This window comes from Erpetoichthys calabaricus, chromosome 3 (genome assembly GCF_900747795.2).
Source record: "Erpetoichthys calabaricus chromosome 3, fErpCal1.3, whole genome shotgun sequence".
In the NCBI taxonomy this organism is placed as follows: Eukaryota; Metazoa; Chordata; class Cladistia; order Polypteriformes; family Polypteridae; genus Erpetoichthys; species Erpetoichthys calabaricus.
In genome coordinates, this window is record NC_041396.2 from 299,844,019 (window position 1) to 299,916,107 (window position 72,089).

A 72,089-nucleotide genomic window follows, 5' to 3' on the forward strand; every position below is an offset into this window, starting at 1 on the left:
TCTCTTTCTCCTGTGAGTCAGTCAGTCCAAATTTATTGTGTCACAAATGAAGATTGTGGAACATATGAAGGCTACAGTGAACAATTGACAAGGCTGAAAAGATTTTAAAAGACCTCAGAAATTCAATAAACCTCAAAGGAAATAAACACTAATGTGCAAAGTTTAATACATAAAACAGTCTAAGGGTTCATTTATACTTCACGCTCAGAACACATACACGCTCGCATCATGGCCGCCACGCGTTCTGAGCGTTCATTTGATGCGTCCTCTGAGCAGGTCCTCAGAAATTAATGCGACGCGTGCGCGAGTTGCAGTACCAGCAAAAAGTCGGGTGGCACAGTGTGCTAAAAGTTGGAATGTGACGTCAGAGTCTCTGTTTACTGTCTATATGTGACAGAAAGCCGCTTTGCGGATCATACGATATCGGTGTGCGCGCTTCGATATATGATAAATGGTACGATGTGGTGAAGCAAAATGCCAACATACAGATGTATTCATGGTGCTTTTATATTCAAGCGTCACATATTCCTAATCGTAATGACACGATACGTTTTAAAATTCTCACATACTGTGCCTTCTTTTTTTCTAGGGCTTCCTCTGCTCCTGACGGCAGCGAATCTCCAGCAATAGATCGCCACACTGAACACATTACATGTATGATATTCCAACTCTCTGCATATTTAGAATCCTTAGATTTATACTTGATATCACTTTCATGATGAAAAGCATTAAAGTATGTATATTACATTTTACAGATAAATCGGTTATTTCGTTTAAATAATGAATAATGTTAATAGGACGGAGTGGTGGCTCTGAGGCTAGGGATATGCACTGGCAATCGGAAGGTTGCCGGTTTGAATCCTGTAAATGCCAAAAGGGACTCTGCTCTGTTGGGCCCTTCAGCAAGGCCCTTAACCTGCAATTGCTGAGCGCTTTGAGTAGTGAGAAAAGCGCTATATAAATGCAAAGAATTATTTTTATTATAATTACACACATGGGATGGCACAGTGGCGGAGCGTTAGAGCTGCTGTCTTGCAGGGAGTCACGTCACTGGTATTCCCTGCCTGGAGTTTACATGTTTTCCTGCTGGGTTTCCTCAGTGTGCTCCAGTTTCCTTCCAAAGATATGCAGATTTGGGGATTTGGTGCCGCTAAAATGACGTTAGTTTATGTGTGTGCATGTATTCACCTTGCGATGAGCCAATGCATCATCCAGAGATTATTTCTCACTTGTGCCCAATGCTTGCTGGAATGGACACATCCCTGGATTTAATCAATAAACATCCTTTTCAGAGATATTGCGGTAAGGTGTCATCGGAATGTAATGGTTGTTCTGGGCAATTCACAACACAGAGAAGCCAAACATGTTCTCACCGTGATAATATCTCGCACTGCCACCTGGCGAATTCCTCCAGACTTGCGTAAAGTACGCGCGCAAGTATAAACACTTCAACGCTTGCGTAGCAGGAGCGTCCGCTGCAGCATGAGTCGCATCGCGTGACGTATAACTCCGGCCTTAGAGATAGATAGTGTTCCTAACACCGCTGCAGTTTGCTTCCTCTTTCTATTTAATTTTGTAGTTGGCATAATGTTGTGTGGTTGTCTTATGGGCGCCACCACCTTTTTTATAATCGCAGTTTAGTTAAAGATTGGCTAGAAAAGATGCATGATTTAGAGAAATACATATTAATAGATGAAGCTTAAACTGTTAACAAAGGAAAAGTTAAATTAAGAATGAAAAAATAAAATAGAACAAGACCCCTGCCCCACTGATCCAACCTGCCTCTGGTGCCAACTTACCTATCTGCATCCGCCACTTTATGACAGCTCTGAACTGCTGGAGTGGAAAAAATACAGACTGACTGTGCCTGGACGCATCAGGAAGAGCAACACAACCCAAACATTGATCCCGGTGAGTGAGAAGATTTAAAAGGGTAGTGGGATCACAGGTTTCCCATCCTAAGATTAACTGCACTATAAAATACCATTTAGATATGTTACAGCCAGAGAACCCATTAATCCTCACTGTTGATAGTTTGGGAAGAGTGGGAGTGAAAAGAGAAGCTTTGCAGTGAGGAAAAAAAGAGGATCAAATGATTTTCAAGGAAAGCTAAAACTGACTTGGCAAGGATCATGCTAAAGAGAATTACCTAGGGACGCAGGTTATTTTGTGAGTCCTGTGTTTAAGGCGCGACTTCCATTTGCCAGGGGTGAGGCCTAGGAAGTTGCGACTTTTGACATCACTGATGCAACACGTTAAAATTTCAGCATTTTCATCCATTTCCCATCTGAGATTGCAGATACAAACCTTTTGTTAGTAATTTTCCTGATTACTGATCTTTTTGCTCTGAAATTTTGACTGCAATTTTTGATTCATTTTTTGGTCGCAACAACAGTATTCTGATCACCCCAGTTACACCTTTGCTTTGTTTTTCAACTATATTTCCCCTCCTGGTCCAACTCCTTTCTAAAACCGCTAGGTCTCCAACACCAGCAGAATACAAGTGTAAAAACTCAATAGTATCAAGGTAAGTTCACACTACATCTTAATTCATTTTTCCACTTATATGTGACTTAGGTCCAATCTTTTTTGAAGACGCGTAAATATCAGTAAATAACAAAAGTAATCAGAACTTTTCAGACCACATTTAGACCACTTTCACATGTGGTACTGTTTTGGTCAAACCAGGGTTCTTCCCCTGCTTCTTTTTTATCATTTATTATTTTTCCTTGTTTTTTACAATCTTGTTCTGTTTATTTCATTATGCTTAATTATGCATTATCTTTTAGTTTTATTTTGGTTGGTTATTATTTTATATCGCCTCACAGTTAGGAAACCCGGGTTCACATCCTGGGTCCTCCCTGCGTGGAGTTTGCATGTTCTGCTTGTGTCTGTGTGGGTTTCCTCCTACAGTCCAGACATGCAGGTTAGGTGCATTGGTGATTCTAAATTGTCCCTAGTGTGCGTGCTTGGTGTGTGTGTGTGTGCCAGTGGCGACTGCTCTAAGACTACAAGGGAAGCTCCGCTTCCTCTGCTATGTTAGAAAATAAATGCTCATATATGCACTGTTGTATTTATATTGGTTTTAATAAAAGTGCGCTAGAACGCGTTCAACTTCATGACTAGCTCGTTCAGAATCAGGTATTTATTGTAGATTGTTTGTTGCGATTTTCTTGTCATACATTTCCGTGCAGCACAGCGCGTTAAACCCTCCTGAAGCTCGGCTTCACTGGAGCTCTATGGGCAAGCACAGAGGAGCTTTTTTCACTGCAGAAAAGCTGGACGCTAATTGGATAAATGCACCAAAATCGTCACTTCCAGGGAAGCTCAGCTTCTCTGGGAGTGAATGGAGCAGTGGGTGGGCCAGGACGCTGAGCTGCTGCATGATGATTGGAGGAGCTGTTTAAAGGGCGGAACCCCTTTTTTGATTGACAGCATTTGAAAGTGTGCTGAAAAGTTATGGCCATTTCTTTGACTCAGGGAGACAGATCTGAACTTCAAGTGCTATATTCAGATCATGACTTACAGGGGAGCAGGGGTAAGCTGTGTGATTTCTTGGTGTTTTTTAAAGACATGGAGTTGGATAGTGCAGCTATACAAGCTGTTGTCGTTAGTGGCAACAATTGGCGCTACATCAGCAGGTGTAGAGAGGAGCTTCTCCTGTTTAAAACAGGTCAGTTCATACACCAGCAACACGATGGGCCAAGATCATTTGAGCAACCTTGCTCTCCTGGCCATTGAGAGGAAACTGGTTAAGTCCCTGGAAAAGAGGGCCAATTGGTACGACAGGGTCACAGACCATTTTCTGCAAAAGGAACGGAGGGCAGAATTTACGTACAAATAACATAATGAATTTTATGATGAAGGCCTAATATGAGCTTCCCCTGTTTCAAAAGCTAGCAGCCGCCACTGGTGTGTGCGCGCCCTGCGGTGGGCTGGCGCCCTTCCCGGGGTTTGTTTCCTGCCTTGCGCCCTGTGCTGGCTGATATTGGCTCCAGCTGACCCCCATGACCCTGTAGTTAGGATATAGCGGGTTGAATAATGGATGGATGGATGGATTATTTCATATCTTTGTGTATCTCTCCCACAAGAGGCGGGACCACCAGTCCTTCACTGTTAAGGGACCGCCTACAATCTTATAAAAGCAGGCTAGGGATTGGTGTCCAAGGCAGTAAATTTGAATGTGCTCTGGTTTATGATGTTCATTGTAAGTATTTTACTCTTTCTTTTAATTTTGATTATTGGCTTTTGACCTTTTTGCTGTGGTTTTCAGATTCTCTTACAGATCGTTTGCTCTCAATTGCCGTTGGCACCTCTGTGATGATGTCTGTCCCCTAGAGACTCCCTCTTCCCACATGGGAGTCTGCTGAACCAACACCATCGATAGTTATGATCGAGATGAGCTGACAAATGAGGACAATTCTCAGATGATTCCAGAGGATGGTGGAAAATGTGCCCAAGTGCCTTTATTAACAACCAGTCAAAACAAAAGTAAAACCAAAAAAGTGTCCATTGTGCAGTGTTCTAAGAACAGTACATAAATAAATCCATAAAAATCCAGTGAAAGTGGGAATTAAAAAATCAATAAATATATCCATTAAAAATCAGAGGTTAAAAATGTAGGCTAACTCCTCCCGATCTCAGCCCACCTCCCTCTCATTCTCCTCGGCTCACCCATTGCTTGTGTTGCCAGCGGAGACTTAGCAGCAACAAGCTCCATTATGCCGACCTCCATCTTGACTGCCTCCGGACATCGCAGCCAGACTGTCTGAGGTCGGCTCTCCTTCCTTCTTCCTTCGCACTCACTTGGTCGCACATCAGAAGCCTAGGGAGGGCACCTGCCTTGCTCGCCACACTCCAACCGAATATTCAGTGGGGCGAACTAGACCCTAGAGCGCAACAGCCAACGCTCCTTCGCGAGGCCCCAGCTTGTTCTGCTTCCTCCTTCCAGGTGGCCAGATTGTCCTTCCAAGACTGCTTTTCACGTCTTTTAACCTCTCTTTCCTTTCAATCTTTTACTTTTCTTTGATTCCTCTCTGCTTTTTTGCCGGCCGGTATACACACACACACACACACACACACACACACACACACGTCTCCGTGGGCATTATGCCTTAATCGCCCGCCACAGGAAGCCAATGAAGCAATTGAGAATGATCGCACCCGCACGTGCAGGTGTGACTCGCCCCAACTATCTCATTTTCTCCCCGCGGTCATGCAATCACACTCACGGAGAGTGACACGGCTTTATGGATTTAAAACCTGGCCCTTCTTTTTTGAAGCCGCGGACCTGCTATACCACAACCTCCATTTGCACTTTTGTTAATAATCCCCCTCTTTTATAAAGACTATTTGTGGACTTGTGTCTAATCCAGCTGGGAGTTTTCACTGTTCTCCTCCTGGTGAGACAATCATCAAGCTTTTGAGACTCTTTCTGGTATCATGACGACTTTAAAAGCCCGACTTTTCTTCTGAGGCCTAGTCAGACCTTAAGCCTCCTGTTTTCCTGGGATCAGGTTTGCCTTGGAGTGAGATTTGTTTTGTGGGCTGTTTTGGAGGCCTCATGCCTTCATCATTTTGTGCTGCCAAAGAAATCACAAATACTAAATCTGATACAGACATAATCAACTTATTTGAATTTTTGCTCTTGAAACAGAATTTTCTGGGAATTTCCACTTCCCAATTGATTTATGTTTTTCAGTTGCTTTCATTATATAACTTCATTGAAAAGATTGACTCAGCATACCGTTTAATAGAAAGCGAAGATACAAACACAATATGAATTTGGAGCAGTTGTCACAAGCACTGCAGTCCAATTGCTAATTATTTTCTACTGGAAATGGAAAGCCTCAAGTGTTTATTTTTCTGAGAGAATTTTGCACACAGATGTTGACATATCTCTATTGCACATCCCACGTCACATGCTGAAATTGTTTAACCAAATCAAGATCATCCACATCTTATCCTCAGTAGTCCTGGCTCCACCGTTGTTTCAGTCGGCTTCAACATACTGTACAACTATGGCAGTGATAACTATGCTTAAAATTGCAGCTACAATCTTTCGTTTTCCGTTTCTATTCTTTACCATCATTAGCTGACACATTTGCAAAGGTCCAGCAAAAGAAACAATATTAAAAACCGCAGGAGCCAGAATCCTTTTGGTGTTCATGGAGTAATGGGTCCCATCTGTCTGACAATTTCTTATTTGCACATGCATAGCACATTTAAGATAGATATCCGTACACATTTGAATCCAATTTGCATCGCTGGTAAGGTTAATTTGAACAATCCAACAAAATATCGGATATGATCCAAAAATTAGAAATGAGCACTTTTACCCACATTCTGGATGTAGCCTAACAGAACTCAAAGATTTGGTGTAACACAGAGCCAACGATCATGTTAAAGGATAATAAAATCTTAAAACAGTAACCAGACTTCAAATATAAAAATCAGCGTGTGACAGAGCATTAAAAAAGAGTGAGACAGAACTAACAATGCAACATTATGACAAAACTAAACAGCACAACTAAATTTTAAGAATAGACTTCCCGAGGTTAAGACATTTGATAATAAAGCAGGGCTAATGAGTATAGCCAAACTGAAGAGAGTAACAGATTCCCCTTGGGATTAATAAAGTATCTATCTATCTATCTATCTATCTATCTATCTATCTATCTATCTATCTATCTATCTATCTATCTATCTATCTATCTAGAAGTATAAGATCATGACATAGAAGAGGGTGTCAAATTCAAGCATATCAGGACTCTAAGATAAAAAAAAAAACTTAGCACTATAACACAGCTCTAGTCTGTAACGGACTTCCAGATATTAAGAGGCCTCAAGAATTTGAAACTTCTAATGGTGTTTAACTAGGTTGTCTTCACACTTGCTGGACCTTATGTGACACCAGGTCCACAAACCACATGTAGTGCCAAAAGCAACTATCTTAACCAGTCAAGCTATAGGAGAACTCTGTTGATTCAAGTAAATAATCTGACAAGGGGCCAGCCGAGAAGAAATTTGAACTTAAGAAGCAATTGACCTATTTCTTCCCCTTGGGCAGGGGTAGGCAACGTCGGTCCTGGTGAGCCGCAGTATGTGCAGGTTTTTGTTCCAACCCAGTTCCTTAACGAGAACTCAATTATTGCTGATGAAGCACATATTGCTTAAGTGACATTTTGATGCTTCATTTTAGTGGTCTCGCTTGTTAAGGTTCTCCAACCTTAATTGCTTATTTCAATCTTAAACTGCTGCATTCAGTGTTTTAATTGCTCCTTATTAGCAATAAGATGTAAAAGACAAAGCAGCCAGCAGTTCTCCAGCTAGCTTTTTCCCAATTACATCTGTGTGTGTTCATCATGCACTGTTTGATTTAATAAAACACTTAATAGAAAAATGTGACAGACTGAAAATGATCTGTTTTAGGCTTCATATCATTTGGATGATATCTTTGGAAAGGAAAAAAATCTACGATATAAGAGCCTTACATTGCACAGACTAACAAGCCATAAAATTAAATAAGGTCTGAGATTGGCAATGATTGGTTTCTAATTAAGCAATTGGGTTGGAATGAAAACCTGTAGCCACTGCGGCTCACCAGGACCGACGTTGCCTACCCCTGCCCTTGGGGATTAATAAAGTATCTATCTATCTATCTATCTATCTATCTATCTATCTATCTATCTATCTATCTATCTATCTATCTATCTATCTATCTATCTATTTCATTTTAAATAAAATAAAATCTCTTTATTTTCAATAATTCTCTAATAATGTTCTCTAAGAGTTTCCATTTGTATTACACAATGAAATTCTAGCCTTCTATTGATTTTAATTATAAACATTGTAGCAGAGTGAACTGATGTTTGCAGGACACAAATGGTGCCTGGGGTGCCAAATGGGCAAGCAATCCCTTTAAATTCACAACAAAAGTAGAACAAAAATGAAAAATAAGCTCTTCACTATGCAGACTTGTAAAGAGACATTAGTCCTGTTATGAGAACTGTCTAAAACAGGGGTCCTCAATCACGGTCCTGGAGGGCCGCAGTGGCTGCAGGTTTTTGCTCCAACCCAATCGCTTAATAAGAAGCACTTATTGGTCAAGTAACACTTCTGCTTCACTTTAGTTGTCTTGCTCGTTATGATTTTGAACCCTTATTCCTTATTTTAGTCTTAAACCAATCAAAGACTTTGTTAAATGGTGTGACTCAAACCACCTACAACTGAACACCAGCAAAACCAAGGAGCTGGTGGTGGATTTTAGGAGGACCAGGCCTGAGCAGACTCCTGTCAATCATGGAGAATCCACAGCATCCACTGAACAGGATCATCTCCAGACAGAGGAGCAGCTTCAGCGACAGACTGTTGTTACCGTCCTGCTCCACTGACAGACTGAGGAGATCGTTCTTCCCCCACAATATGCAACTCTTCAATTCCACCCGGGGGGGGTAAACGTTAAAATTATACAAAGTTATTGTCTGTCTATATACCTGCATTGTTATCACTCTTTAATTTAATATTGTTCTTTATCAGTATGCAGCTGCTGGAGTATGTGAATTTCCCCTTGGGATTAATAAAGTATCTATCTATCTATCTATCTATCTATCTATCTATCTATCTATCTATCTATCTATCTATCTATCTATCTATCTGAACAGCTGTATTCTTGGTTTTTAATTGCTCCTAATTAGCAATAATATGCAAATGACAAAAGAGACCAGCATTTCTACATTTAGCTTGTGACCATTTACACCTGTGTGTATTTATCATGCTCTATGGAGTTTAATTAAATACTTGGAAGGAAAGTGAAGAGAAAAAAGTGAAGGACTGAGAATTACTCATGCATTTTAGCCTCCAAATCATTTGGATGATATCCTTAGAAAGGGGAAGAAAAACTAGGATATGAAAATTACCTGACATAGCAGAGTTAAAGCACTAACAAGCCATAAAATTAAATCATTGGCAATACTAGGGTGTTGTACCGTGTTAGCCATTATGAATGTAGAGAAAAGCCAAGCAAAATGACACCTTTTATTGGCTAACTAGAAAGATTACAATATGCAAGCTTTCGAGGCAACTCAGGCCCCTTCTTCAGGCAAGATGTAATCAAAAAAAAGCTTGCATATTGTAATTATTGGCAAGAATTGCTTTCTAATTAAGCAACTGGATTTGAACAAAAACCTGCAGCCACTGCGGCCCTCCAGGACTGTGATTGAGGACCCCTGGTCTAAAAGGAATAACAAGCATATGTCAGTATTTGAGCCTGGTCCATAGCAAAATAAAATGCCATTTTCTGTGACCACTCTGCTTTTATTTGCTGTGGACCGGAAGGGGCGTGGCTTCTTTCAGTTTGGTGACCTTAAGGGGCGGTTTCTGCAGGCTGCGAGGGAAGAAGGAAACAAGTCTATTAGCAGCAGTGCCCCCTTGCCTAGTCCTGGGGTGGTATTATTTTCTTCAAATGTGCCCGGAAGGTGACCCTCTGGCACTCATGCGTGACAACATACATTCAATTGCCAAAGAACTTTTCAGTACAAATTTATGTGATACTGTCACTCATTCCCATTCATTAAATATATGGCTCTCTCCATACAAAGACTGCAGCCTAATGCAATGTGTGCAGTTTTCAGAGTCTTCTCTTCAGTCAAAGTTGGGATTGAACTCAACTTTCTTCTTTTCGGCTTTTGGAAATCTGGAGGAGAGGATCTATGACATTTTTCCTGAACATCACTGGATTTTGGCCATGTCATTACTTGTTCTGTATTTGTTATGAAGTGCAGTCTTCTAGGTCCCCAACTGGGAAAGACCTCTTTTCAGTCGGCTTAAACCTAGCTCTGCTGGCCTGCTTCAGTTTTTTCAGGCTGAAAAGGGGCATTAAGTCTGAATTTAAAAAATGAAATGTCCAAAAAAGGAGGGATGATCATAAATCCTTGGTTTGTATTAAAATGGATAAAGAATATTTATAAATAAGGGAATTATTAACGGAGCAGCATGGTGGCGCAGTGGGTAGCACTGCTGCCTCGCAGTTAGGAGACCTGGGTTCGCTTCCCGGGTCCTCCCTGCGTGGAGTTTGCATGTTCTCCCTGTGTCCAAAGACATGCAGGTTAGGTGCATTGACTATTCTAAATTGTCTCTAGTGTGTGCTTGGTGTGTGTGTGTGCCCTGCAATAGGTTGGCACCCTGCCCGGGGTTTGTTTCCTGCCTAGCGCCCTGTGCTGGCTGGTATTGGCTCCAGTGACCCTATAGTTAGGATATAGCTGGTTGGAAAATGGATGGATGGAATTATTAACAAAACAGCCAACAAGTCCAAAATACGAAGAACGTTCAAAAAGTTTCTGCACTTTTTTTTAAACTCTATGTTTTAAGAATTTCAGAAACAAATTACATAGTCACCTTCATTTGTGATACGTGATGCGCTATACCAACTTTTTAATACCCAATTACTACTTCTCCCACCTTCACTGTTTCCAATGAAAATATAAAAGTGCAGAAACTTTTTCAAAGTCCCTCGTACCAAATACATCAATTTTTGTCTAATAGTCATGGTACACAGTCCAGAAAAACAATCCAAGAAAATAAGGCAAAATAGTCAGTCATTACCCAACCCGCTATATCCTAACATAGGGTCACGGTGGTCTGCTGGAGCCAATCCCAGCCAACACAGCACAAGGCAAGAACAAATCCCCAGGCAGGGCTCCAGCCCACAGCAGGGCACACACACACACACACACCAAGCACACACTAGGGACAATTTAGGATAGCCAATGCACCTAACCTGCATGTCTTTGGACTGTGGGAGGAAACCCACGCAGACACGCGGAGAACATGCAAACTCCAAGAAGGGAGGACCCTGGAAGTAAACCCAGGTCTCCTTACTGCGAGGCAGCAGAGCTACCACTGCGCCACCGTGCCACCCTAAGGCAAAATAGACTATAAAAAATGTATTACATTTATATGAAGCACTTTGAGCTGTGCTGTATAAGTAAACGTTCATATTGTTAATACCCCAAAGGCAGAGTTACTCTTAAACTGGTGGAACAAGTCTGACGATAACAAACATCTGGTAGTAAAAAGTAGGCCAATATCCATTCATCTTCTGCCAACTATCAGAATGACTAAATCTAGTTTAGGGTTATGGAGTACATCCATCCAGTTTCCAACCCGCTGAATCTGAACACAGGGGTCTGCTGGAGCCAATCCCAGGGCACAAGGCAGGAACCAGTCCCGGGCAGGGTGCCAACCCACCGCAGGACACACACAAACACACCCAGCACACACTAGGGCCAATTTAGAATCGTCAATCCACCTAACCTGCATGTCTTTGGACTGTGGGAGGAAACCGGAGCGCTCGGAGGAAACCCACGCACACACGGGGAGAACATGCAAACTCCACGCAGGGAGGACCCGGGAAGCGAACCCAGGTCCCCAGGTCTCCCAACTGCGAGGCAGCAGCGCTACCCACTGCGCCACCCATGGAGTACATGCAATTCATCAAACTCATCAATACAATCTGCAATGTCTCAACGCTGTTTGTATGCACAAGTGATGTATGGGCCTAAAAGAGTGGCATCTCTATCACATATTGATTTTGAACTCAAAGATATTTTAGCATCTCCTAGACTTGCTTTAAAGCCACCTGAAATGAGCTTCATGTACACAAAGGACCAGCTGGAAATTATGCAAAGCCTGAATTGCCTCCCAACACTCGATACGGGACATGGAAGCTTGAAGAGACTAAAGGTGAGGATGGTAGTTTAGTCCAAGGGAAGCCCTAACTAAAAAAAGATTGTGAGGGGTTAGACAATCGCCAAATCTTGTATTGGGCTGGTACTGGTGCTCATCTGTTGAGAAGAAGTCAGATCTGTGGTATAGCGGGTCCACGGCTTCATAAAATATGGCCAGGTGTTTAAATCCATAAAGCCGTGTCAGTCTCCGTGGGCTCGATTGCACGACCGCGGTGAGTTAATGAGGTAGTTGGGGTGAGTTGCGCCTGCACGTGCGAGTGCGATCATTCTCAGTTGCTTCATTGGCGTCCTGCGGCGCCCATGGAGATGGGTATACAGTATATACGGGCCAGCACAAAGAGAAAGAAAAAGAAAAAGCAAAGGTGAAATCAGGGATAGGGATCGATCAAGGAAAAGAAAAGGAAAAAGATTGAAGGAGAAAAGAGGTTAAAAGATATGAAAGGCAGCCATAGCAGGAGGATCTGGCCCCCTGAAATGAGGGAGCAGTGCGAGCTGGGACCCCGTGAAGGAGCGGTAGCTGTGGCGCTCTAGTTCGCCCCACTGAACATTCGGGTGGAGTGTGGCGAGCAAGGCAGGAGCACTCCCTAGGCTTCCGAGGTGTGACCACGTGAGCACAACGGAAGAAGGAAGGATTTAGGTTTAGGTTTCTTTATTTAGTCATGTTTACACAGGAAAACATGAAATTTTCCTTCTCAGTTGCATCTAAGCGGAGAGATGCACTGAGAGGTCTGCTACAGAGCAACGACCGGAAATTGCCGACCTCGGACAGTCTGGCCGTGATGCCTGGAGGCAGCCAAGACGGAGGTCGGCCGAAAGGAGCTCGTAGCTGCTGGGTCTCCGCTGGCTACGCGAGCAATGGGTGAGCCGGGGAGAACGAGAGATGGAGGTGTGCTGAGATCATGAGGAGAGAGACTGCATTTTAACTTCTTATTTTTAACGGATTTATTGCTTTTTATCCCCACTTTTCACTGTTCGTATGGATCAGTGTTTCTCCACGTTTAAGTATTTGCGACCCGAGTTTTCATAACAGTTTTAACCACGACCCCTAACGTTCTTTTGAAACCCTAATAAAATTTATTCTTATATTTTTTGCTGCCGATACACCGCTACAAGTTTAAAATTTTCCTACGAATAGTGAAATTACACCACATATGGCAACATTCGCGCCCCCTTTTTTGTGGCGCGCCCCACAGTTTGAGAACTGCTGGTATGGATTATTTATTGGAGTTGTGGAGCACTGCACTTTTTGTTTGGACATAACTGTTTTTGTTTGCTGATTGTTAAATAAAAGCACTCTGCACTTTTTGCACCATCCCTTGCTTCATTGTTGATGTCTTCACTCCCTAGGTGGCACGGTGGTAGTGCTGCTGCTCTGCAGTAAGGAGACTGTGGAAGATTGTGGGTTCGCTTCCCAGTTCCTCCCTGTGTGGATAGTGCTTTGAGTACTGTGAAAAGCACTATATAAATACTGATGGTGTCGGGTTCAAGAGCTCCCAGAAGCTGGATAGGAGCATGGAGCTGAGCCCACATCGTCACAAGATCTATCCACCTTTTCTTTCTTGGCATTCATCATTCTCCATATCTGTAGCTACAGTCCACCAAAACATACTGAGTGTGTCACTGGATAGGGCTACATCAATATCAGCTGCACATTCAATCCCCTTTAGTCATGTATAACCCTGTTCGCTGTCACATGCTAAGATCTTATACAAGTAATCAGAGGATTGGGTGGCCTTACTTCAGGGGCATGACCTAAGTTTATGGCTATCTTTTGAGCAGCAGATGTCAGAGATCCTGGGGTGGTCAGAGGAAGTGTTTCAAAAACACCCTCAGGGCTTGCCTTAGAAGAGCTCAGATTAGCATCTCTAGCTGGGAGTCACTGTAGCCATAAAATCTCAGCAGCGGCCCCCAGGGATCAGGTGGCAGTTTACTCTGAGCGACCATCACAATAACTAAAGAAAATGACAGAAACGACACATTTGTGCTAGTTGCCCCCAAGATCTGTGGTTCGAGCACTGGACTTTTCAGCCATCCAAGGGTTGGTAACTTTGACGGGTGTCATTCTGTTCCTAAATGACCACCACGATGAAGGGAGATCCCTCAGTAACCAGCTCCAGAACACACAAGAACTCTCAGTTCAAAGCCGCCGGTGTCAAAATGTCAAGTGGAGCTGGCAGCTAACATCTGTGGTGCAGAAGGAGTCCGGGAACTCAGCAGTAGGAAAAAAAAGTTAAAGCAAATGTCTGCTCTGCAGAAAAGTCCACCATGAGACAAAACAGAGCTTTCTCACCAAAGACAAGATACTTTCAGTGCTGGTAATGAAACTGAAAATCAATTAAAATTGTTTTTACATTCTGACCTACAGTACATATGGTTATTTATCAACACTGTTGGGACTGTCTCAAAGCAACAGTGCTCCGGTGACATTTTACAACTCAAAAAGGTAAGGAGCCATAACTTAACTATGCATAAATAATGACAAATTAGGAACACAGCCTGGAGGGGATGCTACGCAACACTAATGTTGTCAGTTACTTAATCTACCTGATGAATTTAAACAACGTGACTTACAAACTGAGTGTGTATACGAATTAATAAATGAAAGGAATCCATTAATGATTTGAGTGAGCAACAAATGAGAGGAACAAGAGTTTTACTGCGCAGTCAGCATGGGCTCAGAAGAGGGAGGTCATGTTTTACTAACATCCTGGAATTCTATGAGGAAGTAACAAAAGGATATGACCAAAGTGGAGCAGATGATATTATTTACTGTATCTTGACATTTTTGATAATGTGCCACATGAGAGGTTGGACATCAAACTAAAAGAAGTGGCAGTTCAGGGTGTGGGGTGTAGATGGGTGTAGAATTGGCTCAAACACGGGGAAGCTGAGGGTGATGGTGCAAGGAACCTCATCAGAATTGGCTGATGTTAAGTGTGGTGTCCAGCTGGGGTCAGTGCTGGTGTCTCTGCCATTTTAAATATATGGAAATGATTTAGAAAGGTTTCCTCTGGGCGCTCCGGTTTCCTCCCACAGTCCAAAGACATGCAGGTTAGGTGGACTGGTGATTTTAAATTGGCCCTAGTGTGTGCTTGGTGTGTGGGTGTGTTTGTGTGTGTCCTGCGGTGGGTTAGCACCCTGCCTGGGATTGGCTCCTGTCTTGTGCCCTGTGTTGGCTGGGATTGGCTCCAGCAGACCCCCGTGACCCTGTGTTCGGATTCAGCGGGTTGGTAAATACATAATAATTAATACCCATAATAAAATAAAATAAAATAAAATAAATAAAATAAAAAATACCCTTAATTACTACAGCGCAAGTGAGCAGAGAGCTGAGGAGACTTCGTGCCAGCAAAGCAGCGGGTCCAGATGGAGTATCGCCACGACTGCTGAAGGTCTGTGCATCGGAGCTGGGGGGGTCCTCTACAGCGCATCTTCAACCTGAGCCTGGAACAGGGGAGAGTCCCGAGGCTTTGGAAAACATCTTGTATCACCCCAGTCCCAAAGGTATCACGTCCTAGTGAGCTGAATGACTTTCGGCCTGTTGCTCTGACATCACATGTGATGAAGACCATGGAGAGGCTGCTGCTTCACCACCTTAGGCCACAGGTGCAACACGCCCTTGACCCTCTGCAGTTTGCATATCAGGAGAAGGTGGGAGCGGAGGATGCCATCATCTATATGCTACATCGATCCCTCTCCCACTTGGAGATAGGCAGTGGTGCTGTAAGAATTATGTTTCTAGACTTCTCTAGTGCCTTCAATACAATCCAACCTCTGCTCCTTAGGGACAAGCTGACAGAGATGGGATTAGAGTCATACCTAGTGGCATGGATCGTGGACTATCTTACAGACAGACCTCAGTATGTGCGTCTTGGGAACTGCACGTCTGACATTGTGGTCAGCAACACAGGAGCGCCACAGGGGACTGTACTTTCTCCGATCCTGTTCAGCCTATATACATCGGACTTCCAATACAACTCGGAGTCCTGCCATGTGCAAAAGTTCGCTGATGACACTGCTATTGTGGGCTGCATCAGGAGTGGGCAGGAGGAGGAGTATAGGGACCTAATCAATGACTTTCTTAAATGGTGCGACTCAAACCACCTACACCTGAACACCAGCAAAACCAAGGAGCTGGTGGTGGATTTTAGGATGCCCAGACCCCTCATAGACCCAGTGATCATCAGAGATGACTGTGTGCAGAGGGTGCAGACCTATAAATATCTGGGAGTGCAGCTGGATGATAAATTAGACTGGACTGCCAATACTGATGCTCTGTGCAAGAAAGGACAGAGCCGGTTATACTACCTTAGAAGGCTGGTGTCCTTCAACATCTGCAATAAGATGCTGCAGATGTTCTATCAGACGGTTGTGGTGAGCGCCCTCTTCTACGCGGTGGTGTGCTGGGGAGGCAGCATTAAGAGGAAAGACACCTCACGCCTGGACAAACTGGTGAGGAAGGCAAGATCTATTGTTGGCATGGAGCTGGACAGTTTAACATCTGTGGCAGAGCGAAGGGCACTCAGCAGGCTCCTATCAATTATGGAGAATCCACTGCATCCACTTAATAGTATCATCTCCAGACAGAAGAGCAGCTTCAGCAACAGACTGCTGTCACCGTCCTGCTCCACTGACAGATTGAGGAGATCGTTCCTCCCCCAAACTATGCAACTCTTTAATTCCACACGGGGGGGTAAACGTTAACATTTAACATTATACATAGTTATTGTTTGTTTTTCACCTGCATTATTATCATTCTTTAATTTAATATTATTTATTGTATCAGTATGCTGCTGCTGAAGAATGTGAATTTCCCATTGGGATTAATAAAGTATCTATCTATCTATCTATCTATCTATCTATCTATCTATCTATCTATCTATCTATCTATCTAAATGGATGGATGGATGGATGGATGATTTAGATAGGAGTATAAATAACAACCTGGGTGTATTGGCAAATAACTGAGAATCCGTTGAATTATCATAGAGGGACTTGGAAAGCATACAGATTTGTGGCAGATGAAAGTTAATGTCAGTGAACGTAAAGCATTCCATGTTGGAAGTAAAAATGTGAGGTATAAATACACAACGAGAGGTCTGAAAATTGACAGTACACCTTATGAGAAGGAATTAGGAGTCATAGTGGACTCAACATCATCAACTGCCAGTCAGTGCTCAGAAGGCATTAAGAAGACTAACAGAATGTCAAGTTATATAGCGCCCTTAATATGTAGAATACAAGTCTAAGGAGGTTATGCTCAATCTTGATAACACACTAGTGAAGCCTCATCTCAAGTACTGTGTGCAGTGTTGATCTCCAGGCTACAAAAAGGACATAGAAATGCTAGAAAAAATCCAGAGAAGAGCAACTAGGCTGATTCCAGGACTGCAGGGGATGAGTTAAGAGGAAAGATAAAAACAGCTGAGCCTTTTCGGTTTAAACAAAAGTATTTTAGAAGTTTACATGATTCAAATTTTCAAAATTATGAAAGGAATTAGTCTATTGAATTGAAACTGTCACTTTTAAAGTGAGTTCATTAAGAAAGGGACACAGACAGAAACTTGTTAAGGATACATTTCACACAGACATTAGGAAGTTTTGCTTCACATAGAGAGGCATAGAAACATGGAATAAGTGACCAAATAGTGTGGTGGACAGAAGGATTTTAGTGACCTTAAAAACGCAACTTGATGATATTTGCCCACAGGAGACCCAGAACCTTTATGAGTGTATTTGTGCTGTCTTACAGTGGTGTAGTCAGCAGGATCTCATCACAAAAAGATGGAGTCCCAAAATATTGCAGAGTTGTTCCAGCAGATGGCCAAACAAATTCAACAACTACAATTACAATTGGGACAACAACAGACCCATATCACCGAAGCAGAGGTACATAGCCAGGTTCAAGTGGCTCGCCAGAAAGATCTACAAATAGGCCCCTCAGTGGTATTGTTACCAACATTGAAACGTTTTTCTTGAATTTTGAGATAGCAGCTACTAGTCATCACTGGGATTGCACCGAGTGGGCACACATATTGGCATCATTCTTGAGGGGGCTGGCTCAGTGTGTCTATTACGACCTGTCAGAGATGATGCCAGAGAGTATGGCAAACTGGGGAGGTAGCATAAAGCAGAAGGATGCCTGGACAAACTGGTGAGGAAGGCAGGCTCTAATGTAGGCATGGAGCTGGACAGTTTGACCTCTGTGGCAGAGCGACAGGCGCTGAGCAGGCTCCTGTCAATAATGGAGAATCCACTGCATCCACTGAACAGGATCATCTCCAGACAGAGGAGCAGCTTCAGCGACAGACTGCTGTCACCGTCCTGCTCCACTGAAAGACTCAGGAGATCATTCCTCCCCCACACTATATGACTCTTCAATTCCACCTGGGGGGGTAAACGTTAACATTATACAAAGTTATTGTCTGTTTTACCTGCATTTTTATCACTCTTTAATTTAATATTGTTTTTTTTTTTTTATTAGTATGCTGCTGCTGGAGTATGTGAATTTCCCCTTGGGATTAAGTAGTACTAGGGTGTTGTACCGTGTTAGCCATTATGAATGTAGAGAAAAGCCAAGCAAAATGACACCTTTTATTGGCTAACTAGAAAGATTACAATATGCAAGCTTTCGAGGCAACTCAGGCCCCTTCTTCAGGCAAGATGCAATACAGAAACTCCTGTTTCAACAACACACACCACACCAAGCCCATGCGGCACAAATTGGAGCCTGCGGTACGGCCCAAGGAGAAACCCTCACACCAACCTCACTATAATAAGTGCAGGGAGCCTGGATACTTCACTTCCAGCTTTCCTCATATTAGTTGAACCCATGGATTGCAGCTGGGTGAAGGGATAGAGGTAATGTTTATCTGCTAATCTATTATCTTTACCCCAGGATGAGGTGGCGGTGGTGAATGGGTACAAGGTTTCTGCTTTGATTGACTCTGAGAGCAACATTATAGTTACCGCCTGCTGGTACGTGCTATTGTAACAGTGGGAAAGAGGAATGATTAGTCTAACCTGTATTCATGGGGAGAGCGCTGGTACAGGGCCACCCGATGTATCACCACCCTTCAGAGCATAACCAATAAAATGCACAGTCCACCCTACCCCCTGATTCTTGGGTGGGAATAGTCAGAAAGTATTAACAAACATGCAATCACTACCTCTAAATAAACACAAGGCCAACACAACACAAGTTGTTACCACTCTATGTATGGAACTGAAGATAGATAGATAGATAGATAGATAGATAGATAGATAGATAGATAGATAGATAGATAGATAGATAGATAGATAGATAGATAGATAGATAGATAGATAGATAGATAGATAGATAGATAGATATACTTTATTAATCCCAAGGGGAAATTCACATATTCCAGCAGCGGTATACTGATACAAAAAACAATATAAAATTAAAGAGTAATAAAAATGCAGGTAAAAACAGACAATAACTTTGAATAATAAAGTATCTATCTATCTATCTATCTATCTATCTATCTATCTATCTATCTATCTATCTATCTATCTATCTATCTATCTATCTATCTATCTAATGTTAACGTTTACCCCCGGGTGGAATTGAAGAGTCACATAGTGTGGGGGAGGAACGATCTCCTCAGTCTGTCACTGAAGCTGCTCCTCTGTCTGGAGATGATCCTGTTCAGTGGATGCAGTGGATTCTCCATTATTGACAGGAGTCTGCTCAGCGCCTGTCGCTCTGCCACTGATGTCAAACTGTCCAGCTCCGTGTCTACAATAGAGCCTGCTTTCCTCACCAGTTTGTCCAGTCATGAGGCGTCCTTCTTCTTAATGCTGCCTCCCCAGCACACAACCACGTAGAAGAGGGCGCTCGCCACAACCGTCTGATAGAACATCAAAAGGGAAGCCATGTTAATACGACCATCCAATGGGATGAGAGTGACGTAATCACGTCACAGCATGATGACACAAAGAAGACAGAGGACACGACAATGAGAGACCAAACATTGAGGTCATGCCAGATCCTCTTTTGGAATTGCATTTTCAATATAGGCAAACTCTGAGCTCCTTTAAATGGGAGCGATGGAACGATGATTCCTTAAAATTCACTTTGAATGCTGACACTCTGATTGATGGGCAACGTACCAGTTATCCCATGCCACAGGGATTGCACTTTGTTTTAAAAAAGGATTTACTTTATCGGGTAGCCGAGCATGAGGGTGAAGTGTGGTCATTATTGTTAGTACTGCAGACTTTCGGGTGCAAGTCTGCAAGTTAGCCTATGCCCACCTTATGGATGCCCACTTTGGTGCAGAGAGGACACTGTGAGGATGGAAGAGACTTGGATCAGTTGCTTCCCTTTGTTTTATTTGCCTACCAGGAGGTTCCACAAGCCCCTATGGGTTTTCTCCTTTAGAATTATTATACGGGCAACAACCCCAAGGTCTTCTGGACATATTAAAAGAAGGCTGGGAAGAGGAGGCCAATCCTTCACTAAACATTTTGGAATATAGCACCCAGTTACGCGATAGATTCTGGAAAACTTGGCCCATTCTAAAATGGGAGTTCCAACCAGGAGACTGGGTCATGGTTCTTATTCCCACATTCTATTCTAAATGATTAGCTCATTGGCATGGCCCATATGAAGTTAAAGTAAGGAAGGGCTTGGTCAACTATTTGATTAAACAACCAAATAGGAGACTAGGCAAGTGGATATTCATATTAATCTCCTGAAGCCATGGAAGAAAAAGGATCCTGATCCTTACTCTGCTTCAGCCCGTTCCTTCTTCGCCTCCAGTCACTTTAACTTCAGTTATGATGTAAGCTCCAACCAAAGACAAGAGTACGAAGAAGTACTCTCATTCATCCCAGATGTGGTGAGCGAGAAACCCGGAAAAACTTCCTTGGTTGAGCACAACATCATTTTTTCTGACCAGGGAATCATCATTTGAGAATGCTCTTACTGCTTCCTGGAGGCAAATGAGCTGAGGTCGAGTTGGAGATCAGACAGATGTTGAACTTATGGGTAATCAAGGAAAGATACAGTCCTTGGTTGAGTCCCATCGTTCTGGTTTCTAAGCTGGCTGGAAGTTGACGCTTTTGCAATGACTTCTGATGGCTTAACCAGGTGTCTCAGTTCAATGCTTACAGTATTTGATGCCCCGCGTGGATGAACTCCTCGAGTGGTTATAAAGGGCTCAGTACTTAACCACTCTAGACACAACCAAAGGGTACTGGCAAATTCTCTTAGAGGCATCTGCAAATGGAAAGACCGTACTCAGTACCCCAGGTGGACACTGACAGTACATAGTCCTCCCATTTGGTTGGCACAGAGCACCAGCAACCTTCAAACGTATGATGGACAGAATGCTATGACCCCCACCTAGCCTATAGTGGCACCTATCTCGATGACATAGTCATCTATTTCGACACCTGGGATGATCATATACAACAGATATGTGCTGTGCTACTGACACTAGTTGAAGCCAGCCTCACGATTAATGTAAAGAAATGTTTCTTCGGACTAGTTGAGGCCATATATTTAGGCTACTTGGTGGGCAGAGGTATCGTACGTCTGCATTCTGCTAAAGTTTCTGCTATTGTAAATTGGCCCTGTCCAAAAACTAAGTGGCAAGTACAAACCTCTTTAGGACTAGCAGGTTACCATCACTGGTTTGTACCTCGTTCTCCGAGAGGGCTGCCCCATTAATGGATATGAAAAAGAAGCGAGCTCCTAATACTGTGGTCTGGGATGAAAAAACAGAGGACGCATTCTGTGACTTAAAAGAGGCCCTAACTTCGACACCTTTTACTTTACAGACTGATACTTCGGATACAGGCCTTGGTGCTATGCTGAGCTAAAGTATCGACGGTGTTGAACACCCCATGATAAACCCAAGTCGGAATCTACTGGACAGTGAGACAAGGAATGCGGCAGTAGAGACAGAAGCTCTGGTGATCAAATGGACTTTTAACCAACTGAGATTCTACCTCCTGGGCCATGAGTTTACCCTAGTGCTAGACTACATTCCTTTACAATGGATGGCCCTGCCTAGGGAGTCCAAACCCTCAAGTAACAAAGGTGTTTCTTAACCTTACGCCTTTCAGGATTAAAGTCCAGCATCAACATGGCCATCTCCATGCCAACGCCAATGCTCTATATTATGTATATGACCTCACAGAGCTGTGCTAAGCGGGCGTTACTGTCACACGCGTGCACTTGGGGAACAACTTAAGGATTTAGATAATGATATTACCCCAGGCCACCCGAGGTCAGTAACAGTACCTCTTCTTCTTTCCCCTCTGAAGAAAGTAAGATTGATGTGATGACATCCATGACATCACTTCTGGGGTCAACCCACCTGTGTCCACCTCTTCTTCCCAGAAAAAGTCTTAACCAGAGATACCACCACCTTGGGGAAGACTCGATGTATTCACCAGGACTATTTTCGTAGCATTAACATACATTTATTTGACACCTTTTGCACAGTTTACAATATACAGGGTTTACCTAGAGGTGCCCCAGAATCTTTATAAGTGCTTTTGTGATTTCTTACAATAGATACAGTTGTGGCCAAAATATTTGCATTGCTTCAGTGTTTTTTCAGATAATGCAGCAATTCCTCCACAAAATGTATGACATTAAAAAACTATTGGCACTAACATATGTATTTTATTTATTATCATTGGAAGAACACAAAAATGAACCAAGGAAAAAAGTCAAATCTAATCTTATTTTGCACAAACCAAATGATTGGCTTACTTGACTTAATATTTGGTGGCATGCCCTTTAGAAAGAACAATTGCAGTCAAGCACTTTCTGTAGCATTTAATATGTTTCTTGCACCTATCTATAGGAATTTTTGACTACTCTTGTCAAATGATCTAGGTCTCGTAGATTTGATGGGTGCCTTCTCCCAACAGCTCTTTTCTGATCTCCCCACAAGTGTTCAATGGGGTTTAGAGCAGGACCCATTACTCATCTCTTCAAAACATTCCAATGCTTGTTTTGAAACCATATCTGAATTCTTTTTAAAGTGTGCTTTGGGACATGACCTTCGATGGAGACCAAGCTTTATCACACTGGTTTCTACATTGCACTCCAAAAAAAAAACTTTGGCAATCTTCAGATTTCATGATACCATGCACAATTTCAAGGTACCCAGTATCAGAGACAGCAAAGCAACCCCAAATTACTAATGATCAACCTCCGTGTTTGACAGTAGAGATACTCTTCTTTTCTTTGAAGGTTTTATTTATTTCTGTGAAATTGGTAAGGATGGCTTTAGCAAAAAGCTCTAATTTGGCCTCATTTGTCTAGAGCACATTCTTCAAGACAGATTTTGGCTTGTTCAAGTGTGTTTTGGAAAACTCCAGTTAGGCTTTTTTTAATGTCTCTGGGCCTCCTACCATGTCATTGAGATGGTGATGGATAGTGTGAGTTGACATGGGGGTTCCTTGTGTCTGACGGTCAACTTTGATCTGTTTTACAGTTGATAGATGTTTTTGCTCCACCATTCTTTCAGTCTTTCACTCCAATCTTTAATCAGTTTGTCACTTCTGTCTGTGTCCATGGAGGCTGGCTACATGGACCTTACAGGTCTTGATGATGTTGTGTACGGTGGACACAGGAATATGAAGTTCTCAGGAGATGGACTTGTAGCTGGAAAGTTGTTTATGCTTTTCTACAAGTTTTTTTCTCTTGCCTCTTCAGACAATATTTTTCTTCTCTGTCTTTTCTCCATACTGAGTGCGCTACACACAGGAACACAAAACACAAGTCACCTTTCCTCTAAACAAACTGGGCAGATACAGTATGTGACTTTTAAATTACCAGTACTTGCAACTTGTCACAAATAAATAGATAGATAGATAGATAGATAGATAGATAGATAGATAGATAGATAGATAGATAGATAGATAGATAGATAGATAGATAGATAGATAGATAGATAGATTGTTCAGACCTCTCAACTTTCTGCACAACTTGTTGCATTGCAGATTTAATTTAAATTTACTGTATATTTTTTATTTTTCTGTCTTCCCTAGCTATTTGACCATCAAACTTATCATTTTAATCATTAAAACATTCTGAAATTGAACAAATAACAGTAGACCACTCCATTTGTTGCTTGTTCATTTAACTAATAGCTAAGCTGCCCAATATCTCATCCAGACAGTTCCTAAAGGTTGTTGAAGTTTCTGTTTCAACTGCATGCCACAGTAGTTTATTCCATAACTTTTTGAGTAAAGAACTGCTTCCTGGCTTTAGTTGTAAATGCATGTTAATGGGCTGAATGGCCTGATCTCATCAAAAATATTCTAATGTTCTCATTTATAAAACTCAGTGCCATAGACAGTATTAATAGTATTATTAAAGAATTCAGCAGTCTTACATAGTCACTTTTAAGGAAGACCGGGAAGGTAGGCAGTCGGGTACATAGGTAGACTTTAATCATCCCAGCGCTAAATGTGTTTAAAGCAGGGAAAGTAAACATATAAGACATTTTTACACAGGTATGATAAAACAGGGCAAGAAAGAAAACAATGGCAACCGCTGTTTGCCCCCAGGACACCTCCCTGTGGAGATTTTATGGGCACAATCAGCTGAGAGGAGACCCAGCGGAAGACCCAACAGTCACTGGGAGGATTATCTCTCCTAGATTGCTTGGGAACGCCTTGGGATCCTACAGTATCAGTAGGCAAGTGTAGCTGGGGAATAGGACGTTTGGGCCTCCTTGCTAAGACTGTTGCCCCTACTATCTGGCTTCAGATAAGCGGTGGAAAGTTAATGAATGAATGAACATTCATAGAACTTCTACAACAGGATTATCAACTCCACTTTACACAACAGAATAGAATTACACTAACAGAATTCAATGAGATCCCCACAAGTGCTGATTTTAAAATAACTACAGCTTTGTGAATAAAATCATTTTTAAATCTATTTCTCTTAAGCAATGGGAATGTAAATCCACAACCTGATGGCAACAGACATTCCCAAGAGAAGGGCTACAGTGACAGTCCTCCAAGGGTGAAGTCTGAAGGAATTACTGACAAAATGTAATGGACTGTAGTTCTGGGAACAAGTACATTGAAATTGGTAACTAAATATTTCCAAAGGCTGCTAAGTGTATGAATAGTTAATGATTAACTCTGATGCCTTAATGGTTTCCGATTTATTTTTGTGCGAGAGATTTGAAATAATTTGTCCTCTTAAAAATGCCTTCATAGTTTCCCAGAGTATTCTTGCAGAGACCTCTGAGGATGCATTTGTCTCCTGTGGAGACAATTTGTATTTGTGGATATAAATTATGTACAGTTCTTGTCAGCTAATAACAGGGGGTTAAGATGGCAGTTGCAAGATGAGTATGTGAGGCATAGTGATTTGAGCTCCGTAATCAGAAGTGCATGGTTGGAGATGACACTACTGTCATACTTGCAAGATTTGATTCTGGGCAAATAATTGTTATCTTTAAAGAAATAATCAATTCTTGAGTAACGATCTACTGGTGAGAAGAAGGAATATACTCTTAAGTATGGATTTAGAAATCTCCATGGGTCTGATTAGTTATGATCAATTACAAACTGTGTAATTATTTTTGCAGTGTTAGATGTTTTCTCCCATGTAGCTGAAGACCTATCCAGGTCTCGATTTGAAACACAATTAAAGTCTCCGGCCATTATAACTTTGGAATGGATGCAAATACGTTTTGGATGAAGTCTCTATCATCCACATTGGGTGCGTAGATATTTATCAAAATCACTTTACAATTAAATAAATTTCCCACCACCATCACATATTGCCCTACAGAATCAGACACTACATCTGATACTACAAATTAAATTGTTCTATGAATTAAGATTCCCACACCTCTAGTTTTCTTTATATAGTTGGAGTAGAATATTTGGCCAGTCTAATCTCTTTGCAACCAAAACTGATCATTGCTGATTAAGTGAGTCTCCTGCAAAAATACTATCTTGGTAAACCTGCTAGGTGAGAGAATACTTTCTTCCTCTTTAATTCATTATTGAGACTTTTGACATTCCAGCTCAAACAGCTCACTGTTTGGTCATAGAGACATTGCTTCTGAACTTTTGTTGTCATTTTATAGTCTTAAATTAAGATAGCACATTATTACATATGATAGCTTTAACCTTAATTTCCAGTTTTACCAGGAGTTATGGCTATGAAGCCTTTTGTTGTGTTGGCACTTACAATTGTGGGGATAAAAAGGATAGATTAGAAACAGCTTGATCTCTTTCTGTCCCCACCAGCACCCCTACATTCCCCCTGCATTTTGCCTTCTCAAGTGAGACTAGTTCACACTTCACTAAGTCCCAGTCCACTAACATGCCTAGAGACAGAACGCCTACAAAACAAAACAAACCCCCCGGTAGTGGTGTAGAAAGATTAAAGTAGAGATATCTATGGGAAATACAGTCCAAATACTAGAAACCTAGAATATAATGTGAATTTCCCATTGGAATTAATAAAGTATTTATCTATTGTAACAGAAGATATCTTTGTCCACCTCTTGAACCCTCAGGTACCACTCCAAATACCGGATAAAGTGTAATTATTATTTATTAAATAATAATACTGTGCACCAAGCACTCTACACACCACACTACTCATATAATACTTCTCACAAATACTCAATACTCTCCTCCTCGCCCAGACACTTCACCCTCCTACCTCCCAGCTCAGCTCAACGTCTGGGCTTTCCCCGGAGTCCTTTATACCCCCTGACCCGGAAGTGGATCCTGTTCAAACCCCACAATTCTTTATTCCTTCCGGGTCAGGGTAATCAGTCCTTTTCTTCACCCCGCGAGCAAGTCGTTTCTTCCCGTCATGTGACCATGACGTACTCCCAGGTTATAGGGCACAAACGAGCTTCCGTGTCCCCCTACAGCGACTCCTGGTGGCCCCCAAGGTATCCAGCAGGGCTGCGTATAAAAACTACATAGTCCATGAGGCCCTGCTGGAACTCGGGGCACGTCCACGCTGTTGGGAGAGCTCCTCCTGGAGGCCTGGGGGTGAGGGCCGGAATATGTAGCCGGCCATTCATCACACTATCTATCTATCTATCTATCTATCTATCTATCTATCTATCTATCTATCTATCTATCTATCTATCTATCTATCTATCTATCTATCTATCTATCTATCTATTATAATTGTAATTGAAACATAAAAGTAGTTGAGGAGGAAATAGAATGTACAATTGTTGCAAGAGTCTTATTGCATATTGACCAAATTGCAGGTAAAATCTTCTTTGCCTTGCCAGTTCAAAGATTTAAAGTGTTGGGATCAATTTTCTTAGCTCTTTTTCTGCTTCATCTGAAGAACTAAAAATGTAGAACTTGCCTTGAATATACACTCTCAATGTAGCAGGATACAATAGGCTGTGTCTGATTTTGGCTTTGCATAAGCGCTATTTAATGCTGTAAAATGTGGCATGGATAGCAGCTGTTGAAGTTGAGCAATCAGGGAAAATATGAATGCATTTATTTTCAAATATTATCCCTTGTTTCAGTTTGAGAAGTGACAACAAATTCACTTTAGATTATAATTTGTCAAAACGTACAATAAGGCTTCTAGGTTTGAAGCATTCGATCCATGTATGCAGTAAACTGTTGATGTCTCAGTGTCCTCTCCAGTTATTTTAGAGAATAGTTCAGCTATGAATTTAACTGGGTTTGGATTTACACGGTTTTCAGGGAGACCTTCAATTCTGATATTATTTCTTCTGTATTCATCTTCCAGCGCAACTAGTCTGCCTCCAAGGACTTTGCAATCGGATTTTGTAGCTGTTACTTTTCATCAGTGGGGGATGCCAATTGTTCAGCTACATCAATATAAGTCTTGAACATTTGCTTAAAATCTTCAAGCTGAGCACCAAGTGCTCTAAATTTATTCTCAAACATACTCGCATTTTCCTGTATTTTTGCTTCACTTTTTTCCTAGCATACCTTTAAGGGTTGCCTCAAAGTGATTAATTAACCGTTTCTCCAGGTCTTTAATATCCTGAAGCACTTTCTCATTTGACATGTTTATGTCCTTTATATCTTTCCTTATATTCATTGTAATCTTCTGTATACAGACGACCCTCGAAATTTGCGGGGGTTACGTTTCTAGAGTACCCGTGAATTTTGGATGTGGTCAAAAATATGCCTATAAATGCCTATTTTTATAGTTTAGACCCTAAATATGCCCCTAAAACACTTTCATTTCATTTCAAACTCAGCTTAATACATTACCCGAAAAAAAAAGAATATAAAGGTAATCCCGTATACTGTACAGTACTGTACTGCTATGTCTCCCGCAGTGCTAGAATGCCAAATACCGATGTTACCACTATACTGTAATTCATGCAAGTGTGTTTTCTTTGGTATGCACTGTCGTTTTCTTTGGTATAAGTAGATTAAACACATAATAATTAAATTTAATTTAATAAACATACAGCAAAATGTATGGGTACTCACCAATAATCAATAATATTGATTGAAGATGATGATGATGAATTAGCTGTGCAGTATGATGAAGGTATGTAATGAATATAATGACTTCACAGCAAAGCAGAGTATTTACAGCTCCTCAGGTGGCTACTGTGACATAATATTTCAGTTCCTGGAGCAAATCCAGTGGTTCATCTTCTCCTGGAGTGTCTTAAACTTTTTCTGCTGCTTAGGTTCATTGTCAGAAGCCTTAGAAGGTGCAGGGCATTTGGGGGGCATCTTGGGGCTTTAAGAAGAACAAAACGAAAAACATGAGAACACTCAAGATAGCTACATGCAGTAAACTATTATGGCACGGGAATGCTGGGCTGCATCTGCCAGAGATGCATCACAGGGCAGCAGCCAATCAGCAGCAAGGAGAACTGAATAACGCTCTCGGATTGGCTACGTTCACCATCCCAAGCTGTATTTTCCTTGGCGGTTGCTTTGTGTTCCCTCTACAGCACAGTATTGCCACAAGAAAAGCCATAAAAAAATTACAGAGGATATTTGCGGTTTCCGCTAACAATCATTAGTTAGGTTCTAAGGAAAAATCCGCGAACGATTGAGGCCACAATTTCTGAACTGCAACTTTGCGGGGGTCTACTGTATTTCTCTTCTTCTCCTTTATATACCCCCCCACCCCCCACCCCCCAAGAGTGGTACCTATTGCAGTAATCATTATAGTGATCGTTACATTCAGTTCGGACTGTTCATTTCAGTCTTCTCCAAACTCCGCGGGAGGAGTAGGAAACCCAGCATGCCGTTCACTCGTGGGGGTAGTTGCCAGCGTAAATAGTAAGACCATGCTTAGTTCCAATGAACCTTCTGAAATTGACAAGTTCTCCTGGCTCAGCTCACTTGCGGTTTCGCTACCACTTTTGCTCTTGGCTGGAGGCGATGCTGCAGTGTCAGGTCCCTGGAGATCTGTTCTTTCGCCTATCTGTCCCAGGTCAGTCTTTGTTAGGCTGTACTTTGAAATTGAACTTCAGGCCTGCTTAAGCTTAGATGAAACTTTAGCTATCTTTTCTGTTTGTTTCTGAGCCTTTTTTCTGCCAGTCATTTGTTTTTATTTTTTATTTTATTGATTTTATTGTAATCATCCATCCATCCATCCAGTTTCCAACCCGCTGAATCCGAACACAGGGTCACGGGGGTCTGCTGGAGCCAATCCCAGCCAACACAGGGCACATTTATTATAATCATTCCATACAAATAGATCAATTTTTATAAAAAAAATAGGATTGAAAACAAATCAACCCCCACCCCTGAGAAAGAGAACATGGCCAGCGGACTAAAACTTAAAAATATTAAAAATAAATAAATTGATAGGCGGATACAGATAAATGGAGAAGAAAAAGAAATGGGGAGAGAATCTACTTCTTCAATGATTTAAGAGCTTATTCTAAAATATTATTGATTAGGTCCTGCCAGGTTTTGAAAAAGTTTTGCACAGATCCTTTAAGTGAGAATTTGATTTTTTCCAATTTCAAATAATATAAAACATCAGTTACCCACTGACTTTAGAGGAGAGAGTTAGGATTCTTTCAGTTTAGCAAAATAAGTCTGCGTGCCAATAGTGTAGTGAAGGCCATCACAGTTTCTTTGTCCTTCTCCACTTTAAACCCATCTGGAAGAACACCAGACACAGCTGTTAGTGGATTAGTAGTGATTGTGACACCAAGGCTGTCTGAAAGGCACATTTTTGTCCAGAATGATGTTAATTTGGTGCAGGCCCAAAACATGTGACCCAGTGAGGCTGGAGCTCGATTGCAGCGTTTGCAGGTTGGCTCTTGCCCTGGAAACATTTTGTACAGTTTTAAGTGAGACTGATGTGCCCGATATATAATTTTGAGTTGAATAATTGTATGCTTTGCACATATGGAGCTCGAGTGAATTTTGTGCATGGCTACCTTCCACTCCTTTTCTGATATGTTGAGTAAGAGATCCTTTTTTCCCATTGTCCTCTTGGATCTTTGAAATGGAGGGACTGTAAAATCATTTTATATACAATATTGCAGAAATGCTGTCCGAGTCCTCGAGACTGAGCAATATTTTTTCCGGTATAGAGGGAGGTGGGAGATGAGAAAAATCGGGCAGGTTCTGTTTAACAAAGTTTCAAATTTGAAGATAGTGAAAGAAATGTGTTGCTGGAAAATTAAATTTGAAATGTAATTGTTCGTAGGATGCAAAGATGTTATCTATATAAAGATCTCTAAGCAATTTAATCCCAAATATTTTCCAGATATTAAAAACTGCATATGTTTGCGAGGGTTGAAAAAGGTGGTTCTCATGCAGAGGTACCACAGATAAAAGTAAGATGGTAAGTTTTTAAGCTTTTCCTCCGTGCCCCATCGAGTACAGTATAATGTAAAGCGCCAGTGTGGGTAAAATATTTTTTTCACTTTATTACATCTGGGATCATGTAAACAGTTTAATTCCTGAGAACCCCAAAATGGGTTACTTCTACATGCTTCCTAAAATCCACAAAGAAGGGAACCCAGGAAGGCCTATAATCTCAGGAATTGGTTCCCTTACAGAAAATGTTTCAGGTTGGGTGGAGCAGATCCTTAAACCCCTCACCCGTAACACAACCAGCTACATCCAGGACACCACTGACTTCTTAAAAAAATTGTCTGCTTTAGGCCCCTTACCTGAGGGAACCTTACTGGCCACAATGGATGTTGAGGCACTTTACACTAACATCTCCCATGATGATGGCATATTGGCATGTGAAATGTACCTCAAACAACATGATTTACCCACAAAGTCAGTAATAGAAATGATAAAATTCACTCTGACACATAATCTATTCTCTTTTGGACAGGATTGCTACTTACAACAAATGGGGACTGCAATGGGATGTCGGTTTGCACCTCACTATGCAAATCTTTTTATGGCAAAATTGGAGGAAGATTTCATGTCAATGTGCATCGTAAAACCAATGTTGTATCTCCGTTACATAGATGACATCTTCATAATCTGGACTTCCAGTGAAAAGGACCTCCTTCATTTTCATAATGAATATAATTGTTTTCACCCCAACATAAAGCTGAAGCTGAATTACTCAAAAACAGAAGTCAGCTTCCTTGACACCACCGTTCAACTGAAAGACAACACCCTTGTAACTTCTATTTTTCACAAACCGACAGACAGACGGACCTACCTGAAAAATGATAGCTTCCACCCCAAGCATATAAGGCGTTCCATTATTTTCAGCCAAGCAATACAGTACAATCGTATTTGCTCAGACCCAACAGACTGTGATCAACAACTGCAGGAGCTCAGACAAGATTTCATCAAACAAGGTTACACCCCCAAAACAACAGGCACTCAAATAAGAAGAGCTACTGCCATACCCAGAGACAACCTTCTGGAATATAAAAACAAAGACAACAAGGATCGCATCCCCCTTGTTGTCACCTACAACCCACATCTTGAAACACTTCGAAAAATTATAAAAGAACTTCAGCCAATACTAAACAATGACCAAACACTGAAAAATGTATTTCCTGAACCTCCCCTCCTGGCATACAGACAACCACCAAACCTTCAACAATTAATTGTCCGAGGCTCCCTAAGTGAACCAACAGAAAATGGCACATCTCCATGCCTACAGAAAAGATGCAAAACATGTGCCCACATCTATGATACAGACTGTATAGTTATACCACACTGCCGACTTGAACATCACATCAAGGGATCATTTTCCTGCAGATCATCTAATGTAGTCTACCTAATTTTCTGCATGAAATGTCCTGACACTGCACTCTATGTGGGAGAAACTGGACAAACACTCCGCCAGAGAATGAACTTACACAGGTTCCACATTAAACATGGCAACACAGATGTTCCTGTGGCGGCCCACTTCAACAGCCATGGACACTGTGAGAAGGACTTTAAGGTCACAGTGCTTATGGGCAACTTCAAAACACAGCATGAGAGAAAAGAATGGGAAGTTAAACTCATGCTAAAATTTAATACTTTACAACATGGATTGAATAAAGACAAGAGTTTTATGGCCAGATATGAGGATTGTTTACATCTCTCAGAATAACAGACAACCTGTCTACAGACCCACATTGTTTTGAAAAAACTCATTACAGACTTCAAAAGACTTTGTTGGACAGTTACAGTGGTGTGAAAAACTATTTGCCCCCTTCCTGATTTCTTATTCTTTTGCATGTTTGTCACACAAAATGTTTCTGATCATCAAACACATTTAACCATTAGTCAAATATAACACAAGTAAACACATAATGCAGTTTGTAAATGGTGGTTTTTATTATTTAGGGAGAAAAAAAAATCCAAACCTACATGGCCCTGTGTGAAAAAGTAATTGCCCCCTGAACCTAATAACTGGTTGGGCCACCCTTAGCAGCAACAACTGCAATCAAGCGTTTGCGATAACTTGCAATGAGTCTTTTACAGCGCTCTGGAGGAATTTTGGCCCACTCATCTTTGCAAAATTGTTGTAATTCAGCTTTATTTGAGGGTTTTCTAGCATGAACCGCCTTTTTAAGGTCATGCCATAGCATCTCAATTGGATTCAGGTCAGGGACTTTGACTAGGCCACTCCAAAGTCTTCATTTTGTTTTTCTTCAGCCATTCAGAGGTGGATTTGCTGGTGTGTTTTGGGTCATTGTCCTGTTGCAGCACCCAAGATCGCTTCAGCTTGAGTTGACGAACAGATGGCCGGACATTCTCCTTCAGGATTTTTTGGTAGACAGTAGAATTCATGGTTCCATCTATCACAGCAAGCCTTCCAGGTCCTGAAGCAGCAAAACAACCCCAGACCATCACACTACCACCACCATATTTTACTGGTGGTATGATGTTCTTTTTCTGAAATGCTGTGTTCCTTTTACGCCAGATGTAACGGGACATTTGCCTTCCAAAAAGTTCAACTTTTGTCTCATCAGTCCACAAGGTATTTTCCCAAAAGTCTTGGCAATCATCGAGATGTTTCTTAGCAAAATTGAGACGAGCCCTAATGTTCTTTTTGCTTAACAGTGGTTTGCGTCTTGGAAATCTGCCATGCAGGCCGTTTTTGCCCAGTCTCTTTCTTATGGTGGAGTCATGAACACTGACCTTAATTGAGGCAAGTGAGGCCTGCAGTTCTTTAGACGTTGTCCTGGGGTCTTTTGTGACCTCTCGGATGAGTCGTCTCTGTGCTCTTCGGGTAATTTTGGTCGGCCGGCCACTCCTGGGAAGGTTCACCACTGTTCCATGTTTTTGCCATTTGTGGATAATGGCTCTCACTGTGGTTCGCTGGAGTCCCAAAGCTTTAGAAATGGCTTTATAACCTTTACCAGACTGATAGATCTCAATTACTTCTGTTCTCATTTGTTCCTGAATTTCTTTGGATCTTGGCATGATGTCTAGCTTTTGAGGTGCTTTTGGTCTACTTCTCTGTGTCAGGCAGCTCCTATTTAAGTGATTTCTTGATTGAAACAGGTGTGGCAGTAATCAGGCCTGGGGGTGGCTACGGAAATTGAACTCAGGTGTGATACACCACAGTTAGGTTATTTTTTAACAAGGGGGCAATTACTTTTTCACACAGGGCCATGTAGGTTTGGATTTTTTTTCTCCCTAAATAATAAACATCATCATTTAAAAACTGCATTTTGTGTTTACTTGTGTTATATTTGACTAATGGTTAAATGTGTTTGATGATCAGAAACATTTTGTGTGACAAACATGCAAAAGAATAAGAAATCAGGAAGGGGGCAAATAGTTTTTCACACCACTGTATCTTATCCAGAGATCTTGACAATACATTGTTCTTTTCTCTCTTGCTAAATTAACCCTAGCCTGAATGAATCTATTAATTTTTTACATTCAAAATCTCTCATTTAAATTTTTACCAATGTTGTTTCTTGTCCTAGAGCGTGTATATAAACATAGGAAACTTCAGTTTCTGTATTACATCTTGCCTGAAGAAGGGGCCTGAGTTGCCTCAAAAGCTTGCATATTGTAATCTTTCTAGTTAGCCAATAAAAGGTGTCATTTTGCTTGGCTTTTCTTTTCACTTTATTAGAAATTGATTAACTTTAGAACACAAATTTGCACGGTACATGCACATATATCACTTCTTACAGAATAAGTTCAATTTGAAAAATATCATACTTCTTTAATTAAAGCAGGCATTCAAGTAAGAGAAGAAATGTGATGAAACAAAACCTACGGCCACAGGGGACCCCAGGACCGAATTTCAGAATCACTGCAATAATATGTCCAAACAAAGCAGGATACTCAAACAGAATAAAACATACAGCATTACATGATGCAAATAAAAGTCCAAATAAAATGAAAGCATTCCTAAAAATTGTTAAAATCCTTATAAGCTTTATAAAATAAATGCAACTTCATATGTTTCTGTAAACAATCAAGCATTGGGGTGTTTTTGGTGGCTGCTGGCAGGACATTCCAAAGATGAGGAATACAACAAGAAAAATCACTCATCTCCATGGATCTAAATTTTCAGCATGGCTGCTCTAGGGTGAATGAGCCAGTAGAATGGAGAGAATATGTGGAACTGGAGGGTTTGACAAGGTCAAAGATGTAATGAATGGCTTGCTGTGGACTGTTTTGTATGTTAGGGTAAGAGTTTTAAATGTAATGCGTTCGTGAATAGGCAGCCAAAGTAAATGTGAAAGCACAAGGTTGATATGATGGTTCAATGGTGTAGAACAGGGGTCTGCAACCTTCACTATGAAAAGAGCCATTTTGCCCCCCCTTCCTCCAAAGAAAAATAGTCTGGAGCCGCAAAACATAACACAGCTTATAAACTTTTAAAAGTTTTAATCTTTTTTTAGATTTTACATGTTACAACCACGGAATACAACAAACAGAAGTGCAGTGTGCATGTGTAGGCCTACTTTGAAATAAATTAAACTGAACTATGCAGGCCTATTTGGGTCCTTCCTATACCTGTGTAAAATTAAAATAAAAACTAGCCCACTTTAATATAAATAAAACATTTAGCTGTAGCTTAGCAGCTTTAAAAAAAGTAAACATTAAATTCCATTTCAGTGTGCTGAATCAACTGAAGCACCTGAACATACAAAAAAAACCTACATCAGCTCCGGGTCCGAAATGAATGTGTTTTTTTTTTTCTGAAAAATAATAGCATATTAAATGCTATTGTTCTCACCTGTTTAATGTGACTTCTGTTCCTGAAGTTCGCTGCTGATCATCTCTATGTCGGGGCTATACAATGTGACTTTGACCTTCACACAGGACTGCAGGCTCTCATGTGTGAGGCGGGAGCGATATTTGGACTTTATGAAGTTCATGCTTGAGAAAACTTGCTCACTTAAGTATGTTGAGCCAAAGACGGACAGGACTCCAAATGCATATTTTTTCATGTTCATATACGTTTCGGGAATGGCACTCCATGTGTCGAAAACAAATTTGTCGGGTTTGGGGAGGTTTTCAATATCACTCCATTTGTGCTCTTTAGCGAGAGTAGCCTTCTGACGGGCGACTTCTTCAAGATCCGCTGTCAGGCATTTGAACTTGGACACCCATTAATCTTTATCTGCCATGTCGTCCAGTTCAATTTCTAGATCGGGCTTACTTACTCACTCCTGTGAATGCGGATGTGTTCAGCAGGGATGGGTCGATGTCCAGGGGTGTGACAGGGAAGGAGAGAGTGTGTGTTTTTCCTTTCTGAACTCACTGAATCTTTCTCTAAATGCAGCTTGCATTTTCTGAACAATTTCCCGTTTGTTTTTAAAGTCGGAGAATAGATGCTCTGATATTTTTATGAACGATTCTTTCATGTATTCTCCGTCTGTGAACGGCTTACCCCTCCTTACGATCTCTTGAGCTGCCACAAAACTAGCAGCTGTAGTTGATTGTGGAGAAGTGATCCACTTTTTGAAAGTATGTTTGCTCTGTTCAGCTTTCCGTTGCAGTTCCGAAATTGCTCTCTTTCGCTTATCTTCACTTGGGTATTTTGAATGCTGAGTGCTTGTTTCGAAAATGTCTTTCAACGTTACATTTTTTGTTGTTCGATAATTTATCGCGACATATTAAGCACACCGGTAAGCCAGCGTCGTTGGCGGTGAAGGCAATTGCTTCTGTCCACGCAGAATTAAACTCTCTAAATTAGATGTTAAAATGTATAACAGTAGTAGTCGTAAATAAACATATATAAAAATACAACTTAAATTAAGAAATTGCCATTATTCATTTTCATGTTTTTTTTTTTTTTTTGTCAAGGCCAAAGGGAGCCACTACAAGGAGGCTGAAGAGCCGCATGTGGCTCCAGAGCCGCGGGTTGCCGACCCCTGGTGTAGAAGTTAGAATCCAAGCAGCACAGTTTTGCACATCCTGGAGATAAAGAGGAGACATGGTTGGAGTTTTTAAAATTATGAAGGGAATTAGTCCAGTGGATTGAGATGGTGGCTTTAAAATGAATTCAATAGGAACACGGGGACAGAGATGGAAACATGGTAAGAGTAAATTTTGCACAAACATTAGAAAGATTTTCTTCACATATAGACAGGCGCGGATTAAGGCACAGGCTGGCCTACGGGCCCCACGTGTTGCAGGGGCCTGGGATTGGCCACACTATTTTTAATTGTTTTTTTTTAATACACTAAAAGAAAACCGCCTCCCTGACGCCCATTGGCCAATAAGAAATATTTTAAATTTAAACAGCTGATTGGGTAGATGTGACCCGGTTAAAGTTAATTTTGTTTTGAGTTCATACCACACCACTGTGTTATTCTGGGTAACTGGGCGGCATATCGTCAAAATGCTAGAAAGAAAATATGATAGCGGAGCACAAAAACGAAAAGCACAACGAATGAAAGAACAGCGTAACCAAGAACTGCTAAAGACAATCCCAAAATTGACTGGATATTTCAAGGCTGTCGAATCTTCATCCAGTCAGCAACAAAATGCTGAACCACAGGATAGCGGCTTTGAAAGGCTTTTCAGACACTAGATGGTCGGCACATGCACTAGCAATAAAAAACGCTACGCCAGAATTCAAGAGTCACTGGAAAAGTTAGCTGATGACCCGAACCAAACCCTTACTGCTTGGGATGAAGCCAGGACACTCTACGCGAAGATAGAAAAACGAGAGATTTTCTTTTTGTGTAACATGTGCACCGCATACTGCAACGCTTTTACAAGACTAGCACAGCTCTGTAGGCAGTTGATTTGGATTTATATAACGCTGTTGATCTCTTTAGCTCATTGAATAATTATGTAGCCAGCCTGCGAGATGATTTTGACAACTTTGAGAGTGGTGCAAAGAACATGTCACCAACTGTACAAAGTGGACATACAGAGACACAGAAAAAGGAAACAACAAGCAGATGAATCCACTGAATCGGACTGTGAGCGATCAGGCCGAGACAAGTTCAAAACAACAGTTTTTATCGCCATCATAGACCGACTCGTTGCTGAACTGGATCGGAAGTATCACTCCTACAAAGACACTGAGCAGACGTTTGGATTTTTGAAGAATATTCCCTCCATCTCTGTAGAAGATCTTGGAAATGGAACGGCTAATTTTCAGAAGAAATATGCGAGTGACAATTCGAAGAATTTATTAAAGAAAACAAGGACATCAGCAAGATCACTGCTGCAACTTATACGAGGAAGAAAATTACAGTCAGTTTTTCCAAATGTGGATATTTATGACTTTGCCTGTAACGAATGCTAGCGGGCAGCGTTCATTTTCAAAACTCAGACTAGTTAAAAACAGACTGAGATCTACAATGGGCTAAAACAGACTGAATCACCTGTCCCTGATGCAAATTGAAAGTGATATTTTGTGCAAACTGGATTTTGTCAGCCTCATCAAGGACTTCCCTTTCAGGAAAACAAGGAAGAAAATCTTCTAAAGGTAGGAAAATGTATATTTGCCATATGATTGTGATGCTGTTGTGTTATTACTTTGTGTTACTGTATTGCATTTTTATGGGTCTTGTTTTATCTGATGTGTGTGATTTTGAGTCAGTAATATAGTGTGGCTTGTATGCTACTGCCATTATTGCACCTGTTGGTTTAGAAAGATAAAAGCGGTTATTAACTTGCAGATCCACTGTTAATGCCTTTTATCTGTGGGGTTGCTATTTATAGTAAAGGCTGTCAAGGTATTTCTGCGGATGTTTGTTTATGCTAGTGCACCCAGAGTAGGTGCATTTCGGCTATGTAATATTTCCAGCATACTATTACACATGGCATTAAATCATTTTTTTTTTTTCTGGTAAAGCATTATGAATAAGTGGGGCTGTCTACAGTGCATCCAGAAAGTATTCACAGCGCATTACTTTTTCCACATTTTGTTATGTTACAGCCTTATTCCAAAATGGATTAAATTCGTTTTTTTCTCAGAATTCTACACACAACACCCCATAATGACAACGTGAAAAAAGTTCACTTGAGATTTTTGCAAATTTATTAAAAATAAAAAAATTGAGAAAGCACATGTACATAAGTATTCACAGCCTTTGCCATGAAGCTCCAAATTGAGCTCAGGTCCACCCTGTTTCCCCTGATCATCCTTGAGATGTTTCTGCAGCTTCATTGGAGTCCACCTGTGGTAAATTCAGTTGATTGGACATGATTTGGAAAGGCACACACCTCTCTATAGAAGGTCCCACAGTTGACAGTTCATGTCAGAGCACAGACCAAGCATGAAGTCAAAGGAATTGTCTGTAGACCTCCGAGACAGGATTGTCTTGAGGCACAAATCTGGAGAAGGTTACAGAAAAATTTCTGCTGCCTTGAAGGTCCCAATGAGCACAGTGGCCTCCATCATCTGTAAGTGGAAGAAGTTCGAAACCACCAGGACTCTTCTTAGAGCTGGCTGGCCGGCCATCTAAACTGAGCGATCGGGGGAGAAGGGCCTTAGTCAGGGAGGTGACCGAGAACCCGATGGTCACTCTGTCAGAGCTCCAGAAGTCCTCTGTGGAGAGAGGAGAAACTTCCAGAAGGACAACCATCTCTGCAGCAATCCACCAATCAGGCCTGTATGGTAGAGTGGCCAGACGGAAGCCACTCCTTAGTAAAAGGCACATGGCAGCCCGCCTGGAGTTTGCCAAAAGGCACCTGAAGAACTCTCAGACCATGAGAAAGAAAATTCTCCGGTCTGATGAGACAAAGATTGAACTCTTTGGTGTGAATGCCGGGCGTCATGTTTGGAGGAAACTTGGCACCATCCCTACAGTGAAGCATGGTGGTGGCAACATCATGCTGTTGGGATGTTGTTCAGCGGCAGGGACTGGGAGACTAGTCAGGATAAAGGGAAAGATGACTGCAGCAATGTACAGAGACATCCTGGATGAAAACCTACTCCAGAGCGCTCTTGACCTCAGATTGGGGCGACGGTTCATCTTTCAGCAGGACAACGACCCTAAGGACACAGCCAAGATATCAAAGGAGTGGCTTCAGGACAACTCTGTGAATGTCCTTGAGTGGCCCAGCCAGAGCCCAGACTTGAATCCGATTGAACATCTCTGGAGAGATCTTAAAATGGCTGTGCACCGACGCTTCCCATCCAACCTGATGGAGCTTGAGAGGTGCTGCAAAGAGGAATGGGCGAAACTGGCCAAGGATAGGTGTGCCAAGCTTGTGGCATCATATTCAACAAGACTTGAGGCTGGAATTGCTGCCAAAGGTGCATCGACAAAGTATTGAGCAAAGGCTGTGAAGACTTATGGACATGGGATTTCTCAGTTTTTTTATTTTTAATAGATTTGCAAAAATCTCAAATAAACTTTTTTCACGTTGTCATTATGGGGTGTTGTGTGTAGAATTCTGAGGAAAAAAATGAATTTAATCCATTTTGGAATAAGGCTGTAACATAACAAAATGTGGAAAAAGTGATGTGCTGTGAATACTTTCCGGATGCACTGTATATCCTCTTCAAACAGGGGGCCCACACAAAGAGTAGCCAGAGGCCCATGACCACCTTAATCCTCCTCTGCATATAGAACTGTAGAAACATGGAATAAGTGACCAAGTAGGACTTTAGGAACTTCTAACACTTGACTTGATGTTATTTTAGGAAAATGAGGTGGATAGGACTGTTGAGCTTTGTTGGGCTGAATGGCGTGTTCTCGTTCAGATTGTTCTAATGTTCTAATTTTCTAATGTTCTTAGGAGAATTTGCCTGTAGACCAAACAGAAGTGCATTATAATAATCTAAATGGGAGATGATGAAGACGTGAATAATATTTTTGGTGGCAGCTAGTGCCAGAATTGGGTGTAGTTTTGAAATATTATGTAGATGAAAAAGGAACTTTTGGTCATGTTTTTAATCTGTGCCACAAATGTGGGCTTGCTGTTAAAAATAACTCCAAGGTTACTGGAATCAGTGGGAGGAGATACTAAAATACTATCAACAGATGTAAAGTATGTAAAATAAACATGAACAGTAAATTACATGTATTACATGTAGTAAATGTAAAACAGTTGGATTTGAATACACAATGGGAGGTCTGAAAATCGAGAGTCCACCTTATGATAAGGATGTAGGAGTCGTAGTGGACTCTAAGCTATCGACTTCCAGACAGTGTTCAGGAGCCATTAAGAAGGCTAGCAGAATGTCAGGTTATATAGCGCCTTGATGTGTGGAGTACAAGTCACAGGAGGTTCTGCTTAAGGTTTATAACACACTGATGAGACCTCATCTGGAGTACTGGGTGCAGTTTTGGTCTCCGGGTTACAAAAAGGACATAGCAGCACTAGAAAAGGTCCACAGAAGAGCAACTAGTCTGATTGAGGGGTTACAGGAGATGAGTTATGAGGAAAGATTACAACAGCTGAGCCTACACAGTTCAAGCAAAAGAAGATTAAGAGGAAACATGGCTGAATTGTTTAAAATTATGAAGGATATTAGTACAGTGAATCTAGAGTGTTATTTAAAAATTAGTTCATCAAGAACATGGGGACAGAGTTGGAAACATGTTAAGGGTAAATTTTGCACAAATATTAGCAAGTTTTTCTTCACACAGAGAACTACAGACATATGGAGTAAGCGACCAAGTAGTTTGGTAGATAGTAAGACTTTATGGACTTTCAAAACTCAACTTAATATTATTTTAGAAGAAGCAGATAGGACTGGCAAGTGTTGTTGGGCTAAATGGCCTATTCTCGTCTAGATATTTCTTGCAGATAAACTAAAATATATATATATTTTTTTTTTGTATAGTGGAAGTAGTACATATTAAGAGGAGAATCCCACCTGCTCGCTCTGCCCGTTACTAGCAGCATTAAAACACATCTTGGTGGGTTGCCAGACCAGCCTCTCTCAAGGTTGCTACACGTGGCGGCACAACCAGGTGCTACAGTGCTTGGCAGGAGTGCTGGAGAAGCAACAGACAAGTGTCAACGCCCTTCCTCCCCCTTTATTCCATGGGCTGGCAACAGCATTTGTCTGGGAAGGAGAGGGTTGAGACAGACGTGCCACTCCAGGACCAGACTCCAGTTCTGACTCCATAAAAACTCCCTCTGTCAACTGTTCAATGTCTGGTGGAATCTTTATGCAACTGACCGATGGTTGAGTGCTATTGTCATTGCCTGAGCATCCCACAGTATACAGAGATGGATGCCCAACCCTTCATCTGCTCTCTTGTGCTTTTGTTCTCTTAACAAATATATAAATATTGTGGATTCAGAATGTCTTCAGCCCTCCTCACATTTTACATATCTGGTTTTATTGCAGAGTTACAGCCATCTGCTAAAATCATGTAAATTATTTATTTTTCTTCATCAAGGAAAACGTAGTACCCCAGAATGACAAAGTAAAAACACGTTTTAAGACTTTGTAGATAATTAATGATATGTTTAGAGTCTAACTGTGGTCAATTCACTTGACTAGCTATGATTAGGAAAGACACACACCTGTCTTTAGAAGGTCCCACAGTTGAGCAAAAACCAGCCCGTGAGGTTGAAGGAATTGCCTGTAGAGCTTAGAGATGGGTTTGTGTTGAGGCACAGATCTGGGGAAGGATATAAAAAATGTCTGTGCCACTGAAGGATCCCAAGAGCACAATTGTCTTTGCGATTCTTAAATGGGAAAAGGATGAAACAACCATGACTCTTCTGTGAGCTGGAAAAGGGAGATGGTAAGAGATGTGACCAAGAACCCAATACTTGGTCAATTGAACTTTAGAGAACCTGTGTGGAGATGAGCAAAACCTCCAGAAGGGTGGTGAATTTTAAACTGAAGCTGGGAAGCACATCTTTATGCAAACAGATGTGGAAATCTGGAACAAATACTAAGAGGTGCAGTTGAATCCAAAACCTTGACAGCCTTTATGAAGAGTCTGGGTGAGATATTGGGACAGTTTAGCTCTTAGCTAAACAAACTGGCTTGATGAACTGAATAGTCTCCTCTCATTTGTAACATTTCTTATGTATGTTCTTATGTTCTCCACAAGGACAAGCAACAAGGCAACACTCCACAGAGATGGGCTTTATGACAGAGTGGCCATTGACTAGACAGCAACCTCTCCTTGCTAGAAGGCGCATTGAAGCCTGCTTTGAATTTACAAAATGGCACCTAAAGGTTTGAGAAACAGGATTCTCTGACCTGATAAAATCAAGATTAGTGTCATGTCTGTAGCAAAGCGGGCATGGCTCATCACCAGTGCAATTCCATTCTAACGGTGAAGCATGGTGATAGCTGCATCATGCTGCGAAGTTCTTTTCCAGTGTCAAGTACTAGGAGATTAGACAGGGTTAAGGGAAAGCTGAACAGAAGAAAGTGCAGAGATTCCGTTAATGAAAACCTCCTTCAGAGTTGTCTGGACCTTAGACTGGACTGAATGTTCAATTATTATAAGCATGGAGCAAGGACAACAGGTGAGTGGCTTAGGTATCCCAGTTGAACATCTCTGCAGAGACCTGGAAATTGCTGTCCACCAATGGTCTCCATCCAACTCAACAAAGCTTGAGGGGATCTGCAGAGAAGAATGGTAGAAAATCCAAAATTCAGGTGTGCAAGCTTGGGTTATTAAATTCAATATAACTTCAAGCTGTCATTCTGGAATACTGAGTGTTGCTTTATGTAGGGAAAAAATAAATTAAATCACTTTAGCATAAAGCTGCAACATGACAAAATGTAAAAAAGTGAAGGGGTCTGAAAACTTTCTGAATCCACTGTATACAATATATATACTGTAATATATATATATATATATATATATATATATATATATATATATATAATGTAAAGAGTGCTGACTCACTCACTCACTCAAACACTATTTCCCATCCAAAATATATAAGGGATGGACAGGGATCCTGACTATACACAAATTGTCACACATGTGCACATAGGAATCAGCTAACGGGATCAAAAGATGATAATTGCGTGCGGGACTGAGGAAGCAGTGATCACTAACCATTTTCTCTTTCTCCTGCAGACCACCCAAGGGAAATCCCTCCTGAATGTAATGATGTCACTTCTGGTTCTGGCCATAATGATATCACCTCCTCCAACCCCCCCTATATAAATGCCATCTTGCCTCCATTAATTCAGTCCTGTTTTGAATGCAGTTTGTAAAGGCCTGTTATTGCTGATTTTTTGCATAATTTTGTCAAGCATGCAGTCGGGCTACCCCAAACCTTTATCCGTTTCTTTGTCATCTTCATAAATACATTTCTCATATATATAATATTTAGTGGCCGGGGCCCTGCAGCATATCTTCCAGGGAAGCAAGGATGGGAAACCCAGTATCTTCCTCTGGACACTAGATGGCAGCCTCCCTCAGTTGCAACAGTGCCTCCGATTCCCCCACAGCTTAATGGGGGTTGGAGTTCGGTGCAGCCCTTTGGGGATCTGCAGGCGCCTCCAGGGGGTGCTGCAGCAGGAGCTGCTGGACACTTCTGTGCATTAGTTTCGCCACACCCGGAAGTACATCCGGATGTCGGCAATCAAACACCTGGAGGACTTCCGGGTGCAAAATAAAAGGAGCCAACAACCACCACTCAGGGTTCAGAGTCGGGAAGAGGAGGACAAAACTTGAGGAGGAGTGGGGGTGGAAGAGAGAGAGAGGAGTGTGCTATACCTTGTGTGTGTTCAGTTTATGCTTGGGACAGTGTTGTGGCTGGGGGACACGGGGAAGATGTGCCCTCCAGCTGAAGAAAATAAAAGTTTATTTTTGTACGTGCCGCCCGTGTCCAATCTGTGTCGGGTCGGGCCCTTATATAGCACCTTGTTACAATATATATATATATATATATATATTGTATTACAGTGCATCCGGAAAGTATTCACAGTGCATCACTTTTTCCACATTTTGTTATGTTACAGCCTTATTCCAAAATGGATTAAATTCATTTTTTTCCTCAGAATTCTACACACAACACCCCATAATGACAACATGAAAAAAAGTTTACTTGAGGTTTTTGCAAATTTATTAAAAATGAAAAAATTGAGAAAGCACATGTACATAAGTATTCACAGCCTTTGCTGTGAAGCTCAAAATTGAGCTCAGGTGCATCCTGTTTCCCCTGATCATCCTTGAGATGTTTCTGCGGCTTCATTGGAGTCCACCTGTGGTAAATTCAGTAGGTTGGACATGATTTGGAAAGGCACACACCTGTCTGTATAAGGTCCTACAGTTGACAGTTCATGTCAGAGCACAAACCAAGCATGAAGTCAAAGGAATTGTCTGTAGACTTCCGAGACAGGATTGTCCCGAGGCACAAATCTGGGGAAGGTTACAGAAAAATGTCTGCTGCTTTGAAAGTCCCAATGAGCACAGTGTCCTCCATCATCAGTAAGTGGAAGAAGTTCGAAACCACCAGGACTCTTCCTAGAGCTGGCCGGCCATCTAAACTGAGCGATCGGGGGAGAAGGGCCTTAGTCAGGGAGGTGACCAAGAATCCGATGGTCACTCTGTCAGAGCTCCAGAGGTCCTCTGTGGAGAGAGGAGAACCTTCCAGAAGGACAACCATCTCTGCAGCAATCCACCAATCAGGCCTGTATGGTAGAGTGGCCAGACAGAAGCCACTCCTTAGTAAAAGGCACATGGCAGCCCACCTGGAGTTGAAGGACTCTCAGACCATGAGAAAGAAAATTCTCTGGTGTGATGAGACAAAGATTGAACTCTTTGGTGTGAATGCCAGGCGTCACGTTTGGAGGAAACCAGGCACCGCTCATCACCAGGCCAGTACCATCCCTACAGTGAAGCATGGTGGTGGCAGCATCATGCTGTGGGACTGGGAGACTAGTCAGGATAAAGGGAAAGATGACTGCAGCAATGTACAGAGACATCCTGGATGAAAACCTGCTCCAGAGCGCTCTTGACCTCAGACTGGGGCGACGGTTCATCTTTCAGCAGGACAACGACCCTAAGCACACAGCCAAGATATCAAAGGAGTGGCTTCAGGACAACTCTGTGAATGTCCTTGAGTGGCCCAGCCAGAGCCCAGACTTAAATCCGATTGAACATCTCTGGAGAGATCTTAAAATGGCTGTGCACCGACGCTTCCCATCCAACCTGATGGAGCTTGAGAGGTGCTGCAAAGAGGAATGGGCGAAACTGGCCAAGGATAGGTGTGCCAAGCTTGTGGCATCATATTCAACAAGACTTGAGGCTGGAATTGCTGCCAAAGGTGCATCGACAAAGTATTGAGCAAAGGCTGTGAATACTTATGGACATGGGATTTCTCAGTTTTTTTATTTTTAATAAATTTGCAAAAATCTCAAGTAAACTTTTTTCACGTTGTCATTATGGGGTGTTGTGTGTAGAATTCTGAGGAAAAAAATGAATTTAATCCATTTTGGAGTAAGGCTGTAACATAACAAAATGTGGGAAAAGTGATGCGCTGTGAATACTTTCCGGATGCACTGTATATATGATACATAAGGTGAGACACAAAAATAACCGGACTGGGCTTTGGGACTTTCCTGGAAAACTGTCTGGAGGTTGGCCGGATGTGAACCATAGAACTATATCCCCTCCTACATGCCCTCTCAAAATGCCAACCAGCTAGGTATATCCTGTGAATAGCCCAGTCAGTATTTGCACAACAATCGCTACACAAGTTACCACGATAATGTCGGGTGAAAAAATCGAACAGCAAATCAACATCAAATTTCTCTCGAATTTTCTCTTTTTCCTTAAAGCAGTTTTTGACTGACAAAAACTTTCCTGTCCTCAATTATCCTCACCTATTCACCCGATTAAGCTCCCTAAGATTTTTACTTGTTCCCGAAAATCAAAAGTGACCTGAAGGGAACACATTTTTCTTCAATGGATGAAGTGAAGACAGAAATGGAAAACATGTTTGAAGAGCCTCAAGCAAGAAGACTTCAGGCAATGTTTCGATCAATGGAACGTATGGAGCAGTATAGAGATCGGGAGGGGGAGTATATAGAATGTGACCATGTTTAGAATACTGTAATTCATCAATAAATATATTGATGAATATGAATATATATATATATATATATATATATATATATATATATCTGTGTGTTTTTAAATACTGTATATAAGGATTTACTTTATTTGCATTTCATTATTGCATGCAAACCACGTGTAGGCTATTGTGTTTTATTAATTGCCAGCTTTTTATGTAAGACAGGCTAATCCCAATGCTATGTGAATTATTTAGTATCCATGTAGCTAGTGGTTTTGTTTGACATTTAAATACACTAGGGGATTTCGCCCCCTGCTCATTTTGCTCGCCCACCCCCGGGTTTGGTTTACCAGATATACAATTTAAAAAGATTATTTTCATGAGAATTGTTACATATGCATTATTTTCACTTTTACTTTAAAACTTTTGTAAAAGCAATACTTGCCCATTTATTTCCGGCCCCGGCCATGGTTACATCTCTTTCTCGCAGGACGTATAACGCTGCTCGCGTTGTGAAAGGGGTGCAGCTGAACGCATGCTAAGGAAATGCCGTCGGATCAGCTGCTGTCTTTCTGCTGCTGGCGAGCTGCCTGTTCTGCTTGTCTCACTGCCCAGTCATTTCAAAGCCTGTATAGCAGATGTCCTTTTGCCACTTCGTGTCTCTGCCGCTCGTGTTATGAAGGGGTGTGGGGATTTGGTTAGGGTGGCTGAATGCACGCTAAGGAGAAGCGGTTGGATCATCTGCTGGCTTTCTTCGCTGCGTGTTTTGCTTGTTACTTGTCATTGTTTTAATAGCTGTCTGCCAAAAGCAATCCAAGAACTGCTAGGTTAGATGTCCGTGGACTTGTTTTAAATGATGTCTCACTGCCTTGTCTTGCGTGATATTGTAAAAACAATACTTGTCCTTTATTTCTGGCCCTGGGCGTGGTTAAATCTTCTTTCTTGAAGGACGTATAACTCTGTTCGCATTTTGAAGGGGGGGGGGGGGAGTTGGGGCCGCAGCTGAATGCATTCTAAGGAGATGCAGTCAGATCATCTGCTGTCTTTCTGCTGCTCCTGCTGCTGTCGTGTTGCCCATCAATCATTTCAAAGCCTGTACAGCAGCTGTTCTTTTGCCACTTTGCGTCTCTGCCACTTTGCGTTGTGAAGGGGAGTGGGGGGTGGTGGTTAGGGTGGCTGAATGCACACATGGAGAAGCGGTTGGATCATCTGCTGGTTTTCTGCTGCTGGCGAGCTGCGTGTTTTGCTTGTCGCTTGTCATTGTTTTAAGAGCTGGAAGCAAGTTAAAGTGTCTTTCGTGGGACTTCAAATTGTCTTCTGAGAAGATCACGTATTGTCTCCCTCCCCAAGATTTTTTATTTATAACAGAGAGAAATAAACATTGGCATTAGGTTGAAAAAACCCTTTTATTAAAAATCCCTGTATGTTTGCCTAGTGGCAATGGTTCAGGGAAGAGGGTCTGATGTTGTCTTCATGTCATGTTGGGCCCTGGGACTTGAGATCCAATCATTGCAACAGCATGGGTGAACATGATTTATGTTCCTTATATCTTTAGTCTGATGCCGTATGTCAGGTATGCTGATGTGTTCTTTGTCTGTTGCTTATACAGTTAAAACTAGTCTGTGAAGATATGCAATTAAGAATCTTGTACTATGGGTGCATGACGGTGAATATGAACTTGAACTGTATGTTGTTTTGAGTCATTCCTATCTAATAAGGCATCTTCAATCCTCGAGGTATCTTATGAAGCCATGAAACACAGCTGAGGAATCATAAACACCTTTGATGCAAATTGTCCCAAACATTATAGTGCCCTGAATTGGGGGAAACCATGTAGGAAAAGTGTTGTCATTTCTAAATGGTGTGATCAAAATGTATGCAAATCCCCTTAAATGAAATTTACAATGTGCTCTTTAATCATGTCTGTAGAGCAGACAGGTAGATATATTTTAATAAACAAACAACATCCCCTCAAACTCACGTAAGACCTTCTGGCTTGTATAATGAATAGCTGCTGCTGTCAACAACCGGCTTGTCAGTGGCAGTAAGTTAGTGAGTCCTATCCAGATGTAAAACAGGTTTATATTTAAAGGTATTAACATTTTTAATTAAACAGGAGCCTCATGCATAATGCCGTTTGTAGAATTCACACTAAAACATGACGTAAGGACAAAAGTGGAAATGTGTGTATGCACAAAAAAATCCAGATGCATAAATCTGTGCGTACACCAACTTCCACGTTCTTCCACTCCATAAAACCCAGTCAGTGTGAAAAGTAACGTATGTGTGTGCGCCTGCTGCCACTTCCCAGCTCCTCCCAGAATTACACCACTTTGAATATGCAAATCAATATAAATAGCCCTTAAGCTCAGCGTTCTGTGAAAAGGCAATGGCAAAAGCATTGGGGGGAGCAAAAGGGGAAAAAGAATTTCAACAAATACCCGGTAGAGGCAAGGGGAAAAAGTACTATTTGTTGGTTTAAGCAGTGATAATCAACAAAAGGAAGTTGATCGAGTGACAGAGTGTCGGAGAAACTCGAAAGGTTAAGTTCAGAAAGTCGCAAAGTGTCTGAAATAAATAAGAAGTGGTCAGATATCAAAGTCGCCATGAAAAGGTGAGTCGTAGCCCACCGGCTGGCGCCCTGTCCAGAGATTGTTCCTGCCTCCGCCAAGATGCTTGCTGCGCCATGCGCAACTTTCGATGAAGCAATTTACTACAGCAGTACTGTCTCTCTCAAACGTACTAACCTCCTATTGCTGTCCTTCCTTTTCTTTCTCCAAGTAACCAATCTCCACACGATCAGCTCTGTAATAGATGTCAAGCCATCGGTAAGCTTAGAATGCCAATTATTCAAAACCTTTATGAAACATTTAAATATCTTTATAGTACATGTTTAATTATTCCATCCATCTATCTATCCAGGTCGCACCAATCCCAGAAAGCATACAGCGTGAGGCAGGAACAATCCCTGAACAGGGCGCCAGCTCATCGCCAGTGCTGTGCCACGGTGTCCTCACATGTTTAATTATTAACAATCTCTTATATATATTTCTCTTCTGGTTCGTCCTGCTTCCACTTCAAAACCGGTCCCGCCCACACGCAGCCGACACGGCCTTTCTCGATCCCTATTCGTCCTCCTCCAAACCCTTCCCCACATTCTTCAAGTGCGATTCCTGCAACAAAACTTTTCAAACGCGAACCTCACTTGCTAAACACAAGAAAAAGCATTCTTCCCAACAACTATATGAGTGCCAGAAATGCAATAAGAAGTTCACTACACAGGATTGTCTGGCTAAACACAACAGAACTCATTCACAACTCTTGCAATGCGACATCTGCAAAGCAACGTTTCCAAACCAACATAGTCTCAGCAGACATACACACAATCCTCTTCCCGTTACCACAGGTACTTCTTCACCTCATTCCTATCTTCCCGTCCAAGAGTACAACATTGGGACTCCAGACCAGCAGTGCAAACACTGTCATGTACTATACTGGCCTGCTGAGCGTAATACATCCAACAAGTACTCGAGGTGCTGCCACAATGGTAAAGTAGCTTTACCACCTTTGCGGGAGCCACCTGTGTCTTTACAACAGCTTCTTACACAGCAAACATCAGAAGCTAAAAATTATCGTGAACACATTCGAGAATACAACTCTTCTCTAGCGTTTGCTTCCATGGGTGCACAGATAACTCAACCTCCTGGCCACATACCATACTGTTTTAAAATACACGGGCAAATTTATCCCCAAATCTCTCCACTATACGCTAACACTTCTACCTCTCCAGTATATGGACAGTTGTATGTTTTTGACACAGCGCAAGCTACTGAAGTACACTTACAAAATAAAGCAAAGTCTGCGTGCAGCGAAAATGTACTTCTCCAGCTAGATTCCATGCTCAGAACCATCAACCCCTTCGCTAAATCCTACAAACACATGCATGAAATCGCTCAGTCCAATCCAACAGCATCTGTACGAATGGTTTTCAAGGAAAACCCTAGGCAGGATTTACGACGATACAATGCCCCGACTTGTCACACTGATGTTGCAGCGATTTTTGTCTGAGAAGATGGCGAACAGCCTGCCGAAAGGGACATTTGCATCTATCCCATAGGCAACTCCTGTAAACAGATTTCCATGCTCAATATGAATTGCGATCCTATGGTTTACACACTTTTATTCCCTTACGGAGTCATTGGCTGGCACAAAGATTTACAACATGTTCCCGATAAAAGAACCGGCAAGCGAATAAGGCTTACTCAGTGCCAATTTTACGCATACAGATTAGCAATGAGGAATACATTTAGTATTTTGCACTCCAGCGGAAAACTACCGTATTTACCCGTGTACCACGCGCATGTTTTTTCCTGAAAATCAGCATTAGAAAATCAGGGGCGCGTCATATACGAAGAAATTTTTTTCTGTAATGTTTACTTCTGCTTGGGCTCGCTCGCGCGCACTCTCTCTCTCTCTCTCTCTCTCTCTCTCTCTCTCTCGCGCTCTCTCTCTCGCGCTCGCTCGCCTTTTCGTCATGCAACAAAAACAGAAGGGTATTTCACGGAAAACATACCCTAAACTCTTCCTATACAATCACAACGTGCGTCGTATACGGGGCAAATTTTTTTTGTGATTTTCTTTGTAAAAATTAGGGTGTGCGTCTTACACGAGGGCGCGTGGTACACGAGTAAATACGGTATTTCAACAGTATGTTGTATATGCGTATGTTAAAACAGAGGGCGTGCGTCTCAACTATCTCAGATTACATCAACAAGATCTGTGCGTGAAACAATAAAAAGGACTATCAGACGCACTGTAAGCAAATGCTGAAAATAACGTACGTGTAGGCAAAATGATCATATTGCCGTCCACATTTCCAGGAAGTCCAAGATACATGCAACAAAACTATCAGGATGCCATGGCCATAGTACATAAATTCGGAAAGCCTGATTTATTTATCACTTTCACATGTAATCCTGCTTGGCCAGAAATTCTACATGCACTGTCGGATACCCAAAGACCAGAGCACAGACCTGATATTGTAGTACGAGTAGATCTTTCGACTCATTACCTGTCGTCTCCACCAAAGCACCTATTCACAACTGCGTCTTTCAAGATGTATTTATTTCTTCTTGATTTCTGAATTCCTTTCTCACCGTTTTCCGTTCCTATTCTTACACCGCCGTATGCTACGGCGGGCTTCGGCTAGTATACATAAGTTTTACACTTCATTAAAATAATCTCTATAATGTAATAAACATGCTTTACTGAATTTCATCTTAAAAATGATATCAACAGCTCCAAGAAGATAGCGTTTGGAAATCTAAATCGACTTAGGAGCCTGTCGTCATCATATGTAAATATGCGCTTTATAAAATGACTCAGGTTGTGCAATATTATAACTGTAGTGCAAGTTTACAGTGAGATGATTGTATTTATAAGTACAAACAGTTCTACAAGGAGCACTTGATGGACTGATTGAGTGTGTTTAGAGTTCTTGGGATGAAACCGCGAGGTCCGTACAGGAAAGGCTCTGAAGCATTTGCCGTATGGGAACAGTTCAAATAGACAGCATGGCCGAGACAGCGTGTGCAAGATGCTGTATACCGATAATCTGATCAGCTGCTGTACAGCTGTGATTCCGCACTCAGATACAGTGGGTTAAATACTCAGTGGTGCACTGGGAATAACAACACTAAAGCAGTGATGGTGTTTAGAATAGTTTGGCCATTCGGTGCACCATTATATGGTTACGGGTTGATTACAATGAGATGTCTTAAACTAATAAACGATATGCGGTTAATTTCAGTGTACTTGATAAAGCAGCGTCAGGAATGTGAATCTAAAAACTAAAGGGAAACCACACAGGAACAGTAGCACTGCTTTGACACTGGGTGTCACCAGTTTGCAAAACCAAGCGGAGAACTTGTGTACGCAAGGGATTGCGTTTGCATGAAAATGTGAATGGCTTTACACCAAGTTTAGTTTTTATACATCGCGATGTGAGTGTGCAAACGGGTGTACGCAACATATTTGTGCGTACGCACCGTTTATACATGAGGCCACAGGTCCAGCTTGCTGTGTCTACAAAGCCCTACTCTTCACCACCCTACTTGGCAATTTATTCCATATATCTATGTTTTTTGTGTGTGAAGAAGACCTTTGTAACATTTGCGTGAAATCTGCCCACAACAAGATTCTCACCATGTCTCCTTGTTCTTGTGGCAGAATTTATTTTAAAGTAGCAACTCCTTTCATAACTTTAAACACACCAATCATGTCCCCTCTCATCTCTGCTTGCTTAAACTGAAAATGTTCAACTCCTTCAATGTCTCCTCATAGCTTAGAAACCCTTAGTACCATAATCAACCTAATAACTCTCCTCTGCACTTTCTCTAGTGCTGTTGTGTCTTTTTTGTAATATAGAGGCCAAAACTACACTCCGTATTCCAGGTGAGGCCTTGCCTGTATGGTATAAAGCTTAAGCATAGCCTCCCTTGACTTGTACTCCACAGATCATGATATTTAACCTAACAACCTTTTAGCCTTTTTGATTGCCTCTGTGCACTGTCAGGATCTTTACAGTGAGTTCACTACAATTCCTAGGTCCTTCTCAGAAAGGGTACTTTCAAGTTTTTACTTCCTAAATGTAATACTTTACTGTTACGTATATATTATAATTGTACTAGCCAACCGCCGCATAATTATGTATTGATGGGTGAACACTTCCTGAACGAGACAGTTGTCAGTACTTGTAGATTAAGGTGTAGCGGGTCTTCGTTGTTGACGCTTAATATAGCTTGCGTACTGTGAGGTTCCGGAGTCACAGTTGAGAAACACTTTTTTAATGTCTTTTAAGCACAGGGGAAACAATGAACATGTGAAACATCCGTAATGTAATAAGCCACCAAGAAAAGTAACATTGCAACAATGCTATCTACGACCCGATCACTGTAAACAGAAGTGAAAACAAAGTCGAGCCCGGTGCATTGTTTAACTGCCTTGTGGCGCAGTAGTAGTGCTGCTGCTTTGCAGTAAGGAGACTGTGGAAGATTGTGGGTTTGGTTCCCGGTTCCTCCCTGTGTGGATAGCACTTTGAATACTGAGAACACCGCTATATCAATGTAACGAAGTATTATTATTCTTATGTGTCCAGTGCGCTCTCTCTCTCTCTCTCTGTCTCTCTCTCGTGCGTGCGTGTGTGTATGTATGTATGTATGTATGTATGTATGTGTGTGTGTGTGTGTGTGTGTGTGTGTGTTTGTGTCGCTCGCTTACTCGCTGCACGTGTTCCTGCAGGCATATGCCGCATAATTATTTATTGATGGCTGAACACTTCCGGAAAGACACAGTTGTCTAAAAGGAGGGAAAAAAAAAGAACATTTGCAAAATCTGTAACGCTGCTTTCAGTAAGTACAATGCACATGCATTTAATTTGTCGCCCACTGTTTGCCAGCCGTCTTTTCTGGTTTGGGCTGCTTTTGCAGTGTTACCGCTTGTGCATATTAAATCTTGAAATCCTTCGAGTAACTAATTAACTAACTAACTAACACCCACCCACCCACACACACAGCTTGTGTAGAAGGTCAGCTGCTGAGAGAGCGTCTCGACTGTTGCAGGGCCTGCATCGGTGAAGCAGGTGAGACGCTAATGAAACAGAGGCACAGGGCTTATTGGTTTTTAAAGACTGCTTCCTTCATTGTGTTTTGAGAGGGAAACATACAATTGTCCATGACTGACAATTGGAGAACCGCTGTCACACGCTCATTCAGTGATTCACATCCACGACAAACATGCCTCTTCTTACATGGTCCTGCCACGTCCACCATCATTCTCAAAGCATACACACTGCCTGGTTATGTGCCCGCTCGCAAGAGCAACTCACGGAGACCCGCCCACCAACTCTAAGACCATGGCGTGTAAAACAGTTTGCGATGGTGGTGCATGCGTCATAACTGAAAAGAATAATGAAAAGTCAACGTGGCTCAGGGGTGCATGTGGAGCCTAGCAGAGACGAACGTGAATGACGCCCTGTGTTGTGAGGTGCTGCGTCCGAGGTGGTGGGCGTGGCTCACGAGTTGTCGTCGTATCCAATGACGTCATGTTTTGTGAGTTGCTGCGTCCGAGTTGGTGGGCGTGGCTCTGCGAGTTTTCGTCGTATCCAATGGTCTTAGAGTTGGTGGGCGTGGCTGTCTTGCGTGCTTTCCATGGGTGGCTACTTGTCGGCAGCTTAGTGAGTTATATATATAGATGTGCCACAAATCTGTCCAAGCCTTTATGCTGTTCAAGTCTCTCTGTAAAAATGTTCCTGATTCTACATTTTCTGCCTTTTCACCTAGTTTGGTGTCATCTGCAAACTTAACCAGCTTATTAATTATATTCTTGTCCATATAATCTATATATATATAAAAGCCAAATACCACTGACTTATGAAATCTCCCGAACAATGAGGACCTGGGACTTGAAATTTGGAATGTAGGTTACCCTTGGCCCATAGGTGCTCACTAAGAAACGGTTTTAAAAATTTTGTGGTCCAAGCTCAAAATTTCTTAGTTTTTTTTAGACCTGTTTGTATGTCTGTACGCTTCTCATAAGAGGACTACTTAACGGGTTTAGATTGGGTTTTTTTCTATAATTTGCTTGAACATTACATTGATTTTGCGACTTTCTCATCTCACTAAGTATCATAGTTCGCTTGCGGTACCAATTTTATTAGTGCGAACCTGAGAAAGACTCATGGGGCTGCGTTGAGGTCTGCAGGGCCCTCTTCACTCACGCGTCTTGCCTCGGGGCGTAACCTTAACTCCGCTTAGTTAGCGAATGAGAGAACTACTTAACGGTTTTAGATCTTTTTTTTTTCTATTATTTGCTTGAACATTCCGGTTGGTTTTGTGACTTCTCTCATTGCGCTAAGAATCATTGTTCGCTTGCAGGATCGATATATTGGCGCTACTCCAAGTCAGAGGCTTAGGGCTGAGGGGAGGGGAAAGAGTTACGTCAGGAGTAGAGAGCTGGGCAGGGCCCTCCTCACTCTCCTGTTTCAGAACTACGCCATGGGGAATAGCCAGTTTATTTATGTTAAAAAAACACTGGCCTCAGCACTTATCCTTGAGGACACCATGTTTAACATCATCTAATTAAAAAATGACACCCCTCATAACCCTTTGCTTCCTGTGTTGGAGCCAATTTTGTACCCACCTGCACACTTTTCCCTGAATTCCTACTTGTTTAATTCTGATCACTAACCTCTCATGTGGTATCTTATCAAAAAAATCTGAAAATCTACATAAATAATATCATGTCTGCATTTGTTGCTTCCTCATAGAATTCCAGAATATAAGTGAAACACAGCTTTCTCATCTGGACCCATGTTAACTGCTCACTAACACTCCTGGTCTCATCATGTGCTGCTCAATCTTTTTCTTAATAATTCCTTCCATTAATTTACTTGTGATGTACATTAAGCTCACTGGCCTATAGTTACTATGATTAGCCTGAGCACGCTTCTAAAATAATGGGATATGATTTGCTAACCTCCATTCTGGAGGGGGTGCTAGAAGGCATACCGTCTGGGGACTCCCTCGAACTGCTGGGAGACTTCAATGCTCACATGGGCAATGGCAGTGAGACCTGGAAGGGCGTGATTGGGAGGAATGGCCCCCCCGATCTGAACCCGAGTGGTGTTTTGTTATTGTACTTCTGTGCTTGTCACAGATTGTCCATAATGAACACCATGTTCAAGCATAGGGGTGTTCATATGTGCACTTGGCACCAGGACACCCTTGGCCTCAGTTCGATGATCGACTTTATGGTTGTGTCGTCAGATTTGCGGCCACATGTCTTGGACACTCGGGTGAAGAGAGGGGCAGAGCTGTCAACTGATCACCACCTGGTGGTGAGTTGGCTTCGATGGTGGGGGAGGATGCCGGTCAGGCCTGGTAGGCCCAAATGTGTTGTGAGGGTCTGCTGGGAATGTCTGGCAGAGTCCAATGTCAGAAGTAGCTTCAACTCCCACCTCCGGCAGAACTTTGAACACATCCCGAGGGAGGTGGGGGACATTGAGTCCGAATGGGCCATGTTCCGTGCCTCTATTGTTGAGGCGGCTGACCGGAGCTGTGGCCGTAAGGTGGTCGGTGCCTGTCGTGGCGGCAATCCCCGAACCCATTGGTGGACACCGGCGGTGAGGGATGCCGTCAAGCTGAAGAAGGAGTCCTACATGGCCCTTTTGTCCTGTGGGACTCTGGAGGCAGCTAATAGGTACCGGCAGGCCAAGCGGAATGCGGCTTTGGTGGTTGCTGAGGCAAAAACTCGGGTGTGGGAGGAGTTTGGGGAGGCCATGGAGAACGACTTTCGGTCGGCTTCGAGGAGATTCTGGTCCACCATCCGGCGTCTCAGGAGGGGGAAGCAGTGCAGTGTCAACACTGTGTATATAGTGGGGATGGTGCACTGCTGACCTCAACTCGGGACGTTGTGGGTCGGTGGGGAGAGTACTTCGAAGACCTCCTCAATCCCACTAACATGCCTTCCAATGAGGAAGCAGAGCCTGGGGACTCAGAGATGGGCTCCCCCATCTCTGGGACTAAGGTCACCGAGGTGGTCAAAAAGCTCCTTGGTGGCAGGGCCCAGGGGGTGGATGAGATATGCCCGGAGTTCCTCAAGGCTCTGGATATTGTAGGACTGTCTTGGTTGACATGTCTCTGCAACATCGCATGGACATCAGGGACAGTGCCTCTGGATTGGCAGACCGGGGTGGTGGTCCCTCTCTTTAAGAAGGAGGACTGGAGGGTGTGTTCCAACTACAGAGGGATCACACTCCTCAGCCTCCTTGGAAAAGTCTATTTGGGGGTCCTGGAGAGGAAGGTCCGTCGGATAGTCGAACCTGGGATTCAGGAGGAACAGTGTGGTTTTTGTCCTGGTCGCGGAACAGTGGACCAGCTCTACACCCTTAGCAGGGTCCTGGAGGGTGCATGGGAGTTTGCCCAAACAGTCTACATGTATTTTGTGGACTTGGGTCACTGCTTTTTGCAGATGATGTTGTCCTGTTTGCTTCATCAGGCCGTGATATTCAGCTCTCTCTGGATCAGTTCACAGCTGATTTTGAAGCGGCTGGGATGGGAATCAGCACCTCCAAATCCGAGACCATGGTCCTCAGCCGGAAAAGGGTGGAGTGCCCTCTCAGGGTCGGGAGCGAGATCCTGCCCCAAGTGGAGGAGTTCAAGTATCTCGGGGTCTTGTTCACAAGTGAGAGAAGAATGGAGCGTGAGATTGACAGGCGGATCCGTGCGGCGTCCGCAGTAATGCGGGCTCTGCATCGGTCTGTCGTGGTGAAAAAGGAGCTGAGCCATAAGGCAAAGCTCTCAATTTACCAGTCAATCTATGTTCCTGACCTATGGTCATGAGCTATGGGTAGTGACCGAAAGAACAAGATCGTGAATACAAGCGGCTGAAATGAGTTTCCTCTGCAGGGTGTTTGAACTTTCCCTTAAAGATGGGGTGAGAAGCTCAGTCATCCGGGAGGGGCTCAGAGTAGAGCCGCTGCTCCACCGCATCAAGAGGAGTCAGATGAGGTGGCTCGGGCATCTGATCAGGATGTCTCCTGGATGCCTCCCTGGTGAGGAGTTCCGGGCACATCCAACCGGGAGGAGGCCCCAGGGAAGACCCAGGACCCGCTGGAGGGACTGTGTCTCTCGGCTGGCCTGGGAATGCCTCGGGATTCCCCGAGAAGAACTAGAAGAAGTGGCCGGGGAGAGGGATGTCTGGGCATCTCTGCTCAAGCTGCTGCCCCCGATCTCGGATAAGCGGAAGAGGATAGATGGATGGATGGAACCTCCAGTCTTTTTAAATTTCCCCAGTGTGCAGGGATTTTCAAAAAAATATGTACCAAGTGTTTATACTGTATCTGTACTTACAAACATCCTTAAACAATTACAGTTAAATGTTATGTGATTCTGATGATTTGCTTGATTTTTGGCCTATTTACTCCAAGCAGTACTTCTCCGTCTAGAGTTTCCAAGTTACTCAATGCTTCCTTAATAGTCCCTGTTACTTTTGGGAGTTTATCGACTTCTTCACGTTATAAACCTCAATAAAGTGCAAGCATTGTTTATGAGTTGGTCAGTCTATGATCCAGTGTAGTCTCTACATGAAATTTATGGAATAAGAGACATTGAGCTTCTGCAGAGCTCTGAATTTATCCCAATCACGTGTTTCCCTGTTGCTGAATGGGGCTGACTCCCCATTCATGTTCAGTTTTTTGTTTTCTTTAATCGGTCCTAGCTGGAGATAACTTATGTCCTTGAATCTTCTGTAACAGAGTGTTTTACTCCTAGCCCTGTGCTAGGATAAAGTTGTTTTTTGTCCTTGTAGACTAGTAGCCTGAGATTAATATCAAGGTAGACGTCCCTAGTTTTTAGTTTGTGGTGGTTCTGACCTGGTATTCTCTGAGTAGAGGAAACAAATCAAGATCTTACCTATTCTCTGGTACATATTAACAAGAAACGTTTTTCCTCTGACTATGGGTGTTACTAGGTTTTGATTATATCAATGTGTTTAGGCCACTTTGCGGATATCTAGTTATAAACAAACAGCAGGAGAGGAAGCCCATGGTGTTTCCAGGACATTGATATTTATATTTAAAATTGAACAAAGGGTGTGGGGTGTTCTCTCTTTGGGTTTTGAGCACATTATATTACATACAGAATATTGGAGGTGAAGGGTCCTTTGGTGGGATGGATGAAAAGATCAGGGGCTTGCCACAATAGATCAGAGGCTTAACCCTCTAAAGCTCATGATCCCACACTCCCCTCACCCCCGATGATACTGCTTCTGACTAGTTAGTTTTTCTAAATACATGATTTATCACTTCAGACATACATACCTTAGTGTTATATGGTCAAATATGAAAGCAAATGACATCAAACAGTTGTTTAATAATAATAATAATATGTTTTATTTATTTGTAGGTGCCTTTCTAAACACTTAAGGACATAGAACAATAGAAAAAATACAGATTATGAACAAAAGTAAAATACAAAAGTTAAAATCAGACAGATCAATTGTAATCAAAGAGAAAAAGCAGTCTTAAACAAATGAGTTTTAAGTTTAGATTTGAAAAGTGAAAATGATTCAATATTTCTAAGCTCAGATGCTAGGGAGTTCCTGAACAACTGAATGCTCTGCTCCCCATAGTGGTAAGACTGACGAAGGGGACAGTCAAGTGGATGGAGGAAGAGGATCTAAGGGTATGGGAGGGAATGGAAACATGGAGGAGGTCAGACAGATATGGAGGGACAAGGTTGTGGAGAGCCTTAAAAGTTAGTAGGAGAATTTTTAATTGAATTCAGAACTGAACTGGAAGCCAATGAAGCTGCTGCATGATGGGAGTGATATGGTGAATAGAGGGAGGGGTTCTAGTAATGATGCAGGTAGCTGAATTCTGGACCAGTTGAAGCTTATAAAGAGATTTGCGAGAAAGACCAAAGAAAAGGGAATTGCAATAATCCAGACAAGAAGTGACAAGGCTATGAACGAGGATAGCAGTGGTGTGGGGAGTGAGAGGGCCGCGAATACGATTAATGTTACGCAAGTGGAAATATGCAGACCGGGAGATGTTTTTGATGTGGGACTGAAAGGATAAAGTACTGTCAAGGATGACACCTGTGGGGAAGGGGAGATAGAGGAATTATCAATAACAAATGAAAAATGATCAGTTTTGGGTAATGTTGATTTTGTACCAATGAGGAGAACCTCAGTTTTGTAACTATTTAATTTAAGAAAATTTGAAGAAAACTAGGATTTGATTTCTGCTATGCAATCAATAAGTGAGGAGGGTGGAAAGGAAACAGTAGGTTTGCTAGTGAGATAGTGCTGGGTGTCATCAGCATAACAGTGGAAGCTAATGTTACTGTATATTTACGAAAGATAATACCAAGGGGAAGGAGGTAAATAATGAAAAGGAGGGGCCCCAGGACAGAGCCCACCTGAAGTAACAGCGGTGGGTTGGGATGTGAAAGTTTTAAGCTGAACAAACTGAGTGCGGCCTAAGAGGTAGGATCTGAACCAATATAGTGGAGTGTGGGTGATGCCAATTGAAGATAATCTACTGAGAAGAGTAGTGTGACAAATAATGTCAATGGCTGCACTCGGATCAAGGAGGATGAGAATAGGAATTAAACCAGAATCAGCTGCCATAAGGAGGTCATTAGTAATTTTTATAAGTGCTGTTTCTGTACTGTGGAGGGGACGAAAACCAGACTGGAACTGTTCATACAGATTATTTTGAGATAAATGAGAATGAAATTGAATAGCCACTATTGTTTTCAAGAATTTTAGAAATGAAGGGTAGATTAGAAATAGGACGAAAATTACTGAAATTTGTCGGATCGGCACCAGGTTTTTTCAGTATTGGGGTTATTCCTGCAGTTTTAAAAGATGAAGGAACAGTACCAGTAGTGAGAGAAGAGTGGATTATAGCAGAGATAAGGGGGGCCAGAGTGGGAGGCAGGCTTTGACTAGAACTGTAGGGAGGGGGTCCAGTTGGCAAGTGGGTGGCTTAGACCAGTGCTCCGCAACCGGTGTGCCGCGGCACACTGGTGTGCCTTGAGCCGATACAGGTGTGACGCGGTCAAATAAGACAATTTTCTAACTAAATAATATTTCAACGGTCCTCCTTAGAAACACAATAACGAGAATACGTGCAATGAAATATTCGCGTAAATAGCCTTTTAAAGGTTTCATAATTTTATGTGTCATTTCTCTGAAATAATAAATCTCATCGCCTGTCGCCTACGACGTAGGCCCTACGTAGTCGCCAGACAACTCCGTAGTATGCTTTGATAGGCAGATCGCTCCGTGCCCTCACCTAGATTCAATTCAAGCTGACGTATTAGTCGTGCTACGTCGCATTCACTCGTCTTGCGACAGTAGTTATCATTCATTACTATTAGTTGTGTTGCTGAATTGTGTATGGTTAACGTTCTTCGTGTGATTCATATTTAGTTTTATACCCCTTTAAATATGGATAAATTTTTACGTGGAAAAGATTCGTCTTCACGTACAGATGATGAAGAACCCAGCACAAGTGTTGCAAAAAAAACCAAAGAAGATTGTGAAAAGGAAGTACAACGAAGACTACATTCGATACGGATTCTCGTGGTGTGGTGACGAAACGGCTCCAAAGCCACAATGCATCATTTGCGGCGATCAGCTATCAAACGAGGCAATGGCACCCAGTAAACTAAATCCATCCATCCATTTTCCAACCCGCTGAATCCGAACACAGGGTCACGGGGGTCTGCTGGAGCCAATCCCAGCCAACACAGGGCACAAGGCAGGAACCAATCCCGGGCAGGGTGCCAACCCACCGCAGAGTAAACTAAATCGCCATCTAAATTCAAACCATCCCAGTTACGCCAAAAAAGACAAACAACTCTTGTGTTAATTAAAAATGATAAGCGGTCATGCTTAAAAGATCTTGACCAAGAACTTCGGGTTGCGCTGTCAAATATTGAGCCGAATATAAAACTTTTGTGTTCATTGAAACAAGCGCAGGTATCACATTAATCAGTCATTATGTTATAATAATTATTAAGATTGCATAAAAGTTAATATAGTATAGTTTTTATGTATGTATACTTATAATAAATGTATACTTATAATAAAAAATGAAAATTTATTGTAATATTTGTGCATTAAATTCATATCTATATATCAGTGGCGTAGCTGGAGATCATGTTGCCCGGGGCGGTGAAAAATTTGACGCCCCAAAGCTGAAAGAAATTTTTTTTTTGCGCCTCCTCAAGGAACAAAAAAAAAAAGAAAGTTCCGCTCGGAGCGGAACCCCCGACCCAAACCCCCCCCCGCTATAGCGACGCCACTGCTATATATTTTAGCTTTTGATGTGCCGCGGAATTCTGGGAAGAACTTTGGTGTGTCGTAGGTGAGAAAAGGTTGCGGAGCACTGGCTTAGACTTACAGACAAGATCTCAGATTTCTGAGAAAGTAGGAAGCTGAAAAGAGGAAAATGAGAGAGTTGGTGGGTGAAATTCAAATGAAGTACTGGAGGAATCCGTACAGAGAGACAGGTGAATCTTCTGGATTTTTTCATTAAAAAAGGGCATAAGGGAATTGCAAAATTCAGTTGAGTAAAGGTGAGAAGGTAAAGAATCCGGGGGTTGTGTGATATTGTTAAGTAGTGAAAACAATGACTTGGTGTTTCCTTCATTGGAGGAAATAATGAGAGTATAGTAGTTAGATTTCGTTTGGGCAATACAGTCCTTGTAATAGAGTATATGGTTTTTGTATATCTCTTTGTGAACAACGAGTCCAGTTTTTTTATATAACCGTTCAAGTTGCCGGCCTTTGGCTTTCAAAAGCCGAAGTTCAGGCGTGAACCATGGAGTAGAAAAGGAGAAAGAAACAGATGGAGTTTTTAATGGAGCGACAGAATTAAGAATACCATTAAGTCCAATGTTATAGTGTGAGACCAGTTCTTCAGGAGTGGATAAATTATGAATGTCCATAAGGGAATCAATACTAGAGGAAAGGGAGTCTAAGTTAATATTCTTAATACAGTGGACCCTTGACTTACGAACTTAAATCGTTCGCGAGAGCTGGTTGTAACTCAAGTTGGTTGTAAGTCAAGACTATTTTTCCCATAAGAAATAATGGAAATGCCCTTAATGTGTTCCGAACCGCCCACAGCAACACTTAACTTTTTTTAATAAAAAAAAGTTGTATAATGTGCATAATTTACTAAAAACACCAATAATTTTTCTAATGTACTAACCAAAAAGTTATAAAAAGTGCCTAGCCTACCAGAAACAACAATTTCACACTGTACTCACCATTTAAGTTGACATCTTTGGCTTGCAGGAAGGAAAGATGAGGTGAATGAAATGGAAGGTGGTTATTGTTTGGAAGGAGCTTCCTTATACAAATCTATTCTTTGTAAAATTGTCGAGATGGTGGATTTTGACATGCTGTACATATTAGCGAGATCGGTCACACGAACGCCACTCTCATATTTCCACACAATTTCCTTCTTCATTTCGATTGTGATCGCTTTCTTTACCTCGTTACCTTCTCTTCCTTCCTTAGCAATTATCGAAATAAATTATATAAATCACTACACTGACCGAAATTACATCCACAAACACATGTATCTGGGCTCCGACTGACACTTACAAACGCTCTCAGCTGTTTGTTTACAATCGCACAAGCTGATACACGTGACCGCATTCGGGTCGTAACGCAAAACGTTGGTCGTAATTCAAAACAAAAATTTTGGTCGTAAACCAAGTTGTTTGCATGTCAGGCCGGTCGTATATCAAGGGTCGACTGTATTACAGAAAGACATGAGACGGGAAAGCTTAGTATTGGAAAGTGCAAGTTTAACATTGAACGAAATAAGAAAACGATCAGTTATGGGGAATTCATCCGCAGTACAATCAAGCGGGGTAACTCCAGAACAGCAAATCAAGTCCAGGATATGTCCTTTGGAATGAGTGGGAACATCAGTATGCTGCTGGAATCCAAAACTCTCAAGGCAGGATGTAAGGTCTCTAGTAATAGGGACATTGATATTATCCATATGTATATTGAAATCCCCCAGAAGTATAATGTTTGATGAAACAGTAGATAAGTGTGTAAGAAAAACAGCAAAGTCATTCAGAAAGTCATTATTTGGTTTAGGGGGCCGGTAAACAGTTGCAATAATAGTAGGAATAAGTCCATTTAATTGACACACAAGAGATTCAAAAGAACTGAAGGCAGGAACAGACAATGGCAAGACTTTCCATTTCTCATGATACATTAGCGCAAGACCTCCTCCCCGGTCAGAGCCATGGGGTTGAGAGATGTAAACAAACCCTGGGGGAGTGGATTCGTTAAGTTGGGAAAAGTCATGAGGTTGTTGCCATGTCTCAATTAGACAGAAAATGTCAAACTTACGATCAGTGAGAAGATCGTGGATGAGAGGCCCTTTGCTCGTAAGTGAGCAGATGTTCAGCAGACCGAAGTTGACAACGGCGTTATTGCATTTAGCAACGGTGTTTGCCGACTGGGCTAGGCTGGCCTAACACACTGTGGTCAGCGACTCTGCCTAAATTACGTCTAGAACATCGAGAACTGGACCAGATGGAGTTTATTATTTTCGAACTGTCAGCTTGGATACTCCGACGGGACCCACGGTGGATGTATCTGCGACGGGGGAGGAATACGATGTCTGGGTGGAGATATAGGCCAGTCAACGAAGGCTCGGACAGGTGAAAGCCGAGTTCGGAGTAGCTCGGCAGTTGAGTACTGAAGCAGGCCTGTCGCAGGTAGGATAGCGAGCGACAGGAGGGACCAAACAAACACCAAATAAATATCCTACCGGTCCACATGTTAAGCGAAGACGCTGATAACTCAGATATCTGGAGAACAAAGCCAGGTAAGTTTAAAAGAAGGGATAGGCCTAAGAATAGTCTATACACAGCCAAATCAGCAGTCAAACTAGAAATCAGTCTAGCTTTAAATGACTGAAAAATAAAACTCAACGAGTAAAGCTGCCCAAAATGAAAATGAAAACAGCTGCTTAGTCCATTAGATTGTAAGTTAATTGTAAAAAAATTTAAAAAGATAAAAAGTTACTGGAGAGCAGCGGCGACCAGTCACACCAGCGTTCGCTCAACTGGAAGTTTAAAGTCTGTCCTCATATTATTTTCTTTGGTTCAAGTTGATTTTTATTTTGGAGGACACTGGGTTGGAATTAACATTGAAATTAAAGTCTTACTGAAAGGAATTACAAACACCTAACCCAGCATTGAAACTAGACCAATGGCCCAGAAGATGTTTCTCAGCTAAGTTCCACCACCATTTGAAATTGACAATTTGCATTACTAGCTGTGCTACGCTTCTGAGATGGGTTGAAATTCAAGTAATCAATGTAGGCCTCAGGTCCCTCCACCATGCAATGCATATGTCTCTGTTTTATGCCAATTGGTAAGGAATACATAAAAGCAGTGGTAATGTTTTTTGATGAGCCATCTCTTGGAGTGAAAAATATAATGCATTTTACTACTACAAATGTTTGTAATGCACCATCTGTTGGAATGAGAAATGTAACGCATTCTATTACTACAAAAGTTTATGATGTGTCATCTGTTGGAATGACAGAGACATAGCAAATGGAGGGGCATACAGACAGACACAGAGACATTAATCCCTTTTGTTAAGATGGATAAAATCAAAAATAACATCTTAGAGGATATGTTAAAGTAATCCAAATATATAGTGGGAACCCAACCATGACGCTCACCAGTAAAAGCGGATGAGAAGATGAGACGTGATGAGATGACATTGTAGGAACCCCCCAATAAATTATGGTGTGCATAGATGTAGTTAATGATTGTTATCTTAATCAGTGCGTCAAAAAACCAATGAAGATAACGTTTAACTCAGAATGTAGAAATTATGGAGCTGTTACATTTTAGCACATTTCACGGTGTTTTAGCACAGTAAAAAATGAAGACTATTAAATTTAATTATGTCTCTTTTTCCATCATTCCCTAATTATATCATTTTTAATCCATTTGAGAGTGACAAAGTAAATTTTGTTCAGAAAGGTAAATTTTGAAGTAGTGCTGGAGAAATGGAGCAAATTTAAACTTTAAGGGACAACTTAACCCAGAAATAATATTTTTTTGTGTTACTTACTCTGTGTTCTAGTTGAAGAGGGCTTAAGAGAAAGACAAGACTACGATGAAGAGTTGGGTAATTGGTGAAAAATAAAAACATTTTTTTATATAGCACGTTTTCATACAAACAATGTAGCTCCAAAGTGCTATACATGACGAAGAAAGACAAAAAAGACAAAATTAAAAATAAAAAAAAAATTAGGGAACACTAATTAACATATAATTAAAGTAAGGTCCGATGGCCAGGGAGGACAGAAAAACACAAAAATCTCCAGATGGCTGGAGAAAAAAAAAAAATCGGCAGGGGTTCCAGGCCACGAGGCCTCCCAGCCCCCTCTAGGCATTCTACCTAACATACAGTAAATGACCTCAGTCCTCGTGGTATTCAGGGTTCTCATGGAAGAATTTGATGATGATGGTCATGTGTACTTCTGGCCTTTAATCCATCAATGTAAGGACATCACGGTGCTTTGATTAGGTGGTGGTGGCGCAGATCAGCACCACAGAAAACCAGAAAAAGAACAGAAAAGAAAGTAGGGGTTAGTATGGATTTTGGAACCATCATGAATAATAATGATAATTAATTGAATATACAGAGCATCAGGATTAAACTAAGATGAAGCTATGAGAAAGCCATGTTAAAGTAATGTGTTTTCAGCAGTGTTTTAAAGAGCTCCACCGTAGTAGCCTGGTGATTTCCTACTGGCAGGCTATTCCAGATTTTAGGTGCATAACTGCAGAAGGCCACCTCACCACTTCTTTTAAGTTTAGCTCTTGGAATTCTAAGTAGAAACTCATTTGAAGATCTAAGGTTACGATTTGGAGTGTAAGGTGTAAGACGTTCCAATATATAAGATGGAGCAAGATTATTTAAGGCTTTGTAAACTATAAGCAGGATTTTTAAAGTCAATTCTAAATGACACAGGTAACCAGTGTAGTGACATCAAAACTGGGGTGATTCTAGCAGCTGCATTCTGCACTAGTTGCAATTGATTGATGTCTTTTTCGGGTAGTCCTGAGAGGAGTGCGTTACAGTAATCTAGCCGACTAAAAACAAAAGTGTGAACTAGTTTCTCAGCATCTTGCAATGTTATAAGAGGTCTAACTTTTGCTATATTTCTTAAGTGAAAAATATCTATCCATCCATTATCCAACCCGCTATATCCTAACTACAGTGTCATGGGGGTCTGCTGGAGCCAATCCCAGCCAACACAGGGTGCAAGGCAGGAAACAAACCCAGGGCAAGGCGCCAGCCTTATTTTAAAGATAGACTTCAGTATGTGCGTCTTGGGAACTGCACGTCTGACATTGTGGTCAGCAACACAGGAGCGCCACAAGGGACTGTACTTTCTCCGATCCTGTTCAGCCTATATACATCGGACTTCCAACACAACTCGGAGTCCTGCCACATGCAAAAGTTCGCCGACGACACTGCTATCGTGGGCTGCATCAGGAGTGGGCAGAAGGAGGAGTATAGGGACCTAATCAATGACTTTGTTAAATGGTGTGACTCAAACCACCTACACCTGAACACCAGCAAAACCAAGGAGCTGGTGGTGGATTTTAGGAGGCCCAGACCCCTCATGGACCCCGTGATCATCAGAGGTGACTGTGTGCAGATGGTGCAGACCTATAAATACCTGGGAGTGCAGCTGGATGATAAATTAGACTGGACTGCCAATACTGATGCTCTGTGTAAGAAAGGACAGAGCCGGTTATACTTCCTTAGAAGGCTGGCGTCCTTCAACATCTGCAATAAGATGCTGCAGATGTTCTATCAGACGGTTGTGGCGAGCGCCCTCTTCTATGCGGTGGTGTGCTGGGGAGGCAGCATTAAGAAGAAAGACGCCTCACGCCTGGACAAACTGGTGAGGAAGGCAGGCTCTATTGTTGGCATGGAGCTAGACAGTTTGACATCTGTGGCAGAGCGACGGGCACTCAGCAGGCTCCTGTCAATTATGGAGAATCCACTGCATCCACTAAACAGTATCATCTCCAGACAGAGGAGCAGCTTCAGTGACAGACTGCTGTCACCGTCCTGCTCCACTGACAGACTGAGGAGATCGTTCCTCCCCCAAACTATGCGACTTTTCAATTCCACCCCGGGGGGTAAATGTTAACATTATATAAAGTTATTGTCTGTTTTTACCTGCATTATTATCAATCTTTAATTTAATATTGTTTTTTTGTATCAGTAAGGTGCTGCTGGAGTATGTGAATTTCCCCTTGGGATTAATAAAGTATCTGTCTATCTATCTATAAGCCCACCGCAGGACACACCCACACACACCAAGCACAATTTAGAATCGCCAATGCACCTAACCTGAATGTCTTTGGGAGGAAACCCATGCAGACACGGGAAGAACATGCAAACTCCACGCAGGGAGGACCCGGGAAGCGAACCCGGGTCCCCTAACTGCGAGGCAGCAGCACTACCCACTGCGCCACCCTCTGATTAATATGTGATTTAAAATTCAGGTCAGAGTCAATAGTTACCCCTAAATTCTTTACCTCTGTCTTGTCTTTTAATCCTAATGCATCAAGTTTATTTCTAATAACCTCATTATATCCATTATTGCCAATCACTAAAATTTCTGTTTTGTCTTTATTTAGTTTGAGAAAATTACTACTCATCCATTCGGAAACACAAGTGAGACATTGTGTCAGTGAATCAAGAGAGTCGGGGTCGTCAGGCGCTATTGATAAATACAGTTGCGTGTCATCGGCATAGCTGTGGTAGCTCACGTTATCCCCCAAGATAATCTGACCTAATGGAAGCATGTAAATCGAAAAGAGCAGCAGACCCAGGATAGAGCCTTGTGGAACACCATATAGAATATCACGTGTCTTTGATGTATAATTACCACAAGTAACAAAGAATTTTCTACTTGCCATGTAGGATTCAAACCAATTTAAGACCCTGCCAGAGATGCCCACTCACTGACTAATAATAATATTGTGATCAATTGTATCAAATGCGGCACTCATATCTAAGAGGATGAGAACAGATACCCGCAAGTCATTTACTACTTTAACGAGTGCAGTTTCTGTACTGTGATTTGTTCTGAAACCCGATTGAAACTTATCAAGAATAGCAGGTTTATTGAGGTGGTCATTAAGCTGTATAATGACTACCTTCTCTAGAAATTTACTTAAGAAAGGCAGGTTAGAAATTGGTCCAAAATTTTCAAAAGCAGAGGAGTCAAGATTATTTTTCTTCAGAAGGGGTTTAACTACAGCAGTCTTAAGACAGTCTGGGAAGACCCCCCGTATCTAATGATGAGTTTACTATGTCAAGAATACTATCAATTAGCATGCCCGATACTTCTTTGAAAAAATTCGTTGGTATTGGGTCAAGGAATAAACAAGAAAAACATGCAATAATTGCAGAGACATCTTTTTTAGACTTGGGTTCAGGACAGAACTGCTCTATAATGGCAGATTTTCCAGCTTTGAGTCCTTCCCAGGAATAAAAGAGGCAGCTCCAGGAGGACATCAGCGGTGTTCCAGCTATCATTCTTCCAGTCTACAATGGGAGAAAGGGAAAAAGCGCCAAGCCCTGGACCGGCAGCCAATTACAATCACCAGATTCCTTAAGCTGTCCCTTATGTGCACAGGTGTGACAAAGGCAAAGTGCAATATGGATAAAATAAAGATAAAAATAAACAATCACTACGACGTGACAATTTTATGAGATTGCTACAACTCAAAGGAGGTCAAACTTCAGCTTTATAATGCACCGTTGAGGCCTCATCTGGAGTACTGTGAGCAGTTTTGGTCTCCAGGCTACAAAAAGAACGTAGAAGAGCTAGAAAAAGTCCAGAGAAGAACAAATATGCTGATTTCAGGACAACATTGAATTTAAAGAGCTGAGTCTTTTCAGTTTAATCAAAAGGAGATTAAGATCTGACGTGACTGAAGTGTTCAAAATTATGAAGGGAATTAGTCCAGTGAATCGAGACTGTGACTTTAAAATGAGTTCATCAAGAACACGGGATACACAGTTGGAAACTTGTTAAGGGTAAATTTTGCACAGACATTAGGAAGTTTGTCCACACACAGAGAACTACAGACACATGGAATAAGCTACCAAGCAGTGTGGTGGACAGTAGATAGATAGAGATAGATAGATACTTTATTAATCCCAAGGGGAAATTCACAAAAAAGTAGGACTTTAAGGACCTTCAAAGCTTAACTTGATGTTTTTTTGGAAGAATGAAGTGGATGGGACTGGTGAGCTTTGTTGGGCTGTGTGGCATACTCTTGTCTAAATCTTTCTATTGTTTGAATGTTCTATAACAAACTAGCAATTTATTATATATCATAAAAACATAAGAAATCTGACAAATGAAAGAAGACCATTCAGTATATTACTTGCTTGTTTCTTTAGCTAATAACTAAGCTGTCCCAATATCTGCTCTAAAAACAAGCTAAAGGTTGTCAGAGATTCTGCTTCAAATCCTTGTTTCAGATTCCCACAACTCTTTGAATAAAGAACAGCTTCCTATAGCTTCAGTCCTAAATGCACTTCTGGTTAATTTCTACTGGTGTCCTTGAGTTTGTGACTCACTGTTTAGTTGAAAGAATTCTGCTGGATCTGCTTTTATCAATGCTTTTGAGAATTTTGAAGACTTGGATGAGGTCCCCATGTAGTCTCCTCTACTCAGACTAAGCAGGTTTAATACTCTGAGTCCGATGTCTATAAGTCCTGGGAGGATGCACCTGGTAGCTCTCATCTGCACAGCTTCAACTGCTAGAAAACCTTTGCAAAAATCATTGCATATGGGAGAAATACAATAATCTCAAATTGTTACCAATACATGGACTACGAAAGGTGGCACACTGGTGCTGGAGGCCATTAACCAACCAGTAAGGTGCTACGTCCAGTTTTCATATGCACATACATAAAAAAAAATGGCGTGATTTTGCCAACATGAAAAGACAATATGCAGCAGTGTCCAGTTCACCTACAATAATCGGCGCGATTTGCTACACTCATATTGCAGTAAGGGAACTAAGCAAGAGTGAAGCTGCTTTTGTTAATATGCAAGTCATCTTTTTTTTATTTATTTATTAATTTTTATTGTAATCATTCCATACAAATAGATGAATTTATAACCAAACAAAATTGAAGACAAATCAAACCCCACCCCTGAGAAGGAGAGCTTAGCCAAAGGAGAATTGCTTAGGGCTTTTTAATAAGGCAACAATAAACAAAAGAAAGGGAGAAATAAATATATAGGTAAATAAGAAATGGAGAAGGGAATTAAATGCGGTAATAGTTATTTCTCTTATTCTAAAATAATAATGATTTAGATCCTGCCAGGTTTTCAAAAAATTTTGTACAGATCCTCTGAGAATTTGATTTTTTCCAATTTCAAATAATATAAAACATCGGTTTCCCACTGACTTATCAGAGGAGAGTTAGGGTTCTTCCAATTTAACAGAATAAGTCTGCGTGCCAAAAGTGTAGTGAATGCAATCACCATTTGCATGTCCTTCTCCACTTCAAGTCCATCTGGAAGAACACCGAACACAGCTGTTAATGGGTTAGGAGAAATTGTGATACCAAGGCTGTCTGAAAGGCACTTAAAAATTTTGGTCCAAAATGATGTTAGTTTGGTGCAGGCCCAGAACATGTGACCCAGTGAGGCAGGAGCTTGGTTGCAGCGTTCGCAGGTTGGATCCTGCCCTGGAAACATTTTGGAAAGTTTTAAGCAAGACAGATGAGCTCGATATATAATTTTTAGTTGAATAATTCTATGCTTTGCGCATATGGAGCTCGAGTGAATTCTCTGCTTTGCTACCTTCCACTTCTTTTCTGATATATTGA